The sequence below is a fragment of the Arachis stenosperma genome, chromosome 4, assembly GCF_014773155.1.
Source record: "Arachis stenosperma cultivar V10309 chromosome 4, arast.V10309.gnm1.PFL2, whole genome shotgun sequence".
NCBI classification, from domain to species: Eukaryota; Viridiplantae; Streptophyta; class Magnoliopsida; order Fabales; family Fabaceae; genus Arachis; species Arachis stenosperma.
In genome coordinates, this window is record NC_080380.1 from 8,642,561 (window position 1) to 8,703,880 (window position 61,320).

A 61,320-nucleotide genomic window follows, 5' to 3' on the forward strand; every position below is an offset into this window, starting at 1 on the left:
TTCATGTTAGGAATAGAACTTGTCTCAACAGAAGTAGCTCAATTATTTTTTTGTGTTCTTACCATTGTAATTAGCTTGTAGTGTTATGTGTTTGAAAATAAAAATACATAACAATGATAAAAGAGAATTATTATTATATATCAATTTACGTTAAATCTATATTAAATGTAAAATCATTCTAATTATTGACAATCTAATTAGTTTATAATCAACATAAATCACATCAATTATATTATTTATAAGTAAATCATATATTCCGTCAAAATCAATATTATATCTAAATCAATATTACAAATTTAAATGCTAGTATTATGTAGAGTTATAAGTTAAAATAAGCTAAAATAATAATATCTATTTTAAATCATGTTTTAATAAACAAAATAAATATTATGTATTAATACGCAAAGCTTTTCACGTTATATTATCATGTACATTATAATATCAATTTAAATAATAAATTTGAATAATAGTATCTATTTTAAATAATTTGTACATAAAAATAATATCCACTTTAAATCGTAAATCTTTTTAAGCCACAATCATAGATACACATTTTTTATAATTATATTATATGATATATATATATATATATATATATATATATATATATATATATAAAGCAATAAAATCTTTTTGAAAGATATTTTTTAATAATAAAGAATAAACAAACAAAATTTTATTCTATATATAAAAACACTTCTCAGCTGATCGTTAGCAAATTATATTCACATTATAATTCTAATTGTGTTACATATATGTTTGAGTGTTTGATATGGGTAAGCGAGAATCATCCGGATCACCTCAACGTAACGAGAACAAGAGACACAAGAACTTGTTACCGTTTTATTTATTTTATCTTATTACTTAATTAGTGTCACTGACTTAGTCTCTAACTATTAAATTCAGCAATTTATACTGCAATGTGATACCAAAATTGAAGTTCTATTGAAATATTATCAAAAAGAATTTATGAAAAAAGTTTATGAAGGTCTAAAAGGTATATGATTTATTGTATTTTTAAATTTTTTTATTATTTAATGGCATTTATCTTTATGAACTGATCTATACTTTTTATTTTTTTTTTTAAATTGTATCTAGTAATATTTTAATACGTGAAAGTTGATACTAGATTTTTTTACCTGTCAACGAGAACAACACACATTGGTATCTGGTTGTTTTTTATTTGTGCAATCATCAAACAATTCTGCAAGACTCCCTACCCATTGCTACAAATAAAGAGCAAAAGAGATCAAGTATAGTAAAGCTAGTAAATTAACTTTTCCCATTTTCATTTTTATGACATTTTTTTAGGTTTCAAATATCGTCCTTTATTTAATTTTTTTTCCTATATAAGTAGGCAAAATATCTAGAAGATATACTCAAGTATGACTCGTTCTATAAATACAACACTCCGTTCAGGCCAAGGATACTTGATTTTACATTTGTGGATATGTTAGAAACAGGAGAACAAGCTCCTGGCTCGTAAGGAATATCTGTATTTGTGTTTTCCTCTTTCAATTTTTTATCTGCATAAGTTAACCGCGTCTTATTTAACACAGTAATGATTGTGGGGTATGGGTGGCAACCGGAATGACAAATTACAGGAAGACGTATAGTTATACAATAAATGTAATTTTCTATTGCTAAAAAAATAATACTTCAATTGCTAATGTGTATGGTTTTGTTGGTAACCTAAAATATTTATATTTTTCAGGTTAATGATGGTACAAGGATGCGACTTGCGTTGGATTTGATTCTAAGGCCCAACAACTTGATGCTGCGTAATGTCATTGAATCTGCTACCAGGAATTACAATAAGTATAAACAAAAGGAGTCAAACAAAAATTAAATAATCATAATTGTCATGTAGTCATGTTTAGTTTATATTAACTACTAAGACTTGTTAGTTTCATCTCTTTTACTTAAAAAATTATTATGCACTATATTTTTATAGACTCTTGTTGAAAATTAATGTTTCTGTCTTTCGTTCGATTGTAGTTGAATTTAGGTGAAGCTTAATTTTCACTCTAACATTTTGATTCCTTGAACCACTTCTGTATTGTAAGCTTAATTGAAAACTTGATACTAAAATATATTAAGCATTTTAAAATAAAAACAACATGAGAGAATGGTTGTAATCTATCTTCTGAAAATCGGTTCGGATCGGCCGGTTGAACCATGAACCGCTACAAAAAACAACTCGAACAAATGTTAAAACTCCCAATTTCAAAAACCGTAATTGAACCGTCGAACCGGCCAAGAACTGGTAAGTCGAACCAAACCGTCACCTGCCAGATTTTTGGAATAAGGGAAAAACGCAAATTTCTGAAAACGGTTCGAACCGACTGGTCGAACCGGTCAAATCGTGAACCGAGAGAAAAACGATTCGGATCAAGATTCTAAAAACCGATTCGAACTGGTCGGTCGAACCATGAACCGGTATAAAAAACAAATCAGTCACATATCAAAACCGAAAGATTCAAAAACCGTCGTTGGACCGTCAAACCGAACCGGGACCGGACCGATTTTCTAAAATTTGCTCAAAACGGTGCCGTTGGTTAGAGGAACCCTAACCAGTAACCAAAACGCGCAGCACCTTCTTGGCCTCTCCTCTCTAACAGTCTCACTCAGCCACTCTCCTCCTTCCTCTCATCGAGCTCCTCCTCCCTCCCTCACTTCCCTCTCTCAAGCCTCTGAACGAACACACTGAAGAACGCAGAGAAGACAGAAGAGAACTCGAACGCAGCTTGGAGGAAGCACCGAAGCAGCCATCTCTCGTTGCCGTTGCTCAACGTCCAGCCACCGCCGCTGCTACAGCTTTGGCGCAACGTCGCCCTTGTTCGCCGCGCATCCGCCTCCTTTTTGGCCAAGTTTCTGCGTCTATTTTTTGGCCAACCCTTGTTCGAGCTGCTTAGCCCTTTGTTCAGTCCTCTACGCCGCGTGTTCGAGCCTCTGTTAGCCTCTGTTCCGCGGCCTTTCAGCCACCGTTCCGCCATTGTCTGCCTCCATTCAGCCATCTCCGTCGCGATTTAAAGCTCCTCCCTTTTCCTGTACTGTTTGAATTTCAGAACTGCTCCATCCTAGGGTGATTTTTTTCCTTCTTCTTGTTCTTTTTTGTATTAATTATTCAGTTATTGTTTTTTTTATTGTTGTTTTCATGGTTAGTATGTTTTCTAGTTCTTATTTTGTTGTTAGTTTGCTGTAGTTTAAAATCTTAATTGTTCTTGTTATTTTGATTTTCAGTTTTAATTGATCTTATTAACTTTAATTTGGTAAATTATTGTTTTGGTGTTGTTCTCTACCTTTTGATTGTTATATTGTGTTTTGCTGTGGTTGATTTAATAAATTGTTCATTGAGTGGAAGATGAAAACTTGTCATGGTAAAATTGCTCCTGCCATGTTAAAACTGCTTACCTCCTCTCTTCTTCCTCTCTTGTTAGAGACTTCACCACTGGTGATAAAAAATCGGTTTCTGCCATCTTCTCCTACACAGTACTATTACATAAGATAACTAATTAACAACAACAAATACATGAACTACAAGATCCTATCCCAATTTATTTTTGGGGGAGTTTAGATGTACCCCTGAATTAACTTATTTGCCAGTTGTGTTATTTTCGATATTGCTGCCTTGAAATGTTGTAAGGCCTTTGTTAATTTCTCTTTGGCTTAATTAAATATATCATCCCGTGCTTTTATATATTTCATTAAATTCATTGTATTGACTAGCTTTATATTCATTTTTTTCTTCTAATGGGTAGTTCTCTACGGAAAGATTATACAGTGGAATAGTTCATGGTGTTAAACATGTGCATTTTATATAGCTTCATATGGAAGTATAGTCATTGTTGTCTTAGTCAACACATGGTTCAATGATTAACAGAACAATGTATTTTATTCAATTTGCTTCCAGAGTTGGCGTGTTTGGAGAGTCTTGACATTTCTTGCAGTAAAGTCGCTAATTTTGGCATCAGCTTTCTAAAAGGTACTTTCCGTTTCCTTGTATTATTGTGGTGTTTCAGAACAAACAGGATTTTTTATTTTATAGGTTCAACCTAGCATTTTCATCTTCTTCCATGGATTTTTCTTTGTTTTTTGTTTTTATGTGAATATATGGTTATAATTCTGAATGCAGCTATCAACCAATCAGTTTGTCTTTTCCGGAAAAAAATTTCAGTTATATATCCAATCTTCCTTGTGCTTCATTTCTTTGATGTAGACTTCAGTTGTATAAATCATTCTTGGAAAAGTCTCTTTGTTTTTCCATTTGTCCTTGTAATTTCTGAAGTTGATATTGTTTATGTTAGTCAGTAGACATGTTGCAATGTGAACTATAAACAGTACCGATATACAATACTAGCATCTCAGCTTGCCAGTTTGAACAGATAGACGCCATTATAGAGGGTTGTAATTATTCATGGGAAGGAAATCATGGAGGGATAAGAAAAAATCTTGAGGATCCATGCTTAGCTCCATTTAATGAGACGAAATGTTGGAGAGAGTCCATTGCACAAAGTCCTTGCTAGGCAAGACAATTTCCAACCTAATACTAAATTAAGCATGTTGTGATTGGTGTTTGCGGTGCATTCACATGCTTAAGTTACGTGTTTGAGTAAAACAAGAGGAACCGGTTTAACGAATCTATGATGCCTTGTTAAATCTGTTTCAACAGAGGGTCCCATGATCCATGAATGTTGCTTTGTCAGTGGGAGACTGTTAGATAATACTGATAATAATGCTTATGTTCATGACCTGTTAGTTAGCAGTCAATGGCGACTGTTCCTTTGATCTCCATACAAGTACTCATATCTTTGTTTAATCTTGCAGGAACTAGACAGTATATGTAATGAAAATATTTGGACCATACCAATGTATCGAGTATCTCCATCAGACGGTAAGTTGTCCAATTTAGGTGTAGAAGCCAAGATTCTTGTGATACACAGTTATGTTGCTTGTATTTCTATGTTGAAGAATTATCATGTATTTGACATGCACTATATATATTATATATACATTGCTTAATGAAGGTGGATTCCGAGCTTTGGTGACCTTTAAAGGACCCGACTTTGAGTGTTCATTGGGGGGTGACACTTGTTCCAATCCTCGCAAAGCAAGAGACTCGGCTGCTGCAAGGGTGTTGGCTAACTTAAGAAGCAAGCAAAAATCGGCTAGTGATTTTGACTCCAAGGCATAGAATCAGCAAACTTTCTAGATTTTTTTCTAACTTTGATTTCTGTTTTGTGTAAGGAAAATAAAAGTAGTTTTTATTTTACTGATTTGACAATTGATGTGCCATATATTAAGTATAGCAGCTGAGTTTGTTGCTTAGTCCCAATTTATCTGTTATCTCAGTTTACTTTTATCTTTTGTTATCGTTAATGTTTTGGTGAACAGAAATGTTTTCTTTTTTAAAGTGAATTTCCAATAACTGTTGCATGGATGGATATATTGTTTTTGTGAAACGGCCATGAACATATATGAGGTTTTCTTTGTTGTTTTTGCATGTTTTTGAAAAACTTACAATTTAAAATTAGTTGTAAAGATAACTTCTATATAGTTTTTTGTGATATAAATTCCAAAACAGCTTTATCATGTTCAAAATGTTTTTATTTTTATTTTTTAGAAAAAGCTGTTTCGTAGCTACCAAATTATCAAATAAAGCAATACTTAATCATTATATGTATTTTTTTAATTTCAATCATATGTACATCAAAATTAGTCACTAGTATAAAATATATATTGAAATATAAATACATATTAAAAATAAATCGAACAACACATGTATTTATATATAAATACATTAGTGACTAATTTTGATGACTGATTTTGGTATATAAATAGTATTTTTAGACTCTAAATATCTCATATTTTACCATGTAAAGGAAACACAATCCGATAAAGAATTATCTTAAAAGTACTTTTCAACAAAAAATTATCTAAACATCAATTTCAATATCTAAACAACAAAAATATCTTAAAAAATGCCAACTTGTAAAATTTATCCATGCCAGCAGAGTTTGGCATGTAATTATCATAGACATTTAATCCTAGCATCCTATAGCTACATCTTGTGGTTTCCTATAGCTATGCTACTCTGGATTTGAAGAAAAGAATGCCTGTAAATAAATTTATTTAGTTTGATTTGTGTATTACGACCTTTAACTTAGATCTTTTCCCTTCTTCACAGTAATTTAAAAATTTGGATCATCCTTAACAAAGTTTAATAAAAAACTCAAAGCTGAGGTCTTACAATCAAGTTTGGTTTGGGAAACCCTCTTCATCATTCGTGAGTAGAGCCTTTCGAGCTGTGGAATGCTGTAACTGTCGCTGCGCTCGACAAAAAGCTGCTTAATAGACTGCAATCTTGTTGAAAGTTCAGTATCTGATATCGTGGCGTCTTCAAGACTGCTACCATGAACACTTTCATTTGTACCCGTTCCATGCAAATTCCCATTAGTTGATTGGGTTTGACTCTTGGATGGTAAAGGCTCTTGTCCTGACTTATCTTTTGCTATTTAAACCCAATTTTGAAAACTTCATATAATCAGTATGTGATTAAAGGAAAACAGTGAACGATCAATTGATAATTTGCAACCAAGCAACCCGGAACCCAGCGTATTTATACGCATGCATACAGAAGTGGTAACCAAATACTAAAAGGGAGTAAATGGAATCCAGAAGTTCTACAGATTCGTCACTGATGTAACATTCATGATTATCAATTTATCATGCCTCAGGTCCACTCATGATGGCTAAAACACCATTAATATTAGGTACAATTCAAATGAGTTTCAGATATTATAATTTATTAATTTTACATTGGAACATAAATAACAAGCATACTGTAAATGAATCTATCCATACCTCTACGTGCAACATCAGAACTCTTCTTAGTGTGCTTCAATGCTTCATAGCTGTGATCCACACTAACCTCTGGTTCAACATTACGAAGTCGAGCACTCAATCTAGTGGCAGTTCCCAGTTGTACAACGGGAGTAGCAGGGAATGTAGACCCCCTTAATTCATTAGACAAATGAACCGGGCCACCTTGGGCAGCAATCTTGTCATAGTATGCAACTAATGATGGATCCATCTGTGAGATCATCCCATGCACCGGACAAATGTAAAGAGGAGAAAAAAAAGAAGCAAGGTGAGTCCACAACTGAATATTTATAGACACTGGTCATCAGCACAAAAGCTCCAGCTCAAAACTAATCATAAAAGGAAGTTCATTTATATCACATCACGGAGCTGACAAACTCTACTCACAATCCGAGCACCGTTGTAATCCTCTCCATTGTAAACCTGTGTGGAAAATAAAAAGGATCAATTTCAGATAATAAAGCACTCTCAATCATTTTCAACTATGCCACATCACAAGAATGGACATTGGATAGAACCCAGCCAAGTTAAAGGCCACAGGATGCATACCTTTGCATTGGAAACAATAAGATCAATGTCCTGCAGGAATGCAGAACGTGTAATATACCAACCATTATCAACACGCTGTAACATGGTTACCATGTCCATCGGGTTCTGGATAATTAAGTGATAGTTAGGAGCATCTTCGTTTGAGACTGGATAATGGAAGAGATTATATCGCTTGTCATATAATATCCTGCAACAGAAACAGAAGAGACAAAATCAGAGAGCCAGAGAGAGAAGCTTTATGTGTTCAATTAAATATGACAATGGCCCAAGTGAAGCCAAGAATTCATGAATTTAGAACATATTAGTTGCACTTGTCTTACTTGCAATGCTTATTCGTCACATACTCACATCAGTTATATCAATTTAAAACAATTTATAGATATTTTGGTTGGTGTATTTTAGATAGCATTCAGAGCTTGGTTACTAAAACAAAACCCATTAAGGACTTTAGGATCATTATGCAACAATGTCATTAGAAGTTTAAGACATCAATCAGACCAAGAACAGGCCAAAAGCTTAAGAAAAAAATGTTTTGAGAATTGCATAGACCTAGTAACAAATCTGGCATATTGAAACATCCACAAGTACGTTAACCTAAGAATCGTTTAGGAGTCATGTAATTTGTTTACTTAAAGGAATCACACAAGCTAGTGTTAACCAAAACATCACCAATCATGTTTTTGTCACTCCTTTTCAAGACATAAGCATGAGCCCACAAACCCAAAGACAAAGCACCCAATCCAGCACAGGAACTAATCACACTTTGCATGGTGTAACCGTCAGGATCATGAATCCTCTGCATCTCACAGAACATTCTCAATGCAGTGTCATACTCACCAGCACTTGCACAAGAGTCAATCATGATGTTCCATGAAACCTCACTTCTTTCGGACATTTTCTCGAACACCTTGTGTGCCAAGTCTAGAAACCCACAAGTTGCATAAAAATGAATCAAACTGTTACAAATATGAGTATCCAATTCAAACCCAAGTTTCAATACATGAGCATTCACCTGTTTCCCTTCAGAAAGAGAGAACAAGTAAGCACATGCCTTTAATACAAAAGGGTATGTGTAATTATCAGGAATAACTGCTGCACTTTGTTGTTCTCGTTCCATCATTAACATTGCTTTGTAAAGTTTTATGGACTTGTGTTTTTGGTCTGCGGTTCTAGCATAGGCTCTTATGAGTGTGTTCCACGTGAAGGAAAAAGGAACAGAGATAGTGCTGGTGACGATGAAACAGAGCTGCGCGACGGAAAAAGGAGGCGAGCCCAGCGACGATGGAACCGAGCTGCGCGACGGTGCTTTCAAAGCTGAAACAGTAGCTGCACGATGGTGGAACAGAACTGCACGATAACGACGGTGGCTTCGAAGCTCGTTTCGGCGACGACGGCAGGAGATGGACAGAAACTTTCAGAGGCGTGAACGAAAAGGTTTCTGAACCTAGATGAAGAACAATTTTAATTTTTTATTTTTTTAACATGATTAACACAGATAAAGAACAATTTTGATTTTTTATTTTTTTAATATGTTTTTGTTTTGTTGTTTCAATTATTTGAAATTATAAACTTAGGATTAATTAAATTTTAAAATAATCACACAAAAAATAAATCACAAAAAAAAATTAAATTTTAAAATTTGATTAATTTAAAAGGATAATTTTGTCTAATTGATAAAATTGTGAAAGAATAAGAAAAGAAAAGAATGCGAACTTTTATTGATTGTTGATTGATTGAATTGGATTGAAGTGTTGTAAACTATGAGGGTAAAACTAAATATATATAGAGCATTGTCCTATGAAAAATAAAAGTAAAGATAAGATAAGAAGAGAAGATAACATAAAGATAAGATAAGATAAACTAATAAAGACTAAAATTAGAACTGAATTTATGTATTCTGTTGGGCTGAATTTGTGGGCCACAAGACTTCTTTATTGTTGTCTTGGGCTAATATAGAAGAGTAGTTTAATACTAATCAAATAAAAGAAGGATGTTAAGTCTTTTTATAAAATTAAATAAATAAATATTTTTTATTTTTATTTAATTAATAGGGTGTTTTAGTAAAAGTGGTGATATACTATATATTTAAAAAAGAAAAAATTAAATGCTAACGTAAAAAATAAATTCCACATGTCTTATTATTATTTGTCTATATTTTAAACGTATCGGTACGTATAAATTTATCATCGTACCGTAGCAAATACCTAACTTTATTACCTGATCATGAATCATGTATTATAGGAAAATTTTAGACATACTAAAAATACAGTATTTTAATGGTATATATTTTATGATCGAGATTAATAACTAAAACTATTGTAATACTAATATTATTAATACACTTAAAATTCTTTCTATATTGTATGAGTTCAGTGCGTGCAAGTGAAATATTCCATAGTTGTTTATGAATTATTTCCCATTGCAGAGTTAACAAACCAAACTTAGAATTTAAAATTTCGAGATTAACCTTATAACAACTTAAATTAGGTGTGCTATTCTCTGTTTTACATAGAAAACAGCTAACGAGTAACAACCTTAGAATTTAAAATTTCTAGAAAAGGATTTGATAACAACTTTGGTCTAAAACCGATGAAAATAATGATAATATATTGATACTTATAGTTATAGGTTTGAGTTTTAATTTAGACACAGGTTAAATACGATTTTAATTTTTATGATTTAAGTTGAATTTTTTTTTTTCAACTCTTTTTTAAATTAAATGCAAAATCGTTCCTAACATTTAATTAAAGGCTTAAAGATCCTTCCAGAGGTGGCACCACCAGCGAGACAAGAAGTTGGACTAGGCGCGTCGCGGCGAGAGAGAGGCACAACAAGAGTGAGGTGAGGTGCGGGAGGCGAGGGCGACAACGAGGATTCAATTCTCTCCTCTCTCTCCGAATTTATATTTCTCTCTTTGAGTTTCTGTTTTCTCTTTTCTAAAGGTGTGAAGGAGATGGTGATATTAAGAGTATAATTGTTTGAAAGATGATCTTAAAATCAAGTTAAACCTTAGCTACAAATTTAAATGCAAAAAAAAGTTGAGAAGAAATAAATTTTTTAGTTAAATTTTAAAAACTAAAATCGTACTTAATCAATCAATTATATTATGTATATATAAAAAATTAATTATTAAATTAATTATTTTATAAAATTTAATTTAAAATATAAAATATATATTAAAATAAATTTAATAATATATATTTATATATTAATACATAATAAATAATTTAATGACTCCATTTTTAACGTGTTTATTCGTCATGAAAGTTGAAACTATAAATTTTTAAAGGTCCCAGCAAGGAAGCTTTCGTCATGGATGCAAGACGAAGATATTGTGCGAATTTTAATGATTCAGCAAGTATATTCCATTTTCTCCGACTTTTTCTTTTTAGAAAATTGACGGTGAATCGGATGCTACAAAATGGATCTGAGTGGGACCACCAAAATTAACGATTGGGATTCTTTGATGCTCATCTATTGGGCCATCAGCAGTCACAATCATTATGAATCCGCGGTTTTCTTTTTTAAAATTAGAAAATAAAAAATTACCCAAAAAGGAAAAATAAACTAAAAAAAATTGGTTATATTCACATTAGTCTCTTAGATTTTAACGAGACAAAATAGTCCAACGAAACAAGGAATATTATTACATAAGCTAAATAGGTTTTATTCCGTATAAAATTTGTTTGACTCATTGAAATTTACAAAAAATAAAAAATATTTCAGTATTATTTCCTATTTTCCTAAATAGAGGTGAGAAAACATGTTTATCTCTCGTTGAAAAGTGTTTGGTACCACAAGAAAGAAAGAAAGTAAAATCACGGATTTTATTATTTATTTTATTTATTAAAATATGTCATTTATAATTTTATTATTGAAATCTATTTTTTATTTATGTTATTTATTGAAATGTTATCTTTTATTTTATAGTATATTTTATTTACAATATAAATGAGATAAGACACATTATAGATTAGTTGCATGTATCATGTTTATACACATGATATGTGAGATAGAGTGAAATTCACGTATCTCATTTATGCTATAAACGAAATATACTCAAAGTTAAATTGTTTATAAAAAAAGAAAAGAATCTTAAAGAATTATTAGAGTAATTTTTATTAAATGAAAAAGAATATTTATAGAATGAAAAAAATCATGTTCACAATTCTAACAAAACCGATCCCCTTTTTATACACCCACACTTGTTAATTATTCTTAAGGGGTATTAACTGATGGATTGCTACTGGTTCATTTTTTATTGGACTACAGTTGACTATTACTAGCTAAGCTTATACTTTGGGCTGTTGTTCTGAATACACCCCTCAAGCTCAAGTTGCTCTTTGGAACAATTCTCAGCATGTTTTTGAGCCTTTCATAATTAGTTACCGACAAAGATTTTGTTAAAATTTCAATAACTTGTTCAATTCCAGGAATATGTACAACTTATAATGACTTGTTGTTGATCTTTTTTCGAACAATTTGGATATCTAACTGAAAATACTTCGTTTTGTCATGTAAGACTGGATTTGCAGTGAGCAAAACAGTGCTTAAATTGTCACAAAATATTGATGGAGCAATAGTCAATGCAATCTTCAACTCAGACAACAAATTCTTCACCCATGTAATCTCTGCTTCACAGGCTGCCAAGCTTCAAAATTCTACCTCAGTTGAAGACTTACTTATAGTTGTTTGTTTTCTGCAAGATCAAGTAACTAAATTAGTTTTCAAGAAGACACAATAACCTGAAACAGACCTCCGATCCTCTAAATCTGCTACCCTGTCAGAATCAGAAAAACCATACAATCTATAGTCGTTGCATTTATGTAAGAGCAAACCATGTTCTTGTATTCCTTGAAGGTATCTTAAATTCTCTTTACAGCCTTCCAGTGAGCAAGTAAAAGGCTGTGCATGAATTGAGAAACCTTCCTTACAGCAAAACTCAAGTCAGGCCTAGTGATGGTAATATATTGCAATGTACCTACCACAGATCTAAAGAGTTTCAGATACTTAAATTGTTCTGAACCTGTAGGCAGTAATTGCAAAGAGGAGATCATAGGAGTAGGCATAGCACTTGCCGCACTCATTCCTAATTTAGACAGTAGGTCTTTAATGTATTTAGTTTTGGATAAATGAAATTGTCTAGTTTCAGTTTTATGAACCTCAATACCAAGAAAGTAGGATAACTCTCCTAAGTCTTTTAGAGTAAAAATCTTGTTTAACTTTTGTATCATAACATTAATTTCATTTGAATCATTACCAGTGATGATAATGTCATTAACATAACATAGAATATAAATGACATAATGAGAGTCATGTTTGATGAATAAAGATATATCAGACTTAGTACTAACAAAGCCAAACTTATTTAGAGTATTGCTAATCTTTAGAAACCATTCTCTTGAAGCCTACTTGAGGCCTTAAAAGGCTTTATTTAATTTACACACTAAACTGTCAGAATCATGAGAGAAACCAATAGGTTGATGCATATATATAGTTTTATGTAAGTCACCATTAAAAAAAATATTATTAAAATCCAATTGTCTTATAAACCAGTCTTTAGATAAAGCTATACTTAACACAATTTGAATCATGGTAAGTCTGATAACAGGACTAAACACCTGTTCAAAATCAAAGCCTTTAGATTGGTGGAAGCCTTAAGCCACCAATCTGGCTTTGTACTTTTGTATGGTGCCATCAGAAAGCCTTTTTTATAGTGAAAACCTATTTAGATCCAATAATTTTGGCATTTTGAGGTTTTATTTCTGATTAAGGCATCATACTCCTCATGCATAGCATTTTTTCAATGAGGAATAGCTAATGCAGCAATAGGTGTTTTAGGAGGTGTTTCATATAAAACTTTAAAATCAATATATTATTAATTAAGGCTTTGGATTTAAAATTTTCAGTTTTAGACCTAATGAACATGGCATGTTAATTTTAGGGGTGTGCATAAAAAAACCAAAATGTGGTTAACCGGTTAAAAAATCATAACCACATTTTGGTTAACCAGTTTAATAAAACCATTTTAAAAACCATATCCATATTTTTTAAAATTGGTTAACCAAAACCAAATTTAAAAAAACCGATTTTTAACAGGTTAACCAAAACCAAAACCAAATTAAAATCAAAACCTAATTTCAAAACCAAATTACATACTCTTTCTCTCTCTCTCTCTCTCCTATCTCTCTTTTTCCCTTCTCACCTTCCTCTCTCTCTCATTTTCCTCTTTCTCCTCCTCCTCTTTGTCTTCTCCTTTTCTCTCTCTCTCTCTCTCTCTCTATTCTCTTTCCTTATCTCTCTTCTTTTTCCCCTATTTCTCTCCCCTCCCTCTCTCTCCCCTCCTTCCCCCCTCTCTCTTCTCTCCCTCCTTCTCTCTCTCTCTCTCATTTTTTTTTTATCTCCTCTTCCTTTCTCTCTCTCTCTCTCTCTCTCTCTTTTTCCCTCTTTCTCTCCCCTCTCTCCTTGTCTCTCTACTTCCCTTCTCTCTTTCTCTCTCTCCCTCTTTCTCTTTCTCTCTCTCTATCTCTCTCGGCTTTCTTTCTCTTCCCTTGTCTCTCTATCTTTCTCTCCCTCTCTCTTTCTCCCCTTTCCTCTTTCTTCTCTCCTTCTCCCTCTCTCTACCTCTCTCTCTGTCTCTCTCTCTTCCGCTCTTTCACTGCCTCTCTCTTTCTCCTTGCCCTCTTCTCCCCATCCTTTCTCTCTTCCTCTCTCTCTTTCCTCTCTTTAATCATCTCTCCTCTTTTTCTATCTCTCATCCTCTCTCTCTCCCCTCCTATCTCTCTCCTCTCCTCTCCTTCTCTCTCTCTCTCTCTCTCTCTCTTCCCTCCTATCTATCTCTCCTTTCTCCTATTTTTTCCTTTCTCTCTCTCTCTCTCTCCGTTCCTTCCTCTCTCTCTTTCTCTCATTTCCCTCCCCTCTCTTTCTCTCCCTCTTTTCTTTTCTTTTCTCTCTTTCTCTCTCTCACTCCTCTCTCTTTCTTTTTCTTCTTTATCTCTATCCCATTTTCTCTCTCTCCTCCTCTTCCTCTCTTACTTTTTTCTTCTTCTCCTCTTTTTTTTCTTACTCTCTCTTTTCTCTTTCTCTCTCAACCTTCTCTCAATCTCTATCCATCTTCTATCTCTTTTCTCCTCTTCTCTCTAAAGCGAGAGAGAAGAGAGAGATGAGGAGAAGATAAAGGAGGAGAAAGAAAAAAGGAGAGAGATAAGAAGAGAGAAGAAGGATAGGAGAAAGAGACGAAGAGAGAGAAAGAGGACAAAGAGAGAAAAAGAGGGAGGGGAGAGAGAGGATGGGGAGAGAGAAGGAGAGAGAGATAGAAAAAGAGAAGGAGAAAAAGAAAAGAGAGGAGGAGAGAGAGAATGAGAGAGGGAGAGGAGGGGAGAGAGAGAGCATGGGGAGAGAGAGGGAGAGAAGGATAGAGAGAAAGAAAGGGGAGGGGAGAAAGATGGGAAAGGGAGAGAGAGATAGATAAAGAGAAAGGGGAGAGAGAGAAAAGAAAAAGAAGATGAGAGAAAAATGGGAGAGAGAGAGAGAGAGAAGGAAGAGAAGTGGAGAGAGAAAGGAGGGGTAGAGAGAAATAAAAGAGAGGGGATAGAGAGAGAGAAGAGAAAGAGAGGGAGGGGGAGAAAGAATGGAAGGGGAGAAAGAGAAAGAGAGAAGGAAGAGAGAAGAGGAGGGGGAGAGAAAAGGAGATAAGAAAAAGTTACTCGTATCATTTAGAAAGAAAATTATTTATATTAGAAAAAATTATTTATAGAAAATGCTGAAAAGAGATAAGAAAGAAAAAGGAACAAAAGCAATGGAAGGGATTTCATTATTTACAAATGTTACTCGTATCATTTAGAAAGAAAAAAAATTAGATTAAAAAAATTCAATTAAAAAAAGGTTCGAAAAGTTTGGGTTTTTTTATGTAAAAATATTAATTTTTGTGTAAAAATTTATTTTTACATGTAAAAACCAATTTTATGGTATAAAAACCAATTTTTTAATATAAAAACCGGTTTTTGGTGTAAAAATCGGTTTTTAATGTAAAAACCGGTTTTTATATTTTTTAATATAAAAACCAATTTTTATATAAAAACTGGTTTTTTTTATATAAAAACCGGTTATTTTTTAAAAACCGGTTTTTGTTTTAATAACCGGTTAAAAACCGGTTTTGAATTTTACTAACCGGTTAATAATCGGTTTCATCATGTAAAACCAATTTGGTTAATTAACCAATACTATATTTTTGGTTAACCAAAAAACTGGTTTGATTTTTGGATTAACCAAACCATGAACACCCCTAGTTAATTTAGAGGTTTAAGAGATATAAAAGCATTTACAGATGTAAGAACGGATGCAGAATTATTATTATTATTATTATTATTATTATTATTATTGTTATTAAAGTCAATAGGTGGAGGGCAGATTTGTATCCTAGAGATGGGAATAGGATGTGTTTCAATACCACAGTGTATGGAATTAGAATTAGTAGGAGTATTTAGATTATGACTACTAATATCGCTAGGATTACAATTTATATACTGAATATTTAAAATAGACGAACTATGAGATGAAAAGCCTAAAACATAACCTATACCAGAAATAAAATGGTTAAAAGAACTAGATTTATCAAAATCTCTAGAGGAGTCATTCTTATCAATTTTAACAAATAGTTCCTTGTAAGGAAAGGAGACTTCATCAAATTGAATATGTCTTGTGGTATAAAGTTTATCACAAAATGAAAGGCATTTGTAGCCTTTTGAGTTTGGGGTATAACCAAGAAAGACACATTTATGAGATCTAAAATCTATCTTTGTTTTGTTGTAAGGCCTTAAAAGAGAAAAACAGCTACTACCAAAAATTCTTAGAAAAGTATAATCAAGGACAGTGTTAAACAAGGTCTCGTAAGGAGATTTGTTGTCCGAAATTGGAGTTGGGATGCGATTAATTAAGTAGCTGTTAAAACAGCCTCATCCCAGAAAATAAATGGCATAGAGGCTGTAGATAACATGGCAAGACTCATTTCAATGAAGTGCCTATGTTTTCTCTCTGCCCTGCCATTTTGTTATGGAGTGTAAAGACAACTAAACTTTTGAACAATACCTTCATTGACCAGGAATTGACTGAACTGATGAGAAATGTACTCTCCACCATTATCAAACTGAAAAGCTTTTATTTTATGGTTTGTAAGATTCTCCATTTCTTGTTTAAACTGTTTGAAAGCTAACAGAACTTGAGATTTAGAGACAAGTAAAAAAAAAGAAAAGTATATCGAGAATATGCATCAATAAAGGTAACATAATAACAAAATCCTAAGTGTGATACAATAGGTGCTGGACCCCAAACATCGGATTAAACAAGTTGGAGAGGTGCATTGTAGACAGTAAGTGAGGAAATAAAAGACAATTTACGCATTTTAGCATGCATACAGTTTTCACACACACCAGAAAACAAAATTTCTTTATTATTGTCCATGTCAATATTACAACTTGATAGAATTGTGAGTACAATTTTCTTGGTTGTGTGGCCAAGTCTTTTATGCTACAAGTCCAAAGAAACTTTAGAAGAAATAAAAGTACAAGATTGTAAAGAATCTAGAAAAAAATTAGGAACAGTAACATTGAAAAATCTGTAAATGCCACCCTATTTATGTCCTTGAAAAAGCACTTTGTCAGTTTGTTGGCATTTAACAAAACACACATGAGCATAAAATTGAAAATAAACATCATTATCTTCAACAAATTTGGAGACACTAATAAGATTTTTGGTGATTTCTGGAAAATAAATTAATTATTGTAATCTAAAATATCTATTAGAATCATAAACATATAATCAAGAAGTACCAATTTTAAATATATGCAAACCTGAGCCATTCCCAATTTGAACTTGGTCAGAGCCTGAATAATCTGAGGATGTGATAAACGAAGATGAATCAGGAGTAATGGGGTGGGAAGCACCAATATCTGAGTACCACAAGGAGTCAGCAATAGATCTTGGAGTAGCTATGTAGGCAGTAGGATGATGAAAAGATGGAGGGGGTGGTAGTGGTGTAGTTGTAGTGGTGTTGACTTGTGACATATTAGAAAAGTTTGGTGAATTGGTGAAGGAGGTGGAAGAGGGAGTCTAAAAATTTTGTGATAGAGGAGGTATATGCTGATTGAATCTGTTGAAATGTGGCATTGTGGCCTATTCTGATTGATAAAGGATCTACCTTCTCGTGAAAACCTACCACCTCTACCTTTTCTTCCTCCAAAACCACGACCTGAATTGGAATTGGAAGGAAATGAACTCTGAGAGATATTAGCTTGAATCATAGAGGTTGTGAATTTCTGGAATTTGTCAAGCATATTATCAAAGGTTAAAATTTGAGTTTCAACCTCATAAAGGCTGAAAATTTCTCGTTTGGAATTGACGGTATGAATTAAAATTTGATATTCTTCATTCAATTCCTCAAGCAGGGTATCAACATGTTATTCAACAGTTAAAGGGGAGCCTAAAGCTGTTAAAGAATCTGCAATTTCCTTAATCTTTGAAATACATTCAGAAGCTGTTGAACCTTGCTTCTTGATAATCTTTATTTGTGCTCTGAGCTGTTTCACACGATATTTGGTAGATTCCTTAAAATATTGTTCAATTCTATCCTAAAGTTCATGACTGAAAGAGCAACCAACCATTCTGATTTTGAATACACGATCAATAGATACCATAAGCCAAGACTGGAGATTATAATCATCTTGAAGTCACTGGGTATATGCTAATGACTCAATTTCATTTTATTGATCTTCAATCGTAGTGAATCTGGGAGGAACACGATCTTTATAGAGATAATTTTCCAAAAGCTGACCTCGAACTGCCGCCAATGCTTGTTGTTGCCAAATTTTGTGATTTTTTTCTCCCAATTTATCACTATTTGGAGTAAAAGGTCGGGAGTTGAACAACTGAGGTGGAAAAGAAAAGGAATTGAGATTAGCAAAAAGATTATGGTTGTTGGTGTTGGTAGAATTTTCAGGATTTGAATTGTTGTTGTTGTTGGTCCTAAGAGGTGAATTATTAGATGAATATGGAGATGCATCCATGGTTGAGAAAAACCTGAAGTCGTGATACCATAAAAGAAGAAGAGAATCTTAAAAAATTACTAGAGTAACTTTTATTGAATGAAAAATAATGTTTATAGAATGAAAAGGAATCATATTCACAACCCTAACAAAACTTATCTATTTTTATACACCAACACTTGATAACTATTCTTGAGGGGTATTAATTGATAGGCTGCTACTAGACTATTTTGATTTTGCCTGTTTTGGCTCGTTGGCAATGAACATGTGCGGCTCATGTTTGATGTCCACGAGAGAATCATACTTGAACAAGTGATGGAGTTTTCTGTGAAGGTCAGCAATGTTGGCGGTAGTGGTTCTGTTAACGCGAATTTTGTCTAAAATGACCCACCTCTTACACCGCCTCCTGCATTGTGCTAGTCCGGAGATGTCCATAGAAATGGACGGTGAGAAGTCTGACAAAGAATATATTGCCGACAATAATAAGGATGAGGACTTCATATCAGAGACTTCGGTAGGTAGATCAGTTCAGTATCTTCTGTCTGCTCCGCAACAGATTTCGGAGTTATTAGTTGTACCCAACCACTATCACAGATGCACTTACAAGAGGATACAATAGTTGTTTGTCAGGAAGGGCTGGGAGGCACAGGCCCAAAAGTAATTTCGAAGTTTATCATTTTCACAATGTGTTAAGTCACGTTCATGCAATTAATGTTTCTGTTATGTGTGTCCGCGAACACTATAAAACTTGAGTATCTCACAAATATCAAGAGAAACGTTCGAGAGAAGAAGAAATAAAGATAATAGAAAAAAAAATGACAAAAGAGGAACTATAAACAAGTTCCTTATATATGCACATCTAAACCTTATTTCAGTGTAAGATATTCATAACCTTATTTCGTTTATACTATAAATAATATACGTAAGACTATATAAATCGATAAAAACACTATAAATTATATATTTTAATAAATAAAATATTTATTTTATTTATTTAAAAAAAATCCGTAAAATTAAGTAGACAATTTCTAGTGGTTTTCTTTCTCTTTCTTTTGGCAATAAAGTAGTTATTTGAATAAATTAATATATTGAGAACTCTAATATACCTGATTATTTATAATCATCTATATCTATACTTTTATGCTATATATAATGGTGATATGAAAAAAATTGGTATATAATTCTTAAAAAATTATTTTGCTAACCACAAAAAAAATTAAATGCATGACCTTTTAGTTTTAGCATATTTATCATCTTGATTATCTCAAATTTATTTTTGTTATTATTATCATTATTATCCATATTTAATTTTTATAAAGGTAGTTTAGTAGTTACATTAATTTCTATTAATACACTAGTTAATAATAACGACAACGATTTTACATAGTTAGTATCAGTTGTTTAATGATCTGAAACAAGTGAAAAATTTTGAGTGGAAAGGCAAATTATCTTGAATAAAAATGTTAAATAATATATATTAATAAATTATTATTTTTATTTATGAAATTTAAAATTCGATAAATTAATTAACAAATTATTTTACTTTAACGAAAAATAATTTTCATATGACGGAATATTCAAACATTAATTTTATTTGCGAATAAATTTATCAGTATTTTAGTTTTTTATAAATATAAATAATTATTTATTAATATTTTGTGGATACAAAATTTAAGTTCAGTCTTTTAATAATATATTATCTATAGCACTTTTAATTTTTTATTAGAAAAAATTGTTCAATTTAATATTCTGAAATATGACGCTAATAATTTGGCATCTTCTATTATACTTATATTAGAATAAAATTTAAAATATTTTTTATTTTTATAAAAATAAATTTTAATTATTCTGTTGATTTTAATAATTTTATTAAATTTATAATTAAATTTTATAATTTTTTAATTAAGTTTTTATATTATTTTTAATTTTATAATTATATCTTTTTTATTATAAAAAATAAGAATTAATTAAATATTTATTTACAAATTAAAAGTATCACAAGTAAAAATTTAATATTTTAATTAAATCTTTGATCATATATTTTTTTATAAAAAATATTCTGTTAATTTTAATGTTTTTGACATAAAAATAATTTAATTACAAAATCAAAAATAATATAAAAATCCAATAAAAAAATATAAGAATTTAATTACAATTTTGATAGAATTATAAATATGAATAGAATAATTAAAAGTAAAAATAATGTATTTCTTTTTTCTCTAAAAACAATTTAAATTGTCAAGGTTGTAATTTGTCAGAGATTAAAATATATAAAATCATGTTGGTGGAAAGTGGAAGAGAGATGAGTGGTGGTGTAGGCCCACCATGCCTGAATCTTGGGTCCTCACTTCACTCTTCACTCACTGTTATATATTTTCTTTTTCAATCTGTCTTAGTAGATTCTCACTATATTTTCTCCTTTTCATTTTTCTTTTCTTTTACTTTCTTTTCTTTTTCTTTTTCTTTTTTTCCTTCAAGTTTCGGTTTTGCTCTCTCTTCACAGTAACGGAGAGGTGCAACAAACAAACAAACAACACAGACACAGTGAATTTGAAGCTACACTAATTCTGGGTTGGTGTTGCTGTTGCTGTTGCTTCTGATTTCTCTTCCTCATTTCTCAAAGAACTCAAAAAGAATCAACAGCAACAAATGGGGGATGTTTCCCAGGATGCCCTCAACAACCTCAAATCTCTCATGGATCAAGGTCTCACCTTTTTCATCTCTCTCTTAATCCTTGCTCTTTTTTCTCATCTGGGTCTCTCACTTTTCCCCCCTTTTTTTTATGCTCATGTTAAAAAATTGCTTCTTTTCTCTTTTTGTAATTATGCTTAGTTGAGGAGCCATTGCAGAGAACCTTTCAGGTAACCCATTTTCTATCTTTCTTTATCTATTGTTTCTAGATACTCATTCTGATCTGATTTCAACATTCTGAATTATTCATTCTAAGCTGCCCCTTTTTGTTATCTGGTATAGTTTTTGCTTGTTTTCAACATGTGCTGGTTTTGATCTCTCTGTACTGTGTGGCTGTGTAAATTATTCTCTATTAGTTCCTTTTCGGTGGATTGTGTCTAGTGTGGCCATTTGGAGTCATGATTGTTAAAGTAATTTTGAATGTTTCATTGATGTTGTTAACTAATTAGTGCTGCTATTCTTCTGCATGCTTTTTGGTGGGATTTATAATTTGTATTGATTTAGTAGGGAGGGGATAAATTGAGATCTGATTTTCAAGTTTTGAAGTTTCAATCAATGTAGCACTGTATATCTTTAACACTATTCATTAATTTGCTTGAAGGATTTATTTTTTTATAGTTGTATTAATAGTTTCTTCTTTTTCTGGATGGATGCAAATTTCATAAAGTACACCTAAATGTTCCCCTTTTGGAATTTAATCCTGGGTGATATGCAGAATGTTCATCAAGGATATGTGACCGAAACCTTAGTACGATTTCTGAAAGCAAGGGAGTGGAATGCTTCCAAGGCTCATAAAATGGTAAGACATACTTAAGCCAATTGTTATGTTGTTTAGTGCTAAGCAAGTATGTTCTTAATTGTTGTAAAAACTATGAATTTTCCGTAACATAATTGCTCTATCATGTTGCAGTTAGTTGATTCTCTAAACTGGAGAGTACAAAATGAGATTGACAACATTTTATCCGTAAGTTTATGTTTTTGATGATCCTTTTAACTTATTGTTTCTGTTTCTTTTATTTGTTCATTTTTCTATTTTAGTTAGATCTTTAGAAATCCCCTTTATATACTTAGCAAGACCTTGTTGACAAATGGCTATGAGTTTTTACTTGGTTATTCTCGATGATGTTTCATTTTCAGAAACCAATAGTCCCGCCTGATTTATACAGATCAATTCGCGATTCACAACTAATAGGATTGTCAGGTTACTCAAGAGAGGTGCTCATTCTGAAACATAATCTTTTTTTTTTTGTTGGTATCCCATGTCATCTCGGTCACTTCTGAATGTATTTTCTTGTCAACATGTGCAAGTTATGCTATATATGCAGTTCAACACACATTGTATTCTCCTAAATCAAATTTATATAATTGTCTTATCTCTGTTTCTTTTTTCCCCTCTCTCTTTCTCTGTGATCAATTCCAGGGTCTTCCTGTCTTTGCAATTGGTGTTGGGCTTAGCACATTTGACAAAGCATCTGTAAGTTCAATTTATTAGAGAAAGGAAGAGAAACATTGGTCTGTTGGGGGGCACTATTTGACTTCTAACTGTGTATCCTGATCTTGTATGATCCGCAGGTTCATTATTATGTTCAGTCTCACATTCAGATCAATGAATATCGTGACCGTGTGGTCTTGGTGAGTATTAGTCTTTGGATTCTTCTAAGATTAATTTGGTAGTTTAGCTTCTGCCATTTCATTCTGAGTTTTTACCCATATTTGTCTGTAGCCTTCTTCATCAAAGAAACATGGACAACCTATTACCACATGTGTAAAGGTTTTGGATATGACTGGTCTGAAGTTCTCGGCCTTGAACCAAATTAAGGTACATTTAATTCATGTAGCTACTTGGTCCAGCACAGTTGCTCTACTTGTGAATTCAATGTATTAACAATGAATTTTGATGTTAAAATAAGAAGCGTGATGGTTTGATGTGAATGGTATGTGTTTAATACATTAATCCTAAAAGAGAAAAAAAAAGAGAGTAAATATTTGAATAGTAAGTTTGTAAAAGCAATTCAGAATTGGTATACTGAATAAATCTGAGAACATATAGAATTTATTTATTTATTTATTATAATTAAGATAGGGAGAAAGAATTGAATATTCACATGTCACTATAAGTAACCTTTGGCGTTACTGAAATGACATGCTCAATTGCACTCCAAGATTCTGATTTTTGCCAGAAAACCTTTGTCAATTTAGGCCAGAAAACCTTTGTCAACTGGTTTTATTTGTTTTTGGATATTTCTAATATTGTTGAGCTATGCTTTTCTTTTTTATTGAGGACTCGAGGGCTATTGTAATATCCTTTCCTCCTTGTTAATAACATTTCTCTTTATATATAACACTGTTACTAAGTTGTCATTCATGTCATTGCAGTTGTTAACAATAATATCATCCATTGATGATCTGAACTACCCTGAGAAGACAAATACATATTACATTGTAAATGCCCCATACATATTTTCAGCATGCTGGAAGGTGAGAAGATATTTCATCTTGCAACTTGGTTACTCTTGTGATATTCATGGCATATTAGTTTAATTTAGGCACCTATTTGAAATATCAGCATAATGTTAAACATTTAGCATTAGCAGGTAGTGAAGCCACTTTTGCAAGAAAGGACAAGAAGAAAAGTGCAAGTCTTACCGGGTTGTGGGCGAGAAGAGCTGTTGCAGGTAAACTTTTTGGTTTCTGTATGATTCCTCAAAAAGCATTACTGAAATATGTGCTTCCCAAAGCAGATATTGTAATCTTATTTATGTTTCTCTTTGCATATTCGTGTTTGCATTTTTCCTATAAAAAGTAGTTGTAGCACAGGTTAATCTCCTCAAAATGCTTGTATTGTTTCAGAAAAAAATATCTTCATTTATTGCCGTATCTTATATGGTTTGATAGAATTTAAAAATCAAAATTTGGCATGCAGATAATGGACGAGGCATCTTTACCACATTTCTGTAGAAAAGAAGGCTCCGGATCTTCCAGACGCTCAGAGGGCAGCAGTGAGAACTGCTATTCCTTAGATCATCCCTTCCACCAAGAACTCTACAATTACATCAAGGAGCAATCCAGGATCCATGAAAAGGTCGAGCCCATCAAGCAGGGATCCTTCCATGTAGATTTCCCCGAGCCTCCAGCTGAGGAAGTAGAGATTGCCAAGACTATAGAGTCAGAGTTGCACAAGTTTGAGAACTGCAATGGAGTTTCAGATTCACTAGATGGCCTCAAAATCAATGGTGACTGAACTACTGAAGTAACTTGGGGGTTTTGACGGTTTGTTAGTTACTCCCTTTGTTTGCTTTTTATCTGTTACTATTACTTTCTGATACATATTAGTTGTATTGTTTTCTGGATACATTGATCTGTGGATGTGCCGGAAATTAACAGTGATAGATGAAAAGGAACCGACGGAGTATCTTTCATTCAGGATTTGCACTGATGAGTTAAATGGTTTGTCCTGTTTAACTATTTGAACCAATCTATGTGTAGTCAAGGGGAACATTCACATTTCTTAAACATTAGGATTCTGCAGAATTAGTTTAGCTTTTATGTTAAGGTTGAGGAATTCAGTAGTAGTTGGAATAAAGTGGATACCCCAGCTTTAAATATACAATAGAGAAATGTCAAATATAGTATTTTGTTTATGACGTAATGTGTTCCATCTCAACTTTCCATGGTTTGCCTTCTCAATTTATATTTGTCTACTCTTGCAATTTGTCGGGTTGAACTTGGGAAAAGGTGTCTAATTATTAATATGATTAAATATACTATTCCATTTATTCACAAAGGAAAAATTTTGTTGTTTTTCCTTAAATGTCTTACCTTTGTACTTTATTTGTAATATTTCAACATGTTCTTTTATACTTGGTGCATAGATTTTTTCAAAAAACAAAATACTACTAATTACAAACCGTTTAGATGAATTTGAAAAGCAATTAATTGGATGTAAAATGTATGAGTTTTATGTTGTCTCAATTGATGCTTAGTCCCAAGCACGTTAGGTTAATTGATATTGTTTGATATTTACCAAAATGAATTCTATATCAATAAATGTGAATGATAATAATTCTTTTCATGTAGTTGGAGATTCTAGTGAGGATGGATCTTTTCAGGATCTAAACATTGGAGTAATAGATTAGGAAAAATTTTCTTCATAAACAAATTTATGAATAAATACATGATGGGAGTTGGAATTTGGAAATAAGAACAAAACAAAATAGTATGCACTTTCTATTTGCATGGTTTACACTTTACAAGATCATCAATGCACCATTACCAGAAGCTGGCCTTGTCCATTTTGGTGCCTCATTTGGAAACAAATTGCAAATGTCCTTCATTTCCTGCACTCAATCATCATCTTCAGCTTTTTATAATTTTGCAAAGTAAAGAAGCAAATCTAAAGAGAAGCTAAATCTAAATGTTTCTCCTAAACCATTGATTTTTTTTTTATTTTTTTAGTTTTTGGAAGTTTTAAGGGTCCTAGGAACCCAAAACTTTAAAACAGATTTTGACAATGAGCTTATCTGCATTTGCAAATTGTTTTATGGAAGCTGTTGATCGATAAAATGATCATCATGGACATGTAGTTGAAAGGAACCTCCCAAATCCAAAAGAGAAAGGACAAAATTTGAAATGCTACAACCAATATGGTTCCCTTTTGCTCCTTTTGATTATAGATTGAACACCATCTAAATATCTGATCTTTGACTTTCTATAGCCTTCTAGATGTGCAAGGAGATTGATCTTGCAGAATTTTCTGCATAGTCCATATCGCTGTTTTGTTCTTCACGCCACCTTCTTAGCTCATCTTCAACTGCTTCTTTCGCAGAATCTGCCATCTCTGCATTCCTAAGAGCCATATCTGTTGCAGCCTTAATTTCTTCAATTGCTTTCAGGTTAGCTTCTACTTTCTTGTCCACTTCTCTTTTCCTTGCATTGATTGCTTCCACCTGAGCATGTGCAGCTGCTTCTGTCCTCTCAATCAAATCTTCGGATTCCTTGATCTTTCCACTCAAAGCTGCAAACTCCTTGACTGATAATACAATCTTGCTATTAGCATTAGCATTAGCATTAGAATTAGAATCTGCATCGGAGACTCTCCCTCGCATATCAGACAATGTTTTCATTTCCTGAATCGCTTTCCGTTCTGCTGCTTTTGATTCTTCAGCCTCTCTAAGGGCATCCTCCAGCTTTCTCCCTAATTCTTCAGCCATGGCCTGAGCTTTTTCAGCTTCTCGCTTCAGCTCTTCGGTTTGTACTCTCAATTCTTCTTCTTCCCTTTTTGCACTTTCTGTCTCCAATGCTAGCTCCTGAATCTTCAAACTCATCTCTTGAGTGAGATCAACTTCCTCCACAGAACCAGGGTCAGGCCCTGCCTCTTCCTTGATAGTTTGTAGTTCACTGGTGAGGCTGGCAGCAAGAGCTTCTGCCGCCTGTTGCTTCTCCTTAAGTTCTTCTTGGTCTCTCTTCACTTGTTCTAATTCTGTCCTAAGAGAAGCAACTAATTCTCTCAGGGAATTTTCTTCTGCAACAACTTCATGCAGCATCTTTGTAGCTTGTTTAATCTCATCAGTCATTTGTCTCACAGATTCCATTTCAGAAGCATGTGCCTCCCTCATCTGCTCCTGAAGAAGCTGAATCTCTGCACTTGTTTCGGCCAGTTTCACCTCTAGGCTTGCTGTTAGTTCAGGGTCATATTCAGCCTTTAAGGCCGTCAACTTTGCCTGCGCATCTTCCTTTGCGGTTATGTAATAGCTTAGTTGGCTTTCCCTTTCCTGCATGACCTGTACCTGTTCTTCTTGTGCTTTTAGAGTTTGAAGCTTCAGCTGTTCAATTGATGCCTTCATGTTTGCGATTTCATTTGACATTTCATTGACTTTTTCCAAGTTCATCTTCGTGGAGCGTTGAGCTTCCCCTGCAGTTTGGAATGCAGCCAACTTTGCCTCCAAAGCTGCATCGAAGTCTTGCCTTATCTGGTTGAGTTCTTGCTTGGAAGCATCTAGTTCCTTCACAGTTGTTTGATACTCCTTTCTTGCTTGCTCTAGTTCTCTTTTCCAAGCTTCATATCCTATAGCTTTCTGGGACAGTTGTTCCTCGAGTATTTTGGCCTTGTTCTTCACGACTTCGGCTGCCTCTATTGCCGTCTCCTTAGATTCTCTGACACTGATGAGCTTCTTTGTCAAGTCCTGAAGTGTCACATTGGCTCTCTCAAGCTCAGCAAGTGCTTTAGATTTTGTATTCTCAGCACTGCCAAGCTGTTTCTTTATCATGTTTAGTTCTCTTTGAGCCAACAGAAGTTGTGTCTCCTTTTCCAGTACATTCTGCCAAACACAAAAAAATTGAGACTTTTTTAGTTGTATCCTAATAGCATCTTGAACAAGCATTTTTACAAACACATTGAAGGCCTTGTAGGGAGTGTTCAGATTAGTTGTGGAAGAAATTACTTATATCAATTATTGTATGTATAATTTATTTTTTCATAACTGATTATGATAAAAACTAGTTGGGTGTTATTTGGTATGAAATGAATGAGTATGAATATTAATGTATAAGGTATGAATGACCTTATAATGAAAATAAGGGAGTAGTTGAGTACATTGTTGATAAATGTGAAAAGAAAGAGGAAAAGAAAATGAAATTCACATTTGATTCTATGAAAAAGTTAAAAATGACCAAAGATTCCTCTAATTAAAAGAAAAAAAATGTTCATTCTTTTTACAGCCAAATGGTAAAATGATTTCTTTTAAGGAAAAGGGGAGAAAAAAAAAAGATGACTTAGTGTAAGAAAAATAATAATCTTTTAAGTCAAGCATTTTCAATTGTATTTCATTATTTTGTTAACATCTCTTATCTCAAGAAGGAAAAAAAAAGGTTGTTTCAACAATGTTTTTACGATAAACGATCATGTTGAAATACAGATAAAAAGACATTTCTTCAAACATATCTATCATGGTACTTTAAGTCGATATGCCGTATATTTATCGCAACTATGTTACGTATACGCCAAAAATTATTACTAAAATGAAAATTCCCAGTTGTAGCCTGAAATGTGATCAAGGTAATAGAACAAGATATTACATTTGGCATGCATGATAGGTGTTTGTTAAATTACCTCAGAGGATTTCCTCTTGATAGAAGAAGATTTTGGAACTGCTACCTCACCAAATAAAGTAACAGCAGCTTTCACAGATTGGAATGGAGCCCTTGTATCTATCTCTCCAATCTCTCCCCTTGGAGACCCCAATTCCTTTTGTGATTCTCTTACTCTGAAGCTCATTCTTCTTCTGATGATAATAATTATTATTATAACAAATATATTCTTTCTCTTCTCTTCTTTCTTACAATGACAGCAATATGAATAATATCTATGTGTATATATCTGCAAGATTAATAAATAGTGAGCCTTGATTGTTATCAAATGAATGATGAAACTGTATAACACATCACAATAATATATGATCACGCCAACATTGTTAGTATTAATTAATTCTTACATGAATGAATGGAATAAATATATGAATGTGAAGAAGCTAAGGCCTCAAGAGTTTTTATGAATGAATAAAGCAAAGCTGAAAAAAACCAAGATGAACAAGTAGGTTCCTTTTAAGTCCAGGTTTTGAGAACTTTGAGGAAACAAAATTAAAAGGGAATATCCTAAAAGATGGTTGGTGCAAAAACTCTGCTTGCATGGTTCCAATAATTAGGTTATATGCTGTTTTTAGGGTACAGGGCTTAGAGAGGTTTGTGGTGGTGCAATTAGGTAAATGGCAACCATACAGGGTTGTCAATTAAAAAATAAATAAATACATAGCTTATAAAAGTAAAAAATTTACACTTGGGGTATACGTAGGAAAAATAAACAGAAATTTTCGATTTTTGAAATTGGGTTACAATAATGTGACGTTGTCAGAGCTTGTTATAGTAAAAAGTGATACAAGATATGTCGCGTTCTTCACTTATCCATAGTTTTAACTCTAGCGTGACACGTGTGCTAATTTCTTCTCTTATGAACTCTTGTTGCATTGTCTACCATGCTGCTTTTTCATGTAATGTGCCTGCTGCAAAGTTAAAAAAAATTCCAAAAACAAAATTATTACAGAAATTATATTTTTTTTATGGAAATTACATTGGTGTATTGGTTTAATATTGAGAAGAGAGGTATTTTATCGTGTTGTGGGTGTCAGTTTCAACACGCCAGGACGTGAAAGGCGTGGCAGGCATCGAAAACACGCATGGGATGTGGTGAGGTGACTTGCAGTGACGGCTGGCACAGCCCCGACAATACGCAGGGGGCGTATTGCCTCTGAATCCTGGCAGTTTCTGAACAGCCTGAAGGTGGTCTGCATGCAGAGGACAATCTCCCACTCAAAGAAGCTTTATAAATTGAGTTTTCGGGACCATTTTCATGCATAAGTGTTGTTGTTAAATGCTTTATAATTTTATTGTAAGAGGAGAAGTTAAGAAACTGAAGAAGAGTGTTAGAGTTAGGGTTGTTTGAAAGAAAAAGAATTATATAAATTTTTTTTATTAATTTATAGTGATTAAAAATGATACCTAATTATATAGTATCCGAAAAACGTATCATTAATTATTTAGATCATTCAATTTATGATCAATTTTATTTTTTTTATGTATTTGAATTATTATTTTTAATTTTTGTTGTTGCTAGTATTATATGAAAATATAATATTATTATTTTAGTATTATTTTTTTAATAATATTTTTGAATAATATTTTTAGTTGTCTAATATAATTATATATTTTGTTTTATATAAATGTAAATATTATTTACAATTTTTTTTGAATATAAATGTTATTTATATTTATTTATTTTCAAATATAAATATTATTATTGATATTTATGTATTTTCGAAAATAAATATTATTTGTGTTTATTTATTTTCGAAAATAAATACTAATTATATTCATGTATAGTATTTAAATAAGTAAATGTTTTTTATGGATGAATAGAAATAATATTATTTTATATTGATGTAAATTATAATTATAAATATTTATTTTTAATAATTTTATTTATTTAAACTAATATTTAGTGAACCATTACATTTTTCGCTGCTGTCTCGACTCTCACATCATCATCTTCGTCTTCATCGTCAGCTTCATAAGTGGCTTTGAAGTCCTCTTTGTTATCACTGTTCATTCCTTCGTACACTGCAATCCTATCATCTTCTATATCTAAATCATTTTGAATATCATCTGCCTCTACGTTTTCAAATTCAACATACAGCTCAATCTGTGGCTGTCGCATTTGAGTCTGCCGATGAATTTGGAATATATTTTGCATATTCTTTTAGTCAACTATTGGCATGATATCAAACTATATTAGATCACCAAAAATTATAACCGAATTCTGGTACAATATATTGCTCACTCTCCTCAATATACTGTTTCTCCGTGCTTTGACTTCTGAAGCTTGATGAACGTCATAGTGTATGAAATCACAAACAAAAATAGATTTTAACACACAAACCTCATTCTCTTTTGAGTATTTCGTATAATCTCACTGTTGAAAGTGTTTTTGTCACCTACCAATCTGCAAATACATATATTGCATCCATTTTGAACTAAAAACACTAAATTTAAACTCATAACCAAATTATTTTGTTAAATTATTATAACATTGAAAATTTTAAAATATTTTAGAAGAAGTGCGAAAATGATATAAAAGGAGGGACTGAGAGAGCATTGCTTGATTTCTTCGTGGGAGTTGGGTTTGAAAATATGAGTAGAGGAGTTCGTTTTTAAAGAAGGTGATTTTAATTTTGTTGTATTATGAAATTATTTTTATTTTTATTTTTATTTTTTTTGTAAAAGAAATTTTAAGTTTAGATTAAGTATATTTGTGTTATAAATAATTTTAAATAGTGTCTCATCGACTTTGCAATAGACTGATTAAGTAATAATATTTATTTTTTATATTTTCTAATGTTATTAGTATTATTGTTTATAAATCTGTTTATACACTAAACACCCTTATACTTGTATAACACCGGTGAGGTAAGGTCATTGAATAAACTAAAGATGAAAAGGAAAGTAAAGACGGAGCTAAGTTTGATGGCTCAGGATTCGGTGGTCCAAGAACCTTTGGACCACTTAGTGGTCCAAGTAGAAAACATGTTTTTAGAGTTTTTTTATCAATTGCTATGTAGTCTTTGAACTAATTTTAATTACAAATTAATCCCATATATTTTATTTAATTATAAAAATAGTTTTTTATTTTATAAATTATTATTTTATCAATTATCTATTATATTTATTAACAATCAAATACAAAAATAACAACCAATTATATCCTCCATTCATCCTAATAATTCCAATTGATTAAAAAATTAACTTTGATCTCGTTACGTTCGTCCATGCCTTCCAAATCGTGTTTCCTTGAAATTCAATCGATTGGTTTTTCAAAACAATCGATCATTCAATCGATTGGTTTACACTATATCATAAAATAATCGATTGAAAGTTGTAAGGTAGAATGGTAAAAAGCTTAAATCAATCGATTGTTTATACTTTCCAATCGAATGAATGCCTCAAAACAATCGATTGTTGTTGTTACTCAATCGATTGAGTTCACGAAAACAACATGGATTTGCCAAATACAATCGATTGGAAAGTGATGACATTGGAGTTTTAGCCAAATTCAATCGATTGGTAATGTAATCCAATCGATTGGAAGGTGATGAAGTTGAATGTTTTGCCAATTTCAATCGATTGGTAATGGTACCCAATCGATTGAAATGTGATGACTTTGAATTTTTCCAAATTCAATCGATTGGTAATGCAATCCAATCGATTAAAAAGTGATGATATTGAACTTTTTGTCAAATTCAATCGATTGGTAATGTAATCCAATCGATTGAAATTTGAAAGCCATCGTATCTTGGTCACTTACTAGCTCTTCTTGTTGGTTAAAGTCATCGTCCTCCTGGTATTGCTCATTCATCTCCGTGTCTGTAAATATACCTGACATCTTAAAAATGTCCAATGAAAAAAATTATTTAATACACACAAAATCATATATTTCTATTTGTGGTAAAAGTTAAAAATTAAAAGTAAATAATATTTAAACTTTTTTGTTTAACAAAATTAAAATAAAGTACAAAAATAAGAAAAAATGTGTATAGGAGTACATTCATTATGTTATAATTTTAATAATTAATGTAAATTTTAAAAAATTGGATAAATTTATATTTCTTGTGATTACAATCAAAAGTGAATTATATGTATTCTTATAATCAAGAAATATACTTAACTTCTTTTATAATAAGTAAGTCTGTCAATAATTTAATTTATTAAAAAAATCTCATTTTTTTATTTATCCTACAAAATAAAATTTCATATTAATAGTTTTGAATAAGACAATTAAAATAAAACTTAAAAATAAAGCTTGAATAAAAAAAATACAAAGTTTTTAATCTAAAAATATAAAATAGTTAAAAAATAGAATACTTATTTAAATATGATTTTTCAAGACACTTTATAACCTAGATGAATAAATATTATTTTTAAAATGAATCATGATATATTGATACAAAACTTATTGTATGTATTTTTTAAAAAAATTAATAAACCTCTCTCGTTAATAATAATATTGGAACCTAAATTTGAACGCTAATTGATATTATATATTGTGTAGGTACTTAGAGTATATTAGAAAAGTACGTTAATAATTTGAAGAGAAAAATTATTAGTGTAAATTTATTTTTTTAAAAAATTAATCCTTATTGAACTATTCTATTTTTATTCCTTCTAAACATATCTTAATAAAAATATTTGTAACAATAATTTACATCCAATAGGAATATCTTAACGAGCAGTTACATCATTCTGTCATGGGGTAAAATAGGGGTAAAATAGGAAAAAAATAATCGACACCTAACTCTCTGTATTCCTAATATAAATTGTTATAGATAAGTATAGTTTCTTAAAATTTTGGGGTGTCCGGGCCACTACTCACCCCCTCTAGGTCCGTTGATTGCTAGCTAATTAATTAATAATAAAAAATAATAACATCTATTTACTTTTTAGTATTTCTCAATTTCTATGCATTAATAAAAGATATTTTTAAATTTTTTTTTCTTACACAATCAATTTCACGAATAAAGTATCGAACAGAATAATTGCAAAATTAGAGATTCTATTCACTGACCTCGATTTTGTAATCAAAACGATGGTTTATTTTTTGAACATTACAATGAAAAACTTGATTGGACCTTTGCTGATTGCTGCAACGGTGATTAACGATGAAGAAATAGTGGATATTAAATAGACGGATGAAAATTAAAAAAAATGGATATTGAGTAGATGGATGTTCCAAAGAAAAACAATTAAATTTTTTATAATCAAAGAAAATGATACACGATTTCAATGGTGGGATTGAATAATTAGTGATGGATTATTCACCAATTTATAATGTTAATATTAAGAAAAAGATAAGATTAGTTTATCTACATAAAAATAAAACAGAAAAAATTGAAGATAGAATTTTAAAGATAAGATAGATGAATAATAAGATAATTTCTAAAAAGATAACAAGATTGAAATAGCCGTAGATCACATTTCAATCGATTGGGTACCATTACCAATCGATTGAAATTGGCAAAACATTCAACTTCATCACCTTCCAATCGATTGGATTACATTACCAATCGATTGAATTTGGCTAAAACTTCAATGTCATCACTTTCCAATCGATTGTATTTGGTAAATCCATGTTGTTTTCGTGAACTCAATCGATTGAGTAACAACAACAATCGATTGTTTTGAGGCATTCATTCGATTGGAAAGTATAAACAATCGATTGGTTTAAGCTTTTTACCATTCTACCTTACAACTTTCAATCGATTGTTTTGTGATATAGTGTAAACCAATCGATTGAGTTATCATTCAATCGATTGTTTTGAAAAACCAATCGATTGAATTTCAAGAAAACACGATTTGGAAGCCATGGACGAACGTAACGAGATCAAAGTTAATTTTTTAATCAATTGGAATTATTAAGATGAATGGAGGATATAATTGGTTGTTATTTTTGTATTTGATTGTTAATAAATATAATAGATAATTGATAAAATAATAATTTATAAAATAAAAAACTATTTTTATAATTAAATAAAATATACGGGGTTAATTTGTAATTAAAATTAGTTCAAAGACTACATAGCAATTGATAAAAAAACTCTAAAAATATGTTTTCTACTTGGACCACTTAGTGGTCCAAAGGTTCCTGGACCACCGAATCCCATGCCAAGTTTGATGATGCGGTGGACGAGCTCCTAGCTTGACTATATTTGTTTTAAAAAATAATACGATATTTAGTAGACAATTATTTATAAATTAAATAAAAATAATTATAAATTACTAAAATATTTTGCTTTTAAAATAAAATAAATTGTATTGATGTTGTGTTTATTTAAATAATACAGGAGTTAAGAGATTTTAGGAAGCGCATTAACCATGTGAGATTAGATTTAGATTGAGAGGTGCACCTGCAATTGATTAGAGCAAGAATATTGTACGCCGTCAACATTTCAGAATATAATATAGATCATACTCTCATTGCTGCATTAGTTGAAAGATGGAGACCAATGTCACACCTTCCATTTTTCTTATGGAGAATGTACTGTGACGTTAGAAAATATTGCAGTATATCCAGGTTTGCGGGTTAATGGTGAATTTGTCTATGGAGTTAATGGTTTAGATGTTGATAACCTTAAACAATTGTGCTTGGATAATTTTAGAGTTAAAATTGAAGATTCGGATTTTTCTAGACACAAAATAAAATTCACATTCCTCCGGCGTATTTATAGGCAATATACTACTCTAGAGCAAAAAGGCCTAAGTTTATACAAGTCAGAAAACTTAGTCCACGAAAAATATCTTCCACTGATAATAAACTTGGACTACTATAAAAATTTAAGTTGGGAATCTGCATGCCTCGCCGATTTATACCGAGGATTATGTCAAGCTTCACGTGACGGAGTAGATCAAATAAGTGGTTGTACCATTTTACTACAATCGTGGGCATGGCTTAGGCTTTCATTGTTATGTCCGTGCCATATTTGTCTTACTCATTTCCATTAGCACGGATGTTTGTATCATAATATAAAATTTATCTGCTAAATTACATTTCCATATTAAAATACTGAACTTGACATATTTAACGCAGTTGGGAGGGATGGGAGATTCCTCGACATTGAAAATTTCATTGTGTAGTCGCAAAACAGAATCGCATAGACCACATATCCATTAATGAGGTGAGGTTTTAAAAAAATTTACATTAATATATTTTCGGTTATATAGTGTTATCTGATCATGAGTTGCTTTGGGTTAACACAGTTTCAATGGCGGCCATATCAAGATGTGCATGTGGCAATGATAGTTCCACCTGATATTATGCATGACATTCAGCAACGATGTGCCTATCATTGTCAAGTGACATCCAGCTGACTGAGTTATGCGTCAATTTGGTTGGTAAGTAAGCCTAAAGATCTTGTGGATCTTAAAGATAGCCACAACAGAGACTTAAGACCATCTCCAGTAAAGACCATCTCCAGTAGGAAACTCATCCCAATTCTTATTTATAGCCCACCTGTCATAAAAAGTAACTTCACCTCAGCTTTTGCGTCATAAACAGGAAATAAGAACTCAAAGCATCTCTCTCTTCTCCATTAGAAGGAACTAACTTCAGTCCCTATTGTGGTCCCACTTAATTAATTAATTAAAATACTTAAAATTAATGTAATTAATTTTTTTCAATAATATATTTTAAATTTATAAATTTAAAAATAATTCATTATTAAAAGATATTAATATTAAATAAATTCATATATAACAATAATACACAATATATAATTCGAGATTACACTAATTTGTAAAATGAAAAAACTACCATTTGTACCCATGAACTTTGCGAATGCTGACAAAAGTACCCATGGAAGAAGAAAAGTGACTTTGTACCCATGAAAGGCTGGATCCGTCTGTCGATAATACCCGAACATCATTAAAACGTTAGCTCTGTTAACTTAAAAGCCAACATGGCACATTAAGTGCTTACCTGGCTTTTGATTTTTAATTTGAATTTTTTTAAGAACCTTCCAAGTGGATAACAGCAGAGGATGTGACAAGAAGAAAGAAGCTATGGCTAGTGGAGGAGCTGCAGCAGGTAGTGGTAGTCAGCATCAGGGTGTAGCAGCAACAACTGAAGGTATGGGTGTTGATGATCTTGATGAGGATGCTGCTAGAGAGCAAGAGATGTATTGGGAAGAGACTTTGGAGGCAGCAGATGCTGAAGCATCAGCTTCAGATTCACCCAGTGTAAGTTATTTATATCCACTCTCTTTTTCTACTTATTGGCATGAAGATAAATTTATCTTGCATTAAAAATTTAAGTTAATGCAATTATCCATTTATAGGTGAATGTTGATGATCTGAACTGTGTGAATCCTTCTGAAGAACCTATGGCAGTAAGACCTCCACCTTCTAACTCCTCTACTGCATATGTGCCACCTAGGCCTATCATAAATCCAACCATGTCCAAGAGACCAATTAGAAGGAGAAACGTTAAGAGGCCACCACCGTCACAACCTTCTTCCCTCAGACCTGTCCTACCACAACCTACTCCCATAACGCCTACCACACCACAACTTTCTGTTGTTAGGCCTACATCACCAACTAACCAACCGCCTCCAAGAGTTACCAGACAAACAATGCATGGTGCAAGTCGAGGGACCACTACACGATTTATGTGATTCATGCCAACTCCACCATCCACAATTCAAACACCAGGCAGATGGCTAGTACCTGGGTTCCGTCCACCAACAGGAGCATCTTCAAGTGGCAATAACAACGGAGTTTCTAGTGGCAGCAGCAACTCTACACCCAACAAATAGAATTTTCTAGTGTGAATTTGTTTTTTGATGAAGTACTTACTATAATGAGAGTTCTATGAACTCTGATACTATGGTCTTTTTGTGACTTATGCCTAGTGCTTAAACAGCACAACTTGATGCTTTCATGTTCATGGTTTGTATTGGTTCTATTAGGTACATTTGATTTGTTACTGCTACATCAAACTCATATCCTCGTTTTGAAGCTTTTGTTGATAACTGCATATGAGTAAATTACTTCAAGGTTTATTATAGTTTATGGAATGAATATTTAGTTCCATTTTCAGGTTACAACTTAGCTATATATTTACAATACCATGTTTCTGGCTAGATTAAGACAAATCACGACATTTATATTTCTTTTTTTTTTCAAAATTGAGTTAACTCCAATCTAACAGATATCAAATACATTAACAATCATGGACATTAATGTCATAACACAACTTGACTTTTTCCACAATAAGTGAAAATAGTAACAGAGTTTCGAAGTTCATCATCATTAAAATCAAACAGCTTCGAAGTTCATCATCATTGAAACCAAAAAGTTGCACAAAAAGACCCCAGGACAACATACACCATAACCACAGTTACATATTGATTAATTGAAGTAGATTCAGCCCTACACAAATCAGTAAACTCAAAAAAATAATTATAATCCATGACCTAATAGTTCTAATTTCACCCTGGAGCTTCCCTATCTTTAACAAGATCTTCACACTATTCTCTTGAATCTTTCTTCTTTTCCCAGTGACATTGACCTAATGGTTACCACATGAGCTATCTTGATTTTTTCTAACAAGGGCTCTTGCCACTCCCTCCCATCCTCCGTCAATCTCATCCACCCATACAAAATACTTGCAATCCATCGTTTGTAGTAAAGGGAGGAATAAGGAATCATTCACAATAAGTTAATCTGATCAGAAGCACAAAAACAAAAGGACTTACCTTCCATAGAGGACACCTTACGAACCATCTCCCTGGATTTGTTAAGGTTCTAGATTGTAGCAACACCACATCCTGTCCATAAAAGTATTTTCCAGGCAAAGTCTTCTCTTCATTCCTCTTGGAAGACGAAGTCCCTTCTTTGCTGATGCTTCCAATCGAAAAACATTGGTTACCTCTGCTTCTCCTAGACATTCTAGGGTTTTCAAATTGAAATTGGGGAAATAGTTGAGGATAAATTAGGGAAATGAGTGATGTTATAACGGTATATTTATACTTGGACACGTTAGACTGCTGATTCAAAAGCCAAGTAAGCACTTAACGTGCCATGTTGACTTTTAAGTTAACAGAGCTAACGTTTTAATGACGTTCGGGTACTATCGACAGACGGATCCAGCCTTTCATGGGTACAAAGTCACTTTTCTTCTTCCATGGGTACTTTTGTCAGCGTTCGCAAAGTTCATGGGTACAAATGGTAGTTTTTCCTTGTAAAATTACTTAATACAAAGAAAAACATAATTAAGCTCTATAGTTGACGACAAGCATTGTAAAATTGCCATATGTGTTCAATCAAGTCCTCTTTCAATTGTCTATGCTGCTGCTTATTTTGAAGTTGGGCATTTCTTTGGAGAAATTGATAGTATAGTACAAAATCCTCTTCTCCCAGCTAAGGTTGTGATAAGCCATTTTCGACATCATCATACTCTAAGCCTGAGCAAAATTTTCTGCATAAGTGTCTCTTTCATCCTCAACAATCATATTATGCAATATAATACAAGCTCTCATTATGTTGGCAAGCTTCTTCTTTTCCCAAAAGCAAGCTGGACCACGTATAATTGTAAAGCATGCTTGCAACACTCCAAATGCTCGCTCTACATCTTTTCTTTGTCATTTTTGGTATTGTGCAAATAACTTGCGTTTTTCTCCTTGTGGTTTTGAGATTGATTTGACAAATGTGGCTCATTCAGGATAAATACCGTCTGCTAAATAGTATCCCATAGTATCATTATTATCATTAATAGTATAATTTACCTCCGGAGCACGGTCATTTAGAATATCATCGAACACTGGAGAACGATCTAACACGTTGATATCGTTATTTGAACCAGAAACTCCAAAAAACGCATGCCATATCCAAAGGTCTGAAGATGCTACAACCTCTCGAGTACTATGGTTGCAACCCCACAATAACCACTCATGTACAAACCTTTTCATGCATTTGGACAATTTTTCCATTGCCAATACATGCAGTCAATGCTACCCAACATGTCAAGGAAGCCACGACCCTCCGCCATTTGTAGCAGGCGTCGTATGTCATTTGGATTGGGTTTTCGCAAATATTCATCCTCGAACATCAAAATGATACCTTCAACAATTTTTCCAAGCATTCAATTGTAGTGCTCTCGCTTATGCGCACATAATCATCAACAGCATCATCTGCTATGCCATATGCTAACATCCGTATCGCAGCGGTACATTTTTGGAGTGGCGACAAGCCTTTTCTTCCAATTGCATCGACCCTCTGTTGGAAATACGAATAGACGTTTGAGAGAGCGTCTACTATCCGAAGGAACACATATCTTCTCATTCGAAATCTCCGTCGAAAAATGTTAGCATTATACACTAGTTCATCGAAAAAGTGTGAGAATAGAAGTGTATCTAAGTGGTGTATATAGAGTAACAAAATATTAATTTATTAATAATAACAGTAACGGCTAGTTTCTAACGGCTAATTTTGCAACGGCTAACTAAATATAATAATGTAAATCATTAATTAAATAAAAATTTAATCATTTTATTAATTAATTATTATAATTATTAATAAATTAAATATGATTTAATTATTTTATATAATTATATATAATTATATAAAATAATTAAATCATATTTAATTTATTAATAATTATAATAATTAATTATATATGTAAAGTATAATATATCTAACGGTCAGTTCACATATGTATTATGTATATAAAATATTAATTTTATTAATAAAATATCATTTCTTTGAAAGGAAGGGAGTCCCTCTGCGTAGGGCTTCTATTGCTTTGAAACTCGTGAAGGAACTCACTTTTTGTTTACTTCAATGGTAGGTCCTCATTTTTTTACTGACACATAGTAAATGAGGCTCTAAATTCTTAAATTCTTCTACCATTGGAATTGCTTTAAGGGGTCGTAACTATGAGAATTGGGATGACATTCATTCTATCTGGATTGCGGCTTGAGTCCAACGACGACAATCATTGATGAATGGAGACCCTACTACTGACTATAGACCATCTAACATTTATATGGATTGGTATCGTCGCACAAACCAAATGCATTTTTCGCCACATAGGTTCGCTTGCACGACCCAAGACTTGATCAAGTTTCTGAGCTATGGCAACGTTTTGCTGTTGTTCCACCCATGCAATCGATGTAGGAGTTCATGGCATCTGACTACCATCACTATCATCAAGGGACTCAATAGTATCTTCAACCGTAAGCTTCAAGAGCTATTGTAGATGGTGGCCAACTTCAAAGACGGATTGCGAGCGATTGGTCAAACAATACGCTGATGTTTCGTGGCAATCTGTTAACGTAAGCACATCATCTTCGAGTCACTCTAACTTTTGTTTCCACTTTGGAAGAGGATTTTCTAGTAGGTGACCAAATTTGTTTGAAAACGACTATAATTATGGAACATTGTTCGCACATCGCCGTTGTTATTTATTATAAGTTCTCAAAAACTAGTATTTCCATTGTTAAAACAGAATGGAAGTCTAAACCTTACATCGACCACATTTAAGCACTGATAAATTAACATTTTCAATACTTCAAATGGGATGGTTTCAAAAATACTTGAGAAAACTAGATTTTTACATCTAAATTATATTCCCATAATCACAACTTATAATAGATCCATTAAAATATATTAACATAGCAATACTTGTATAATCCATTTTTTCAGTTTTTTTTTTTTTTTTTTTTGTCAAGAAATTTCTTTTGGTGCTCAAGAGCTAAAACCACAAATAAAATAAAAGAAAAGCGGGACGGGAAAACTGAAAACATACAGAAGAGAAGAGAGAAAGAGGCTTCAAGTTTAAGATGATGAAGAAATGAAGTGAAAAAATAAAAATGCACACAAAATAAATAACTGAAGTTTATTATTTAAATTTTCGAATTAATTTTTTTCATACAGCACATTAATTAATATTAATATACACCATATATGCACACCAAAGACCAATACAACCACCATCTTTAAGTTGGTCAAATAATTAACTCAATCATCTACTTAAGTAACTGTCAAACAACAACAACAACAAAGCCTTGTCCCACTAAGTGGGGTCGGCTACATGAATCAAATGACGCCATTGTGCTCTGTCATGTATCATGTCTACAGAGAGACCGTTTACATGTAGATCTCGTTTGACCACCTCATGGATAGTCTTCTTAGGTCTTCCTCTGCTTTTCGCCCTTTGTCCATCTTCCATCTCATCCACCCTCCTGACTGGATGTTCTATCGGTCTTCTTCTCACATGTCCAAACCACCTGAGACGCGATTCCACCATCTTTTCCACAATGGGTGCTACTCCAACTCTCTCCCTTATATCTTCATTCCTTATTTTATCCAATCGCGTGTGACCACTCATCCATCTCAACATCTTCATCTCTGCCACACTCAGCTTATGTTCGTACTCCCCTTTAGCCGCCCAACACTCCTACTTAAGTAACTGTCACGTTAAAAAAAAATACAATTCACTTCTAAACTTTGTGCTTATACTTCACTTCTGCAAGTAGTAGCTGGCTCATAGGTCACCCTCTTCCAGCAAAGTAACATTATAATAAGGTTATCTGTTCCCTGCTCTATCAAAGCCACTTTCTAATTTGGAATTCAAGTTCCATCTCAGCAGAAAAAACAATGCGATTATGAACATTGAACTGGTGTTTTCTTTTAAGATAACTGACGTAGAAGAATGCTAAATCTTTCAATTCACAGTATAGCCTTTAATCAATGGATGACAATTAAATTTTGTATTACATGAAAGGCTTCATAACTCCATGCAGAAGCAGTAGTAACCATAGAGCTTTACATATAAAATCCAAGTCTACCATTTTTGTACTCAAGTTAGGAGAAAATATCCTACAAAGTTTTACATTTTCGTATCAACTTGTCAAAGAAACTAGTCAGTAATCCTATAATAATGCCAGAAGCAGATTTACAACAATGCATGATCATATTCCAAAAGCTGGACCCTGTCCAAAAATCTTTCAAAAAACACGTCGAAAGGTAAGATTAATGCGTGTACCGTTCACTTTTGCACGCTTAGGGACAGAGTGAATCCAATCCCTTTGGGTATAGCCTCTCATCACCAAAAGGGATCCATGCTTTAGTCTAAAGGTGTGCTGATCAGCATGGCTACTCTTCTTTAATCGCTTTCTTGCAGGCTCATCACTTCCATCTGAAGTTCCACACCAAAAGGATAATGTATTCATGAATAACCAACTAAAAAAATTCAACTGTTATTGCATAAATTTCAGGGAGAGAAAAACTCACAAACATAGACTCTCCGGAGCTAATTGTAGAATTCAGAACTGGAAAAACTTAGAAACCCTCAATGCCATTGAGGTAAGAGAGATTAAGAGTTTTATATACGAATTTTATTTCATTTGACTTAAAATACCAAAGTTAAATTTTTACACAGACATCTAGTCATGAATAGTTAATCAACCGAAAAAAAAAAAAGAAAACTAGACTCAACCACCTACTAATTTAAAAGTATTGTAAACAGAAGCATAAAATTGGATGACTTTAGACAAACAGACATTAAAATCAAGGAACAAAATCCCCAAATGCTTCTAGAAATGCACACTACAAGTTCCCATACTACAAAAAAAAAAAAAAAAAACCCATGTGAAACAGATGCATAATGCAGTGACAGAAGAAGTCATACCACAAGATTTTTTACATTGCTTCTTCTTCAGGAAGAAATCACGTTCGCATCCAAGAGATATCGAAGCAATTTCGGGCGTTGATCCATAAAGCTTCTCATCATCAGCATGCCAACCAACATAGTCATCACCACCTTTATACCTATTTAAGAGTACGCTATTAAAACTACTCCCAGGAAGAGCTTTAAGGACCTTCAAGAAATTAAATAGAAAATATTCAGTAACATCAACAAATAACATCATTCAAGTACATTATCATAGTCACAATTGATCAGAAAGTCATTCTTACAACATCCAAGATGTCTTTAAGCAGTGGAAAATCATCCCAAGTATATGCATGCGGTTGATAGCCACTGTAAGTCAACTCAGTCAACCCAGGACTTGCAACATAACATGTATCTCGAGGCTGCACAGAATCACATCACAAGGTTAACCACATTTATGAAAGATTGTTTATTTCTATATACATTTATGAAAGTGGTTAATTTTTTAGATAGTGGTTGTTAAGTTGTGGAAGTTAATCACCTGGATAAAAGTGGTTTCATTTGGGAAAATTCAGGCAGAAGTTAATTAGTTTAGTCCATGTAACTCACATTCAGTTGTTTTCGTGTGAATTCATAGTTGAAAATGTTAAATGCTAATTTAGTTGTCAAATTATCTAAGATTCTCAACTATCAGTTTCACATAAAGACAGTTTCCACAACAAAATAAACTCAATCAAAATAGAGAAATTGAAAATAAAACTAATACATGTTCTTAGGATTGAGACACTCTTGAGTGCAAATTTTCCTTTACACAAACTTCCATTATGCATTGTTGTAACAATAGAAGTCCTACGTAACATGCATGATTGGTTTCACATTGCATAAAAATAAACATTAGTATTTTACAATTAAAGAGGGGTTAACAAAAGAAACAATGAGGCATGCGACAAAAGAAACGAAAGATGAGATTTTGAAGGAAGCAGAGGATTTGATATGAGTTGAATTTGTGAATAACCTGAAGGAAGGATTTTCCGAAGACGCGAACGGTGGGTCTGGTCCATGAGATATGGTTATCGAGGTAATGGAACCATTGCCATGAGTCTTCGTAGGGAATTAAGCGCTGAATGTAAACGACGTCGCTTCCGTTACCCAGGTCCACAGTCTCCGTCTTCTTCGCGGTGTCATTAGGGTTCGCTGCTTCAGACACCGCCTTCAGCTTCAACACATTCATTGATCGTAACTCTTCTCAACGGTGCTCTTCTTTTTCCTTTTTTTTTTTTTTAATTTTTGTTATTGACAAACGCATATTGCTGAGAATGAGATATACTATTTTTCTCTCCATTTGTAAATTAAATTTTGATATACCCAAAACGTTTTGGTTCGGAAAAAAAAAAAATATTAAGATACTTAAACTAAAAGAAAGATATATAAGTTATTCCTTCACACTAATTTATTTACAATGGATCTGACCTTAATATAATAAGGATTTCGCTAGAGACAACGTAGAATGTGTATGATGAGTTATTCAATTACAAAATGAACATTTTTCATATTATTTAGAATAATCATTCGAATATTAAGGATAATAAACATTTTCTCAAAAACTTAAACTAATTTTGAGATTCACTGAGAATTGAACTCTTATTCTTTTGAATCTAGCACTCTATTACCATATTATGATATCACTCATCCCAAAAATTTTAGTTGATGGAAAAAAGTAACATTATTGGTTATATCTCTAATACTCTATAAACTTCCATTGTACAAATATTCCATTGGCTCCTCATATCCGTTAGGGAGACAATGAACTATTTATACAATGTATACAATGGGTTATTCAATTACAAAATGAATATTCCCCATACTATTTAGAATAATCATCCAAATATTAGAGATAATAAACATCTTTCCAAAATATCTGACCAAAAAAAACTTAGGAACCTATTTAAATATATAGAATTTAGGTAATTTTGATACACTTCAACAAACGGTTATAAATATATAAAAAATAAATAATAATTCTATTATGTCTATCTCTTTCATAATAGATATTATTTTGATACTAGTATTTTTTAAATATGTGTTTTTTGTTTTATTAATAAAAAATTTATGTAAATATATAATTAATTAATAATAATTATATTTTTATACAAGTGTAAAAAATATTTGGTATATAAATAATATTTTTTTTAAAATTAAGTGTACACTATTAGCGTATCCAATTTATATTTTAGTAATAAATTAAATTTTAATTACTACTATATATAATTAACAATCATATTAGGCATACATTAAAATCAGTCACTAATATAAAATACACATAAAAATACAAAATATATAAAAATAAGTTAAACCACACGTATATTTATATATAAATATATAGTAGTTAATTTTAATAGATGGTTTTAGTATGCAAATAATATTTTTACGTAACTAGATATAAATATAAAACTTTAAATATACTATATTGTTATAAATTTATCACATATTTTATTAATAAAAAATTGATGTACAAATATTCTTATGCAAATTCCAAAAGACTAAAATTCAGAAATACTATATACACTAAAAATCATGTAATATAATGGAGAGTATATTTTTTAAACATTACAAAATATATATTTTTAAAAAAAATTATGCACCAAATGTCTCATATATCTCTTATATTCTCTAGATACTAGGGCTGTCAAACGGGCTAGCCCGGCCCATTTAGGCCAAGCCCATTAAGCCCATGGGTTAAACGGGCTGGCCCATTTAAACCCGCTTTATTCGCGGGCCAAAATTTTTTGGCCCGGACCATTTATAGTCAGCCCGATGGGTTAAACGGGCCAGCCCGTTTATCATTTTATTTTATTTTTTGAAAAATATTTTGACAAAAATACCACTTTTAGGTCAAAAACCATTTAAAAAATTTTTTTTTTTAGTTGATAGGTCGGATTTTCGGGTCGGATCGGGAAAAATATTAGCTAAAAGTGTTACTTTCTTTAAAAAAAAATGAAAAAAAAATTAAACGGGCCACCCGTTTAGCCCGCGGGCTAGCCCGTTTAACCCGTCATTTTTTTCGGGTTAATCGGGCTCAGCCCGTTTAGCCCGAAATTTAAACGGACTTAATTTTAGGGGCAAAGCCCGCCCATTTAAACGGGTAAACGGGCTGGCCCGATGGGTTTAGCCCATTTTGACGGCCTACTAGATACGGTAGATATTCCACATGTTTGAAAAAAAGAAACTATGAACCTTCTAACTAGCCTGGTGATTGAGGTGACTATGAACAACAAATCCAACTCAAAAAAAGTTTAGATACTAAAGTAAGGACCACATTACAACAAAAGAAAAAGAAAGCACACCATAATACAGACTGAATAAGCCATACATATATCACAACTGGTTCATATCTATCACACTAGCTGCTAACTTACAATTGAATCTGCATCTATAAATCAAAAGGAATTAATCAAAACCATTATTTAACTACACAAACATATAAATCTTTTTACAAATTATGATCTTGTTAGAAGAGTTGGTACTCTTGATATGCCCACTTGCAAATTCTGCACTAGCTATGTTTTGGTGGTAACATTTTTGACCAACTTGATGGTCAATTCTACCTCGCCGGACTCCACCCCGCGCAGCCTTAACCAAACATTCTGCGCAACCTCGCCATTTACGCAATTGATACTGCTTTCGCGGACGAGGCAGTTTTCGTTGTCAGGTATGACCTTCCTTAATGTTGTTTCACCTGATGAGACTCCTAAGATATCTCTTAATCTAGCTGCAGAGACCAATGGTTGAAGGTTGAGGAATGCATTTCCCATCTTGTCATCAGATTTCAAAAGATCTTTATCAAACACTTCCTATATAATCAAAAGAAAACAACACATAAATGACATAATAAATAATGCCTTCAACTTAGAATCTGAAAATTTTCCACAAGAAAAATTAGCAATATATGGCAGAAATTTCAGCAGAATATATGCATCAACATGAGGAACTGATGTTTAAACCTTCAAGGAGGCATAGAAAGCAAGTCTAACAGAGGATCTGGTGGTCATTGGCATGTGATTTTAACATTGGCAAAGGTCAGAAGAAGACTAATCTAGTTTCGAGTATAACCAGACTTGCTCTTTCAACTGGTGTTCTTTTTGAACCTGGGTTTTCCTAGGGACCTTAGTGTACCATTATGCCAACACCGGTGTTCGTATTCAAATACAGGAACACACAACATACTAGGGGAGCTTCATTTAAATAGACCTTACAACAGTGTTTGTAAAAATGAATATCGATGCACCAGATGAGGTGAAAATCTATCAATGGAATCTGCTGATGCTGCACAACAGAATGCTTGCTTTAGCAATTCTTCACTTTTGTGACACTAAATGAATGGACCTGAATCACAAGGTTGTTAAAGATACAACATTTTTTAGGTATACTATTACCATTATGGAACATTTTCGTCTTTGCGACCTATGTAGACCCTATTACCAAGAATCTGACTAATCTAGCTAGAGGAGATGTGGCTGCCTATCACATTGGGTAACCAGCAAGCTTGCCAACTACTTAACCAACCTGGTGCTGGTTACCCTTCTGGATTATTATTTAGTTTTTCTATTCAAAATTAAGAATTTGGAAGAAAATATTGGGAAATTTGATATCTTGGATTCACCTACTTATATATTTCAAAAATCGGCATGAATATAAACCTTCATGGTTTGAACTGTTTACAAAGTCTTAAATCTCCAAATTCCTGCATCAGAAAAACTCACCAAATTCAGAACTCCCAAAGGTTCAGTGAGGGTGAAATTCAGCTCTTCATTCCAAACAGGATTCAAGCAGCTGTTAATGACTTTGGTCTTTGCTGTCTGGAACAAAGTTTAATTGAACATTGTTTCAAACACCTTTAGAGGTTACAAAATGCTGCACAATGTTGAAACAAGCCGAAATCGAAATCGAAATACGAAATCCTATTTACCTGATTGCCTAGTTTGAGGACAACATAAGGATCACTGCTCTTGAAATCCCGGATCACCAACTTCTTCCCTTGCACCACTATGATTTTGAGCTGCCCCAATTGTTCACCCATTAATGTTACTTCCTGTTAACAAGTTTAATTCACTAATCAGCCAAAGGTAGGTAAAGACTAGAGATCAGAATTCAAACACAAAATATGCAGATAAATAACAAAGAAACATAACCTCCCCCACCAAAAAAAATCTTATTTTTCTTTTGAACCAAATGATGTTCTTCAATTTTTTTAACAAAAGAAATGTTTTTTCCCCCCAAAAGAATAACCAAGAAAGTAAACAAGACAATACAAGAATAAACCATGCATATTCTGGTGGAGAAATACTCAAAAGAACTGAGTCAAAATTAGAAATTTCACTTACCCAAAACAGAAGTAAGCTTTTTTTTTTTTGCCCCCTTCAATTAACTTTAAAATAATTGAAAATCAGCTAAAAAAACAACAGCATCATGGAACCAAGAAAGAAAGACATGGATTATTCAAGCAGAAAAGAAAGAAGCAGGTGGAGAATGGAGAGTATACATGTATTTCTCAGTGAATCCAAATCAAATAAACAAACTAAATGAATATTTATAAAGTAGGACCCCAATGTTCATGGTTCTTTTTTTAAACAACATTTGATTGATTATTAAAGAATGGATTGGATATGCCTTTTGTGGAAGGTAGAAGCCATGAAAAAGAGAGAAGAACTCACCAATGGGATGTGCAAAGCAAAGCACTCAGCAAAGCACTGATTTTAAAGGCAGTGGAACAGCAAAGCAATAAAGTTGCAAAGCACAGAGATCTCACTGCCACATTTTTATAGGCACATGCATAAGATATCTTCGAAAGTATTTTTAATCGGTGAAACTGAAATGTTATTATATTCATTATTTTATATATATATATATATTTTATTTATTTTGGGAATTAAACTTTGATTGTATAAACATCAAAATAATTTATTGAGTGTCTTTTAAAATGTATTATAAAATTAGAATTCTTTTAATTTATAGAGAATTGACAGAAATTCTCTTTGAAATTATAGTTAATTATTATTTAAAATTTTATCTAAAAAAATTTGAGAATTAGCACTTTTATTTTATATTGGTCAACATTTTTAATTTTGTTGTCTAGTATTATATTTTTAATTAATATTTTAAATATTATTAGTTAATTATTGGTAAAAATTATAAATTATCTTTTAAAATATATTATAAAATTTGAATTTTTTTCAATTTATAAAGAATTGACAGAAATTCTCTTTAAAATTATAACTAATTATTATTTAAAAGTTTACCTAAGAGAAAAACTTGAGGATTATAACTTTAATTTATATTGATTAATATTTTTAACTAATAACTCAATATTTTTAATTTAATCATCTAATATTATATTTTTAGTTAATACTTTTAAATATTATTAGCTAATTCCTAACTAAAATTTATAAATTGTGATGATCCTACTCTTTTTTCGAATATATCAGAAGAAATTATGTAAAACCTTATGTTACATTTTTTTTTTCACGGTATTTTCTAATCCAGTAGGTCAAAAACTAATCCATTGCGATAATAAACTAACCAATAAACCAACTCAACTTGGTGACAACCTTATGTTACATAGCCGGCCATTATATGAGTAATATATAGTTAATTTAAGAAAAGATAAGAAAATCAATTAATGAAGAGATTAGTAAAAAATGAAAGGTAGATGAGAAAAATGTTGGTCAAAGGTCAAAGGATATGATGAGGTTTGATGGACTGTGTTGGGCCGTAGGATTGACCAGACTTGGTCCTTTTTTATAATTACTTCTTTGAAAGTGAAAAAATAACAAATTAACAATACTCACTCAAATTAAATGCATGCGTGCGCCTTCTTTTCCGACTCTGACCCTCAATCACTGCCTCTTTTTTCTTTTTTCATTCTTCATTCTTCACACTTCACACCGTACCAACACTACTAATGTCTTATTAATTATTATTATTATTAGGGAGAAACTCGTAGATAATTAGAATTGCCTTCATATGAAATGAAAATTTAATAACGGATACAACACTTATTATTATTATTATTATTATTATTATTATTATTATTATTATTCACAAATTTTGTCAAATTGCATTTTTTTAGATATATATTACGGATACTAATGTGCTCTAGGTAAAAAGTAATCTGTTATTAAAAATAATAAATAAACTTGCAAGTTATAGACTTATCTTTTTCCTTTTTATGAAAAAAATATGCAACCCATTAGAAAGTTTAGAAAAATGATTAACTTGATTAGTAGGTTAGCATTTTAAATATCAACCATTCATATATAACAATAACAAAATAAAAATTAAGATTTGTCTAATTAATAAGAAGTGTAATATTCTTTATTTAAATAACAATAATAATAGTTTAATTTTAATGTATTTAGACAATGCATTGATGATATAAATTTTTTAAGAACCTCCTATACATACAAGTCTTTTTGACTTAGTGGATGTTTGGGCGCCATTATTTTGTTAAAAAAAGATCTTTTTTTAATAAAAAAAGATTTTTTTTATTTTTTAACGTGTTTGGCAAATTTCTAGTAGTAAAAGTAAAAGCACTAGTAAAATAAAAAAAGATCTTTTTTGAGAAGCTGTAATTTACATCTTTTTTTAAAAGATCTTTTTTCCTTAAAAAAAAGATGTTTTTCGTATAATAAATAAACAAAAAAGTACTTTTATATTGTTATACCCAAACATAATTGATAGATAAAAAGACCTTTTTACATGAGATATCCAAACATAAAATTACTTTTGCTTTTCAATAAGATCTTTTAAAAAAAGATAACTCGAAAAAAAATCTTTCTTAGAAGCTCACCCAAACAAGCTTACAAGTTTTATAAGTTGGTACAAATCCAACAAAACATACACGCATTACTCCCACATTCAAGAGTAAATATACACACGTTATTCAACCACTTCCTGTTTTCAAAGCGTGCTACTCACCATGCATTATGAACGACTCTTCTTCTTCCTCCATGAAAACGAGTTTCTTGCCAAATTTATTCGATCTCTTTCGTGCGTTCTCTCTTCGCCTTTTCATTCGTTGTTTTACCTGCATTTATCACTGGTATTCTTGCTTCGTTTTTTTTCGATTTTCATTGTTTCCGAAATCAAGCTTTGAAATTGTTTTGAAGATAATGGATCTTTAGAAATACACCCAAACGATTATAAGAATACACCCAAAAGATTACAGAAATATACCCAAAGGATTACAAAAATACACCCAAAATTCATTGAAGTACACCTTATGCATAATTCAGAACTCTTTCTCTTTTTCCTCATCATCTTCTGCTGCTTCTTCTTCTTCATTTTCTTATTCCATATTCTCATAATTCTTTTTGGGAGAAAAATATCAAACAAAGAAGAAAAAAATACATAATGTTGCAAAATCAAAAGAAGAACGAGAAAAAATACGACGATGAAGATGGAACAGTTTAAAAACGATTTCAGAGCTTGATGTAAAAAAATAATAGAAATCGAGAATAACGAATAAAGAAAACACAGAGAAAAGCACGTAAATGAAGAAGGAGAAAGAGAAGGCAAGAAATTCGAAAAAGAAAACGGAATCCTTTCAAAAATTAAAAATCTGTTAGAGACGCGTTTGAGCGTAATATCAATTAGTGAACTTGTAAGACTTGTATAGCAGAATCATTTGTATGTAGATATTAATTCATTTTTTTAATACATTTATCTAATTAAATTTTTAAATAGTAAATTTAAAAATTAGTTATTTTTAATTGTGATAATATTCAATTGAATGTCTATATAAAATTATTTTACAAAATTAAAATTAAATTTTAATAATAATAAGATCTAATTATTCTATTAGTCTTTATAATTTTACTAAATTTATAATTAATTTTTTTATTTTTTTAATTGGATCTCTATATTATTTTTAATTTTGTAATTAAGTTTTTTTTAGTGTAAAATATATTAGAATTAATTGAATATTTTTTTACAAATTAAAGTTATCTACAATTAAAAACCTAATTAGATCTTTAACCACATATTTTTTGAAAAAAAAAATTCTATTAATTGAAAAGTGAAAATATAAAGACTTGAGTAAAAATTTAGTAAAACTATAAAGATTAATAAAATAAATAATAATAATTGTTCATACCCTGGCCCAACCATAAGGCCTAGGTCCCAACAAAAGGCCCAACCCAAAAAGGTTGAGCTTCACCTTGTACCGACCTCCTCCCTATGAAGTCGGTTCCTATCACGACTAACCCTAAAGAAGTCGGGAACGAAGATTAACTAGCAGATAATCACTCATTCAAATGAGTAACTGCCCCTAAAATCTCTCTACCCACTTCCAAGAGCCATATCTCAACCTCCCTAAAATAAAGGAACGGTTATCCACCTTAAAAGGCGGAACTACTTCAGCGGTGGTTATTGGTTCACCACTATAAATACCCTGACACCTCTCAGGTATCTCTAAGTCCCAATACTCTCTAAGCCTGTTTGCACCCTTGCTGACTTAGGCATCGGAGTGTCCTTGTAGGTACCACCCCCCATTCCTCCTTACACAAGTCGGACGGGGGCTTCGGATCTTGAACACACTTGGACGTTTCACCGTTCAGACGATTGGGCCAGCTAAACTTGTCCAACCCATTAATCTCCGGTTACCCAACGTAACATTGGCACCGTTGCCGGGGACCCGAGAGATCAACCAGTAATGGCGGACATGCCCCAGGAAGATGGTCATGCGACATCAGATTCTGAACAAGAGAATCTAGATACCGGAAACAATGACGCAGACCTAACCCTTCACCAGGGAACCAATGACCAACATAGGGAAGGTACCTTCGGATTTAAAAATCTGAAGATGAACTCCTCCGAGGAGCGTGAATCGGAAAAGGATGGGCCACCCCATGCAACCGAACTAATGGGGTTATTCCATGGCCACCAAGGTCGCTTGGAACAACTGGAACAGGAGCGGGAGCGACAAAGGGAAATAGAAAAACACTTAAGAGAGGAGATGGAACGACGAAAAGAGTTAGAAGAAAATCTCTTAAAGTTAGAATCCTCCCTCAAAAGTCGGAACTCTCACGACGACCGAGAAGAGTCACCCCCAGGAGGGGAGGACCCCTTTAGTGAGGACATAATGAGGGCAAAAGTTCCAAGAAACTTTAAAAGCCCCGACATGGACCTCTATGATGGAACCACGGATCCAAAGCATCATTTAAGCAACTTTAAAAGTCGGATGTATCTGGCTGATGCTTCTGATGCAACACGCTGCAAAGCTTTCCCGACCACCTTATCGAAAGCAGCAATGAAGTGGTTCGATAGCCTCCCTCCAAGGTCGGTCACCAGCTTTGAAGACCTCTCGAGAAAATTCCTAACGCGGTTCTCCATTCAGAAAGACAAAGTAAAGCATGCACCGAGCCTCCTGGGAATAAAACAGGAGGTCGAGAACCACTACGAGATTATATGGAAAGATTCAACAAAGCATGCTTAGAGATTCAAGACCTGCCTACCGAGGCAGTCATTATGGGGCTGGTAAATGGGCTCAGAGAAGGACCCTTCTCACAGTCCATATAAAAAAGGCACCCCACCTCCTTGAGTGATGTACAAGAAAGAGCTGAGAAGTACATCAACATGGAGGAAAACGCCAGACTGAGAGAGCCAAGCCGGCGACCTGGACACCTCCCCTCGATAAAAGACAGGGAGATGGAGCTAAAGAAGAAAGAAGACCTCGGTCTCGACAGACCTAGGAAATATCACTCTTATACTCCTCTAAAAGTTTTCATAGTGGACGTATACAGAGAAATTTGTAATACTGAAAGACTGCCGCCTCCCAGACCCATCAAGAATAAAAAAGGGGGGAGCCGCGGTGACTACTGCGAGTACTATAAGATATATGGTCACTCAACAAACGACTGTTACGACCTCAAGAATGTGATAGAAAAGCTGGCCAGAGAAGGCCGACTTGATAGATATCTCATGGAGAGGTCGGACAATCATGGAAAGAGAAAGCGAGATGATGCGGACAGAAGAGACCCACCACCACAGACTCCGGAGAGACATATACATATGATCTCAGGCAGATTCGCGGGAGGAGGGCTCACCAAGTCCTCTCGCAAAAGACACCTCAAGCGAATCTACCAGGTCGGAACGGAATCGCCCGACCTTCCTACCATCTCATTCACAAAGGAGGATAGGCAAGGAATAATCCCCGGACACGATGATCCGGTGGTAATAACCATGATCCTAGCCAACGCCCATCTCCACAGAACTCTGGTGGATCAAGGGAGTTCAGCAGACATCCTTTTCAAGCCTACGTTTGATAAACTAGGGCTTGACGAAAGGGAACTGAGAGCCTACCCCGACACTTTGTATGGGCTAGGCGATACGCCGATAAAACCATTAGGTTTCCTGCCCCTCCACACTACTTTTGGAAAAGGAGAAAAATCCAAAACTCTGAATATAGACTTCATAGTCATCGACGTGAGGTCAGCATATAATGCTCTAATCGGAAGAGCTATCCTAAACCGATTAGGAGCAGTGGTATCTACCCCGCATCTCTGCATGAAGTTCCCGACATCAGCGGGGATAGCAACGATGCGTGGGGACCAGAAATTGGCAAGAAAGTGCTACAATGAAAGCCTGAACCTAAGGGGAAAAGGCAAGGAAGTCAACACCATAGAACTCGATGGAGCAAGGGCCAAAGAAGAGTTGCGACCACAGCCAGGGGGAAAAACCGAGGAAATACAGGTCGGCAAAGAGGAAGGAAAAAATACCAATATAGGAGCCAACCTAGGGGCAACCCTGAAGCAAGGGTTGACTAAACTCCTAAGAGACAATTCCGACTTCTTCGCTTGGAAAGCCTCCGACATGGCCGGGATAGACCCCGAGCTAATGTCCCACAAGCTCTCGGTATATCCAGGATCCCGACCTGTACAACAGAAAAGGCGCAAGCTTGGTCCTGAACGAGCTCTAGCGGTGGAAGAGCAAGTACAGGCACTCCTAGAAGCCGGCTTCATCAGAGAAGTCAAATATCCAACATGGCTAGCAACTGTAGTGCTAGTCAAGAAGCAAAATGGCAAATGGAGAATGTGTGTCGATTACACCGACTTAAATAAGGCATGTCTCAAGGACCCTTATCCACTTCCAAGTATTGATACTCTAGTAGACTCCAGCTCGGGGTATCAATACTTGTCGTTCATGGATGCTTACTCGGGATATAACCAAATCCCTATGCATGAGCCAGACAGAGAGAAGACATCGTTCATCACGCCCCGAGCAAATTTCTGCTACGTGGTCATGCCATTTGGACTAAAAAATGCAGGGGCCACATACCAAAGGCTGATGAACAAGGTGTTCGCCCCCCACCTCAGGAGCTTAATGGAAGTTTACGTAGACGACATGCTAGTGAAAACTAAGGAAGAAGTTGATCTCTTGACAGACCTCTCGCAAGTCTTCGACACCATAAGGTTGCATGGGATGAGGCTAAATCCCGCAAATTGTACCTTCGCGGTAGAGGCTGGAAAATTTCTAGGGTTCATGCTAACACAGAGAGGGATCGAAGCAAACCCCGACAAGTGTAAAGCCATCCTTGAAATGAAGAGCCCGACTTGCTTAAGAGAGGTCCAACAATTGAATGGCCGACTAGCAGCCCTCTCCATGTTCTTGGCAGGATCAGCACTCAGATCCCTTCCACTGTTTTCTTTATTAAAAAAGGGATGCCAATTCGAATGGACTCCAGAATGCGAAGGAGCATTCCAGGAGTTCAAAAGGTTCTTGAGTCAACCACCAATCTTGACCCGACCTCTAAGCGGGGAAGATCTCGTCCTATATCTGTCAGTAGCAGATAAAGCTGTCGCATCAGCCCTGATAAGGGAGGACGAAGTTGGACAGCATCCAGTCTACTTCATCAGCAAAGTTCTACAGGGCCCTGAACTAAGGTACCACAAACTAGAGAAGTTTGCCTACTCCTTAGTAATAGCCTCGCGAAGGCTACGGCCTTATTTCCAAGCCCATATCATAAGAGCCCGAACGAACCAGCCCATGAAGCAAATCCACCAGAAAACGGATGTTGCAGGAAGAATGGTTCAATGGGCAATAGAGCTCTCCGAGTTTGACTTAAAGTATGAAACTCGGACAGCGATCAAAGCCCAATGCCTCACCGACTTCATAGCAGAATACGCAGGAGATCAAGAGAAAAAACCAACTACATGGGAACTTTATGTAGACGGATCCTCAAACAAGACAGGAAGCAGCGCAGGCATAATACTAGTCGACGAAAGGGGAACCCAAATAGAGGTGTCCCTCAAATTTGAATTCCCAGCTTCAAATAATCAAGCAGAGTATGAAGTCCTGATTGCAGGGTTGAAACTAGCAGAAGAGGTCAGTGTAACGAAAGTGATGATATACAGCGACTCCCAAGTGGTGACCTCCCAAATAAATGGAGAGTATCAGGCCAAAGACCCAAACATGAAGAGATACTTGGAAAAAACTCTGGAACACTTAGGGCACTTTGCGGAAACCGAAGTTAAGCATATAACTCGGGATCTCAATAGCAGAGCAGATGCCCTCTCCAAGTTGGCAAGCACCAAACCAGAAGGGAATAACAGAAGTCTGATCCAGGAAACTCTCCAAGAACCATCTGTAGTAAAAGCAGAAGACAAACAAGATGTCCTTGAGGTAACTGGGCTAAACCTCGGATGGATGAATCCCTTGGTCGAATACTTAAAATTCAACATCCTCCCCAAAGAGGAAAAAGAGATTAAGAAAATCCGGAGGAAAGCACAACATTACACTCTGGTGAAGAATATCCTTTATAAAAGAGGAATATCAACACCATTGTTGAAATGCGTACCGACCTCAAAGACAACTGAGGTATTAGAGGAGGTTCACAATGGGATATGCGGAAACCATCTCGGAGCCAGGTCACTAGCCAGGAAAGTAATCCGAGCTGGATTCTACTGGCTGACCTTGCAGAAAGATGCCATAGAATTTGTGAAAAAGTGCCGGCCATGCCAAATGCACGCAAATTTCCACGTGGCTCCCCCAAGGAGCTAATCAGCATAACTTCTCCATGGCCCTTTGCAAAATGGGGGATGGATCTGTTAGGTCCTTTTCCTCAGGCTCCAGGACAAGTCAAATACTTGATTGTGGGAATAGACTACTTCACAAAGTGGATAGAAGCAGAACCATTAGCCACCATCACAGCCCAGAGAAGTCGGAGGTTCCTCTACAAAAATATCATCACAAGGTATGGGATACCATATTCCATTACCACAGATAATGAAACCCAGTTCACTGACTCTACCTTCAGAAGCTTGGTGGCCAGTATGAAAATCAAACACCAGTTCACCTCGGTGGAACATCCACAAGCAAATGGACAAGTCGAGACAGCCAACAAAGTCATACTGGCAGGACTAAAGAAAAGACTACAAGATGCAAAAGGAGCATGGGCTGAAGAGCTCCCACAAGTGTTATGGGCCTACCGGACGACGCCACAATCTGCCACTAGAGAAACGCCCTTCCGACTCGTCTACGGCGTAGAAGACATGATACCAGTAGAAATCAGCGAACAAAGTCCAAGGGTGATTCTCCATGATGAGATCGGAAACATACAGGGGCACAAAGAGGAGCTCGAACTGCTCCCCGAAGTCAGAGAGCAAGCCCAGATAAGAGAAGCAACGTTGAAACAAAGGATGACTACCAGGTACAACAAAAAAGTCATTCGAAGAAGCTTCACCCCAAATGACTTGGTATTGATCAGAAACAACATTAGAGTCAACAAATCGGGGGAAGGAAAACTCGCTGCTAATTGGAAGGGACCATACAAAATTAGTGAGGTCTTAGGAAAAGGCTATTATAAGGTGACCGATCTAAACGGCACCGAGTTACCAAGGTCGTGGCATGCTTGCAACATGAAAAGGTACTATAGTTAAAAGCAAACTCTACTCCCTGATGCACTCTTTTCCCTACTTCATGATTTTTCCCAAAAAACAAAGGGTTTTTTCTGAAGAAAGGGTTTTTAACGAGGCATCATAGTAGAGCCTAAGGGGAAGAAGTTGTTAAAAGCCCTTAGTAGCAGTAGAAAGTACCTTTCCAAATAAATAAAGATCTTTTTTAAATATCTCATAAAAATTCCTTCTCGTTTATTTTCTTTTCTACGAAACGCGCCGACTTAAGCTCGACAAAATGTGAAAATCCCATGAACCGGACCTAGATGGTCGTCAGGATAAAACGACGAGGTACAAGTCGGTGTAAAGAGGTTATATAAGTTGATCGTAAGAAACTCGGAAACACTCCGACTCATAAGTCGAAATGAAAACCCGAGAAAAAGCTCGAAACACTTCGACTCGTAAATCGAAATGAAAAACCGAGTAGAAGAAAAATGCATCGCAAAAATAACCTAAGACATAAAAGCTCAATAAACCACAAAGTTGAGTATAAAGGAATAGTGGAAAAGAGAGATCGAAAAAACCTAAGGACAAAAGACTGTCAAGCTCATAAAGACAGACAAGCCAAAGAAAAGGTTTTTCAAAAGGTCGGAGAAACTTTCTAAAGTACCAAACAAAAACAGAAAAGCATGCACACAAAAGGTAACTTAAACCCTTATCCAAAAAAGGGTATTTCTTTGTTAAACATAAAATCCTTATCCAAAAAAAGGGTATTTATAAATATTTTGTTTACGGCCTTAAAAGGCCAGAGAAAAAGTCAAGTCACCACCACCATAAACAACAAAGAGTTTAAAAAAGGGGGGACCCACAGGCCGGGCCCCCATATAGCCAACAAATTTTTTAACTATCACCACCGGGAGTAGTAGGATCACCACCAGAATCAGGAAGAGGAGTCTGAGCGCCATCAGGACCAGGGAGAGAGGCACCTACAGGAGTTGGAAGAGAAGTCTCGGGAGTCTCGGAAGAACTCGGAGCATTGTCTTGACGGGGAGGAGACTCTATGATTCTCTGACCCCGAGTCTTCAACTCGGACTCATACACAGGTCGGGGAGGAGACACAATGGCCCCATTAATAACAATTTTGTCAGGGTCCAAAAGAGAGAGATCCAAATCGGGAGCAAGGACGCCGACCTGCTCCTTAAAAATCCTCCAAGCCTCCTCGGCTCCCTCAGTAATAGAGTCCTCCAACTCGGCGTAAGCAGTCCGAGAATTCAACAAGTCCTTCCTCACCTCCACGAGATCCTGGAACAAGCTTGAATAACTCTCCTGCGCCTTCTTCCTCAAACCCTCCTCCATGTTGCATTGGGCTTGTAACTTGCTCCCCTTCTCCCGAAGATCATCCCTCTCCTCCCTCAATTTAGCGACCTCCTCCTTCAACTCCTTCTCATGTTTCTGATATATGAGAAGCCTTTCCCTTAACTCCTCAACCCTCGAAGTTGAACCCAGAGAGCTAAGATGAGTCTTCTAAAAAACATCAAGAAACTTGGTGCACACCGCCGCCGCCCTGACACTCTCTTGAGCCAGAATAGTGAGGTGGTTCCGGACAGAAACATCATCCATACCTATACGGGTTTGGGGATAGATGTGTTTCCGAACAAATGCAGGTGCATCCACCTTAGCCTCACCTTCAAAAGAAGAGGAAGACTCTAAATTCTTACGCTTCTTCTTCTCTGGCTCAGGAGAAGGTCGGGGGGGAGGGGGAGGCTGAGAAGAAGCCGAGGAGGAAATAACAATAGGCCGAGAAGGGGTCCCCAAAGTTTGAGGAGGAGGAGGAGGAAGAGAGGAGCTAGTTACCCTGGCACCACCGGCCCTGGCGCGAGATCTTGCCCTGGCCTCCTGGACTCTCTGGTAAGATTCGCTGGAATTCTTGTTTGCCATCTCTGTAAAAGCAATTATTAGCCAAAAAATTCAGACAAGTCGAAAAAATAAGATACAAGTCGGACACAAAGTATAACAGACAAAGGCTACCTAATTGTGCCTGGACAAAGGCCGGCGACCCCTGGAGAAATTTTTTGGTATCCAGATATGGGACCCTCCCCCACACTTCTCGGAGGAACCCCACAATGGCTGCCTCCACCTCATCCAAGTCATCCAAACCATATTTCTCGCAGGGGGAGGCCTCCAACCAATACAGAGGAAAGCGAGGAACAGAATTTTCATCTAGAAAAAAGGGTGAAGTTAGGTAGGAGCAACTCGGCAGTGACGCAAATAGCTATTTCAAAATCAGAAAATGGAAGAAAAACACCCAAACGGGTAATCATGCTTTCATACATATAGAAAAAATGAAGGGCCTCCTCAGTATCCCTCCCAAAACAAACCCGATCTTCTAGACCCGGGACCACCAATTCATACTTCGGCTCATCCTCCTCAGAAGTACAAATATGGTGATGAGTGCGAAGGTTGGTGATGAACTCGGCATCGACCAAAGGTTCCTCCCCCAAGACCGTAACATCAACTCACTGAGCAAGAACTTCTACAGAAGACATTTTTTCCCTAGGGGACGATGAAAACCTACAAAGGGAAAAGGAAAAAGAATAAAAAACGAGAGTCCCTAAGGAGCATGAAATCTAAACAACCTACGATGTCACCCTCTCCCTCTCCAAAGAAAATAAAAGGCATGCAGAAGCACTTAATAAAAGGGAAGAAAGAACCAACCTTTGCCTGAAAAGGAGTAGAGGAAGATGAAAGCCTTCAACGAAGAGTACCCCACGAACAGATACGAAAGTATTCCACGAACAGATGAAAGGAAAAAAATTTTGAAAAATCGAAGAAACGAAACAACGAAGGAAGAGAGAAGCATTTATAAGCACGTTAGGGGCATAATGGTAAAAATGGAAGCGGTCATTAATGAATGCACCGTTACCAAGGTAATTAATACCTACGCACACCCCTAACGAATGCGACGTTTGATTAGATGTAACTGTAAAAAATCAAAAGTCACGAAAATTCACGTCGGTTGCAAACAAATCACGTCGGTTCCCTCACAAGTCGGTTACGACCCCTAGTAGAATACTCGAACCCAAATTTTAAAGGAAATTGGGCTCGAGTAGGGGCACTGTTCATACCCTGACCCAACGATAAGGCCCAGGTCCCAACAAAAGGCCCAACCCAAAAAGGTTGAGCTTCGCCTTGTACCGACCTCCTCCCTATGAAGTCGGTTCCTATCACGACTAACCCTAAAGAAGTCGGGAACGAAGATTAGCTGGCAGATAATCACTCATTCAAATGAGTAACTGCCCCTAAAATCTCTCTACCCACTTCCAGGAGCCATATCTCAACCTCCCTAAGATAAAGGAACGGTTATCTACCTTAAAAGGCGGAACTACTTCAGCGGTGGTTATTGATTCACCACTATAAATACCCTGACACCCCTCAGGTATCTCTAAGTCCCAATATTCTCTAAGCTTGTTTGCACCCTTGCTGACTTAGGCATCGGAGTGTCCTT

The 61,320-nt window shown here is 34.0% G+C and overlaps 4 protein-coding genes across 6 annotated transcripts; 1 reads left to right on the top strand and 3 right to left on the bottom strand.

The window, feature by feature from the left end:
• The first annotated feature begins 20,886 nt into the window (after window positions 1–20,886).
• LOC130973024 (phosphatidylinositol/phosphatidylcholine transfer protein SFH9) lies at window positions 20,887–24,937 on the top strand. The gene is made up of 11 exons (XM_057897387.1): window positions 20,887–21,174; window positions 21,303–21,331; window positions 21,877–21,960; window positions 22,072–22,125; window positions 22,299–22,376; window positions 22,582–22,635; window positions 22,734–22,793; window positions 22,885–22,980; window positions 23,538–23,639; window positions 23,756–23,836; window positions 24,085–24,937. Exons 1-11 carry the CDS (start codon window positions 21,120–21,122, stop codon window positions 24,400–24,402), a joined length of 1,011 nt encoding a protein of 336 aa, XP_057753370.1. The 5' UTR covers window positions 20,887–21,119; the 3' UTR covers window positions 24,403–24,937.
• An 824-nt stretch (window positions 24,938–25,761) lies between these two features.
• LOC130976842 (WEB family protein At1g12150-like) lies at window positions 25,762–28,819 on the bottom strand. Its single transcript, XM_057901778.1, has 2 exons — window positions 28,270–28,819; window positions 25,762–27,478 (listed from the first exon to the last, which is right to left on the bottom strand). The coding sequence occupies exons 1-2, from the start codon at window positions 28,432–28,434 to the stop codon at window positions 25,880–25,882; spliced, it is 1,764 nt and encodes a 587-aa protein (XP_057757761.1). The 5' UTR covers window positions 28,435–28,819; the 3' UTR covers window positions 25,762–25,879.
• Window positions 28,820–41,192: 12,373 nt separating this feature from the next.
• On the bottom strand, window positions 41,193–44,217 carry LOC130973772 (DNA oxidative demethylase ALKBH2). Of its 2 annotated transcripts, XM_057898428.1 has the most exons (5): window positions 43,943–44,217; window positions 43,233–43,349; window positions 42,946–43,135; window positions 42,301–42,453; window positions 41,193–41,724 (listed from the first exon to the last, which is right to left on the bottom strand). In XM_057898428.1, the coding sequence occupies exons 1-5, from the start codon at window positions 44,156–44,158 to the stop codon at window positions 41,717–41,719; spliced, it is 684 nt and encodes a 227-aa protein (XP_057754411.1). In that variant the 5' UTR covers window positions 44,159–44,217; the 3' UTR covers window positions 41,193–41,716. The 2 variants fall into 2 exon arrangements, with proteins under 2 accessions (XP_057754411.1, XP_057754412.1); XM_057898429.1 differs by having other exon boundaries at window positions 41,193–42,453.
• A 1,977-nt stretch (window positions 44,218–46,194) lies between these two features.
• On the bottom strand, window positions 46,195–48,788 carry LOC130973510 (protein C2-DOMAIN ABA-RELATED 11). Of its 2 annotated transcripts, none has more exons than XM_057898070.1 (4): window positions 48,639–48,788; window positions 47,894–48,016; window positions 47,688–47,783; window positions 46,195–46,778 (listed from the first exon to the last, which is right to left on the bottom strand). In XM_057898070.1, the coding sequence occupies exons 2-4, from the start codon at window positions 48,002–48,004 to the stop codon at window positions 46,485–46,487; spliced, it is 501 nt and encodes a 166-aa protein (XP_057754053.1). In that variant the 5' UTR covers window positions 48,005–48,016; window positions 48,639–48,788; the 3' UTR covers window positions 46,195–46,484. The 2 variants fall into 2 exon arrangements, with proteins under 2 accessions (XP_057754053.1, XP_057754054.1); XM_057898071.1 differs by lacking the exon at window positions 48,639–48,788 and adding an exon at window positions 48,309–48,632.
• Window positions 48,789–61,320: the final 12,532 nt, after the last annotated feature.

Bases quoted from the DNA above. Each gene is read 5' to 3' on its own strand.
- LOC130973024 (XM_057897387.1), top strand. From the start codon at position 21,120: ATGGGGGATGTTTCCCAGGATGCCCTCAACAACCTCAAATCTCTCATG. The intron at 21,175-21,302 runs GTCTCACCTTTT...AATTATGCTTAG, and splicing joins CAAATCTCTCATGGATCAAG to TTGAGGAGCCATTGCAGAGA. The intron at 22,794-22,884 runs GTGAGTATTAGT...ATTTGTCTGTAG, and splicing joins ATCGTGACCGTGTGGTCTTG to CCTTCTTCATCAAAGAAACA.
- LOC130976842 (XM_057901778.1), bottom strand. From the start codon at position 28,434: ATGAGCTTCAGAGTAAGAGAATCACAAAAGGAATTGGGGTCTCCAAGG. The intron at 27,479-28,269 runs GTAATTTAACAA...TGTGTTTGGCAG, and splicing joins TCAAGAGGAAATCCTCTGAG to AATGTACTGGAAAAGGAGAC.
- LOC130973772 (XM_057898429.1), bottom strand. From the start codon at position 44,158: ATGAATGTGTTGAAGCTGAAGGCGGTGTCTGAAGCAGCGAACCCTAAT. The intron at 43,350-43,942 runs GTTATTCACAAA...GATTCTGTGCAG, and splicing joins TCGGAAAATCCTTCCTTCAG to CCTCGAGATACATGTTATGT. The intron at 43,136-43,232 runs GTAAGAATGACT...AATTTCTTGAAG, and splicing joins TTAAAGACATCTTGGATGTT to GTCCTTAAAGCTCTTCCTGG.
- LOC130973510 (XM_057898070.1), bottom strand. From the start codon at position 48,004: ATGGGTGAACAATTGGGGCAGCTCAAAATCATAGTGGTGCAAGGGAAG. The intron at 47,784-47,893 runs GTAAATAGGATT...ACTTTGTTCCAG, and splicing joins TCCTCAAACTAGGCAATCAG to ACAGCAAAGACCAAAGTCAT. The intron at 46,779-47,687 runs GTGAGTTTTTCT...TTGATTATATAG, and splicing joins CTTTGGGAGTTCTGAATTTG to GAAGTGTTTGATAAAGATCT.